Source organism: Siphateles boraxobius, unplaced genomic scaffold (assembly GCF_051911475.1).
Source record: "Siphateles boraxobius isolate OS27281-9 unplaced genomic scaffold, OSU_SipBor_1 60, whole genome shotgun sequence".
Lineage (NCBI taxonomy): Eukaryota > Metazoa > Chordata > Actinopteri > Cypriniformes > Leuciscidae > Siphateles > Siphateles boraxobius.
Window position 1 is genome coordinate 59,022 of NW_027509187.1, and position 72,089 is coordinate 131,110.

At 37.5% G+C, this 72,089-nt stretch overlaps 1 protein-coding gene across 2 annotated transcripts; it reads right to left on the reverse strand.

The window, feature by feature from the left end:
* Positions 1-17,334: 17,334 nt before the first annotated feature.
* On the reverse strand, positions 17,335-50,525 carry pax2b (paired box 2b). 2 transcript variants are annotated; one of them, XM_077209244.1, is made up of 10 exons: positions 49,952-50,525; positions 48,451-48,616; positions 47,322-47,519; positions 44,015-44,094; positions 42,607-42,726; positions 30,529-30,704; positions 27,032-27,146; positions 21,404-21,505; positions 19,851-19,937; positions 17,335-19,424 (listed from the first exon to the last, which is right to left on the reverse strand). In XM_077209244.1, the coding sequence occupies exons 1-10, from the start codon at positions 49,992-49,994 to the stop codon at positions 19,351-19,353; spliced, it is 1,161 nt and encodes a 386-aa protein (XP_077065359.1). In that variant the 5' UTR covers positions 49,995-50,525; the 3' UTR covers positions 17,335-19,350. The 2 variants fall into 2 exon arrangements, with proteins under 2 accessions (XP_077065359.1, XP_077065358.1); XM_077209243.1 differs by having other exon boundaries at positions 17,335-19,405; positions 49,952-50,506.
* Positions 50,526-72,089: the final 21,564 nt, after the last annotated feature.

Here is a 72,089-nt window from a genome sequence, read left to right on the forward strand (position 1 = left end):
ATGTTGATGTTTTGTCATTCTATCAGTTTTATAGTATTTCTTTTTAGTTTTAAGCTTTATATAATTTCATTTAGTTTTTCAAGTTTTAATTTATTTTTTATATTTTATATTATATTTTTCTTTTCATTGTATTTCAATGAATGAAAACGAGTTTGGTAACACTTTTATTTAAGGTGACATAGATACAAGTTACATCATACTACAGTAATAACAGTAAATTACACATAATTACAGGTAACTAACCCTAAACCAGCCCTTAACCGCTACATTTCTCACTGTTCTTCACAGTGCTATCGAATGGCTTCATCTCTGCATATTGTGGTTGAAGCTACGTCCATGTTTTGTATATTTATAATTAAATTCCATGTATAATTCAAACACATGATAATACCTAAAGATAGACAAGACTTGACTAAATCCTCCAAACTCTGAGCAACGTTTTGATCAAATTCACTTTCTCCTGACTGTCAGTTTCAGCTCTTATACTCCTGTAATGCAGCATGTAAATCTTCTCTGTATTGTATATTTGAATTCTTTGGCTTAATTCGGCCTATTCAAGATTAACAAGAGCAGAAAATGGAACTATAACAATAACTGGCATTTTAATTGGGTAGTGGATCAGGTCTGAGTTGTAAAGCATTAGAGCACATTGATAATGATAGTCTGGCCGTGTGTTGGGGGTTCAGGGGTTGCATTGCACGGTTCAGGAGGTTAGAAAGGACTGGCTCAGTTTAAAGACTGAATCACACCAGCTGTGTTTATGACTCTGCTGCACCTGTGGACGTCGAACACACACGAATCTTGCAGAATAACACTGAGGCCTAAGCAGAAGGAATGCTTTGGTTTGCTGTTTGCTACTGTTGTGCTCAGGACGTAAATATCATCACTGTGCATTATGTCTGCATTTGCATTTCCTGTGAGATTACTGCATCTGTATACAAGAGTGCAAGAGATTTTAACTTTAGTAGAGGAGGCTGGGGCTAGTTGTCACATGATGGCTTCGTCTCAATCTTTATCTCAGTAACTATGTGCATTTAAAGGTAAAAGTCCACATGCTCAAATACTCGTTTCCTTTTTAACAGTGTTTTTTGGGTTGCTTTGAACATCTTTAGAATTAAGATGAATTAAATAATGATTTTTGTGTATTCTGTCCTCACAAGTAGAATTACATACCATAATATTTTTGGGTAATAAAACCAAATATACTGTATATAAAGTAGACTTTAACTGAAAGCTTGTTCTCAAGATAATAATTTTATGTGTCATTTATTCATTTTATGCTTATGCTAGTTAATATTGACATTTTGCTTGATTACCAAATAGCTTTTGTGTTTCAGAGTTAATTTATTGTTTACTTTTTGCTTAACCTATAGAAGGATATTGTAATAGGTAATTACTGATGTTTGACGTGTTAAATTAAATGGTCAAAAATGGTGGATGAATGGATGGCTAGATAGATAGATAGATAGATAGATAGATAGATAGATAGATAGATAGATAGATAGATAGATAGATAGATAGATAGATAGATACATAGATAGATAGATAGATAGATAGATAGATAGATACATAGATAGATAGATAGATAGATAGATAGATAGATACATAGATAGATACATAGATAGATAGATACATAGATAGATAGATACATAGATAGATAGATACATAGATAGATAGATAGATAGATAGATAGATAGACAGACAGACAGACAGACAGACATTTAGATAGATAGATAGACAGACAGACAGAGAGACATATAGATAGATAGATAGATAGACAGACAGACAGACAGATAGACAGACAGACAGACAGACAGACAGACAGACAGACAGACAGACATATAGATAGATAGATAGATAGATAGATAGATAGATAGATAGATAGATAGATAGATAGATAGATACATAGATACATAGATAGATAGATAGAAAGGTTTGCTTGTATGCAGAAATTGAATATTCCCTATGGAGTATAAAGCTGAAAGCTAGTCCTAATTTCCCCCATTTTTGTTTTGAATTTTCCATCTTATATATTTGAATTTCATCTTATATATTTGAATTTAATATTAGTCAATGGTTTCGTTCATAAATGTCATTAATGGATATTTTAAAAAGATTTTTTTTAAAGGTCCAAAAATTTTGGATTTTATCTAGTATAAAATTGAAAGAGCTATTATATTAATTATTAATATAATATATTTTTTCTATTGTAGCAAGAAAGGTTGTTAAATTATATGCATGATTTCCTTTATTTATTTTTTCTTTTTTTCTTTATTTTTTTTCTTTTCTTTCTTTCTTTTAGTTTTATTGTTATTATGATTATTATAATTCCTTCTACTCTGAGTTGAAAATAGCCTTTGCTGCTGATAATAAACAAGTAAATAAATCTATAGCAATGTAGTTATGCTCGTCTTCACTGAGGAACAGTCTTGTTCGGGGGGGAAAGCCAGCTGTTTTCACCAGAGTTTGTAATTCATGATTAAAACATTGACACTATACTCAGGATTAACCTGATGAACGTAATTGAATGTTAAAGTCTCTAGTTCAGCATTTCACATGATCAAAAGAGATGGATCAAGACAGATGGATGTCAAATTGAATCCTCCTCTGTTCCGCGTGTTGCTAATTGTGCCGTTTACCTCAGCGAAAGCCTCTGACTGTGAGCGTTCACACAGGCTAATGATGATTCACAGTGTCAAACATCCCTTGATAATTAAATGGAAAGAAAAAAAAAACATCAATGTGAGTACTAGCCACAATGACTCGCACACACAAAAAATATCGAGCAGTTTATCAGTGTGATTAGTCTAATTGTTTGTGCTTGATTTAAGATCTATTTTCTGTTGCTTTCCTGTGCAAAAGTCACTATCACAATGCTGTTGTTGTGGGTAGTTACCAAAGGGTTGCTAAGTGGTTGCTAGGCCGTTCTGGGTGGTTGTCAGGGTGTTGCTATGTAGTTGCTAGGTAGTTTCATGACATTCTGCTCCTTAGATATGCAGGTCTGTGGGATTTTTTTAGCAAATTTTTATCGTCTGTCAGACAAAAAAAATCATGTCATTGCGTCACAGCACAGCCTTGTCTAACAAAGCTGTAGAATTTCATTCACACCCATATTATTTATGTCTGTATAATCAACAAAGTCAATTTATCAGGGTTAGAAATTCAAATCGCTAACCCAATGCAAATTATGAGCAATAGTAATCATGATGCTTAACTTAGTAAACACAATTAATTCAATGGCCAATTATAGCTCTTTTGTAACAGCCAATTAAAGATTGCCTTGTTTATTCATTTAACCAAATGATATTCATCAGAAAATAATGATATATGAACTAGTGAATGTTTTAATGTTAATTTAGTTTTGTGTGTTTTCCAAATGATGATACTGTGTGTGTGTGTGTGTGTGTGTGTGTGTGTGTGTGTGTGTGTGTGTGTGTGTGTGTGTGTGTGTGTGTGTGTGTGTGTGTGTGTGTGTGTGTGTGTGTGTGTGTGTGTGTGTGTGTGTGTGTGTGTGTGTGTGTGTGTGTGTGTGTGTGTGTGTGTATATATAACAGGCATTTCTTCCATGAGGAACCTTTAACATGGAACCTTACATTCCATAAAAGGTAGTGAAAAAAGGTACTTTAGATTATTTTATTTTATTCTATTTTATTTTATTTCATTTTATTTTGTTTTATTATGTTCTTCAAACAAAGAAAAAAATGGTTCACTTAAATAGGTCTTTGTGGAAACAAAAAAATGCTTTTCTTACGTTATTGCTGTGAAATAAAACACTTTTGGAACCTTTAATTTTAACAGTGTAAAGAAACTCTATTACCTCTTCAGAACACACACACACACACACACACACACACACACACACACACACACACACACACACACACACACACACACACACACACACACTCTCTGCTTAGCTATTCTGCTCAAATCACACTCATTCTGAGGTATCAGGCATCGTTATTGTCATCACATGCCACATTTGTACTCTGTTAGGGAGCAAATTGTGATAAAATGGAGCGTGGCCTCTCTCTTAGGTGCACTTTAACAAACTGGACTGTCTCTTAACACACAAAATACTCACCGTCGCCAGCCTTCCTTATTACTGCTCTCCCTTTTCAGCAGAAAGACTGTTAGAGAACCAAACTTTTACACTGTCAACATGAAACAGGAATTTATGTAGGCTATGTTTGGTAATCTGACACAATATGTTTCTTTGGATTAACGTGCTCTGATGAATCGACCACAATAAGATCAGAAATATTAATTGAGAAATAAATTAGGATCATTTTTAAGTATTTACACTGACAGTATTTTCAGTAACAGGGTCATTTACAAAGTGAGTTGGTGATTTGACTTTAGTTATTGATCTGAACATGCAAGAAGGCTTTTTGTTGTCATTTGTTGACAAGAAATCCATAAAACCGAATGTGTGTTCAGAGAGAAGACCCCTGTAGACCCTCATGACTGTTTAATAATAGCAGAAAAAAATGACGTTTTATGACATGACAAGGTTAACTCACTTTCTCCACTGTCAAAACCCCTAAAAACATGATATTATTTCCATGATCGTTTGTTTTGTCAGTGTAACTTATTCTTGATATTCTAGTCATTTTTTGTAAAACAGTTTGGTAATAAGATAAGATAATAAGATTCCATTAGTTAACATGAACTAATAATAGAAACTATTTGGTATTTACTGATCTTGATTAATGTTAATTTCAACATTTAATAATACAATATTAAAATCAAAAGTTGTATAATATTACTTAATGGAATAAAAATGCATTTTTATTAACTAATGTTAACAAAGATTAATAAATACTGTAACAAATGCATTGCTCATTGTGAATGTTAGTTAATGCATTTCGTTTAACTAGTAATGGAACCTTATTGTAAAGTGTTACCAACCATTTTTATGTAAAGTGTTGCATTAAACTGAATGTGAATAGATTTATTTTACACAGAAATTCATTCTCCGTGAATTTCATGACGACCATCAAAACCATTGTTGAAAATGGTTTAAAAATTTGACCAAAATATATGACTTTACAAACAATTTAGACTTTTTTTCTTAAAGTTTTATCTGCACAAGACACTTGAAAGTAATTTAAACAAAGAATCTTAATCACAGTGGATGATGTAATGCAAACCTCTTGAAAGTGTTGCATCATGTTATTATGAGTGGAGATCTATCAGCCATCATGATGTTGAGCATATGTGTGTGTAATGATTTGAGGAGCACCTCACGAGCGCAGATGTGTGTTTAACGTGCTCAGAAACGTCTACGGCTGCCTCTCGTGTTGCTGAGGTCTTTTCTCTCTGTCTTGCTGTATTCCTCTGAGGTTTCACATGACAAACTGCAGAAAGTTGTTTGGTCACGCTGTACCTTTATACGACGCTGAGGTTTTTTTCCATCGGCAGTCGCTGTCAACACACAGTCTGCACCTGCTCTCACATTCCTAATTAGACTTGTTTAATTAATTATATTCTGCAGCAGAGCGACCGACGAGCGTTCTCTCATTGGCTTCTTCTGTTCAGAGGCTCTACAAGTTGTTTACTGTAGGCTATGTCTGCTTTTTGGTATAACAGTTAAAGTATTGAAGGGAATATTAGCATTTAGCAACATTAAAATTAGTCTGCAAGATCTGTTTCTGTAGCTCAACTGGTAGAGAATGAAATTAGCAACATTAAAGGATTATTTCACTTTTTTTTTAAACTTTTGCTGATAATTTACTCACCCCCATGTCATCCAAGATGTCCATGTCTTTCTTTCTTCAGTCGAAAAGAAATTAAGGTTTGTGATGAAAACATTCTAGGATTTTCCATGGGGAACCAAACGGTCCAAGGTCCAAATGACAGTTTCAGTGAAGCTTCAAATGGCTTTAAACGACACCAGACGATAAATTTTTCGAGTCATTTCGTTCATTCAACGAACGAAATGACTCATAAAAAGATTTGTTCATTTTGATAAACGAGTTCGAACAGGAGAGTCACGAACGTGCATCAGAGAACAGAGCAAGTCGAGCATTTGTGCTTAAAACTGAAACTTTTTTATTTATTTTTGAAATGAGCGATCGTTTCGCAAGATAAGACCCTTATGCATAGTCTGGTGTCGTTTAAAGCCATTTGAAGCTGCACTGAAATTGTCATTTGGACCTTGGACCGTTTGGTACCCCATGAAGTCCATTATATGGAGAAAAATCCTAGAATGTTTTCATTTGGTTTCTTTGGATAAAAGTGTCTGCCTAATGCATACATGTATACTATCAGTAATAGTACTTCCTGTCATGGTTTTCTCTCATGGTTGATTGGATATTTGGAGGTTACTAAGCAATTCTATCATACCAGACTAACTCACATGAACTTTCAACATTAAATGAAATTCACAACACATTACTTGGGATTCACTGTACGCAACTGTTCAAACGTTTGGGGTCAGTGAGATTTTTAAGATATTCTTCTGCTCACCAATGGCTGCATTTATTTGATATAATTAAAATCAGTAATATTGTGAAATAAACTGCCTGGCCAAAAAAAAGAGTCACACACTTGAATGTTTTGTTGGATTGCCTTTAGCTTTGATTATAGAGTGCATTCGTTAGTTTTTGAGATCTTGTGTTGACAATGGGAAAGTGGAACCACTCTGTAAAGTCTACTCCAGCACATCCCATAGACTTTCAATGGGATTAATGTCAGGATTCTGTGATGGCCATTCATGTGTGAAAATGATTCCTCGTGCTCCCTGAACCATTCTTTCACTATTTGAGCCCGATGAATCTTGGCATTGTCATCCTGGAATATGGCCATGGGATACGACTTTTATTGTAATATATTTTAAAATGTAATTTAGGTAACACTTTAGTTTAGGCAATTTTAACTGTTAACTAGTTGCTTATTAGTATGCATTTATTAAGATGCATTTCAGCAGTGGCGTGTAACGCAGTTACTCCTAATGTATAATTTTTTTGTCAAAAGTGTTGTCAAAAATGTAGATTTTTCAATACATATTGATACTGAAATATCTGAAACGCTTCCAATACTAATTTTCCGCAGAATAGACACGATCTCTCCGAGAGCTAGTGACACACAAACCCACCTCCACTCACTCACTCATTTCTTTTGCTCTGGATGAATATTGTTGGCGTTCCAGAGCCTGAATTTCGCAGATTTGTGCTCAAACTCAAAGTGTGGCACATAAAGCCACCTCTCAGTAATAAATAGTTATTTTTTGCTGCTTATTGGGCTTAAAATGTCAAACACACAAAATGTCATAATGCCGGTCTTGGTATTCACGTAAAGACAGTTATGTTTTAAATGAACACAAACAGTTGAGAAAAAAACGCATGTGTAACTGTATAATGGATCTGTGCGTCAGCTCTTAAAGTGACAGCAGCCTAATACACCTAATACACCTGCTGCCAAATTATGAGGTAATATTAAAAATATCTAAATGGCAGTTTTTCCCCAAATTTTGGCCAGTGAAAATGCTGAGTGGCTAGTAACTTTGAAAAACCACTAACCACAGTGGCTGGTGAGCAAAAAAAAAGTTAATGTCAAGCCATAATTATAAAGTTGGTTTAGGTTTATAAAATGGTGTGATAGATACATATTCAACATTTTCTGTTTCATTTCTCTGATAAACGTTTGCTAAAGTTTGGTCGATTTACTGTAAACACATTTCGCATTTCAGACATTAAAGGGACAATGTGTAGTTTTTTAGGTATTTTATTATCTAAAATCAATATTTTTATTCATAAATATGCCCTGAATGGTGTACAAATACCTCTGCCAATTATCTGACTTATCCTCGTAAACGAAGAATTTAGGGTAGAGTAGGTCCACGGAGGCTTCCATGTCGTTCAGCCATCTTGAAAAACTATAATAGCAGAGATTGTCAAAAAGTACTAGGCCAACGCGTTTCCACAACGCGTTTTCGTTCAATGCTATTAGAAGTGCTATTAGAAGACATTCTGTCATAGCTTTTTGATACATAACAGCTACCGTAGATGCAACACACATTTGAGAAAGCGAGGCGCTGGAGAGCACAATTCGTTTGAATGCAAAATACAATTTCATCGCTAGCTGGGAGAAATTCCTACACAATGTCCCTTTAAACATTAAGTTAGAATATTCCTCTCATATAATACTCTCAGCTGACATTGTTCACTGTAAAATGTTCTTCCTCAGTGATAGCACCCATAAAGGGGTGTAATCAGGTGCAGCGTCTCCATCCACCTGCTCCAGGTAAAGCACACCTGTCACACTCAGCTGCCTTCCAGCTGTCCGATCCCCCCTTCATCTGCAGGACCAGAAGAAAGAGCCATGAAATATTCACTCCCTGATCAGCCTCAACACAATAGAGGAGAACTTACTTCAGGACAACAGGCCTATAGAGTTTCTGCTCGCCGGCGTCAGCCATATGGAGGATAGAAGCTCACGCAACACGCTCCTGGTTATCACACCCTGATCGTGACCCTATTCGAGGCCATGTTGACTGGGAAAATTTCTCCAAAAAAACATGAGGAAATTTCCCTCTTTAAAGCGAGCAGAAGGAAGTGTTTATGGGGATGAAAGTGACAGAGTGTGAGTTTGGCTGCGGGACGCCCCTGCTCTGTTCACTATAATTAATAAAGGCAGTGCCAGGGGAGTCCCGCGATACTGTCCGCTATGACAGGACCTGTCTCCGGTGCACTAAAGCATTAAATGACCAACTCCTGTCAGGCTAACTCCCATTGCCATCCCTAGAGACCACCGGCTTTTTTGCAATTTTCTTTAGTTTCTCTTCTGAAAGAGCAACACTTTCTAGTTTTGTTCTGTTCCTTCTCTCCTCTTTAGCTGTTTCTCTCTCTCTCTCTCTCTCTCTCTCTCTCTCTCTCTCTCTCTCTCTCTCTCTCTCTCTCTCTCTCTCTCTCTCTCTCTCTGCTCTGGGTTTTTCTGTGTCTGATGGCTCTAGTTTATTTCTGCTGGATTAATTGGTCCCTGAATGAATTCAGTTGACAGGGTAATTCATCATGAGTTTACTCTGACAGAGAGAGGGGGAGGAGAGGAGAGGAAAGGAGAGATATACAGGAGGAAAGAGTGGAAAGTGGGAGGATGGAGGGTGATAATTCGGCTTTTTCTCTCCGTTAAACGGATAATTCAGCAAAATTAAGAATTAAAATAATTTACTTATCTTCATGTTGTCCCAAACCTGTATTATATTCACTTCCATGGGAAACAAAGGTAGGATATTCTCACTGCTGTTTCTCATTTAATCAAAAATGAATGAGGATGGACACTGTTGAGCTTCAGAAAAGGGCAAAGAGTACTAATAAAGGATCTTATAAAGTGCGTATCTATACCACGAATGTTATTTCTCGTGCCATTTATACGGCCAAAATATTTTTGGCGTGCGTATAATACGCAGTTTTCGCGTGCATATGATACACACTTTATGGCGTGTAATACGCACACACTCCCCACCCTAATCCTTCCCAAGGGGTTTTCAGTGCGAAGCATATGCACGCAAAAAACATTTTTGGCGTATAAATGGCACGAGAAATAAAAATTTGTGGTATAGATATGCACTTTCATGAGATTGTGTTGGATCTCATGCTCTGAAATCTCATTTGGGATCTCATACTTGAATGATGCCTTGACGGTTTGTGGCAGGTTGAACATCATTGACACCATTGAACATCATTATGTGAACATACATAATGACTTTTCTGTCTTGTTGTCACTATTTGCTATCATATAACTTTAAAAGCCTTGTAATACAGTCATTTGGATACATTTTATGATATTTTTGTTTAACTGAAATGTTTATGTTTCACTGAAAAGAACAACATGAGGTTGAGTAAATGATGACAAATTTTAATTTCTGGGTGAACTTTCAGTGTTTCTTGCTTTTACATCTTTTTTTAGACACTTCTAAGTTTTTAACACTTTTAGAGATCTAAATGTATGCTTTTTCTTCATTAAATTGTGTAATATATCCAAAACGACAACACTCTTTTCACTTTTAAGACTTATTTGTATTTGTATTATAGCAGTGTTTGATCATATTCAAGGTAATGTAATAGTAATTTACACAATTCTAAAAAACTATTAAAAAATTAAGCTACAAACTGTATTTTAATTATGGAAAATTACTGTTTTTTTACGATATTTTCCATTATTTCACAGATTTTTTTCTGCCACCCTAAGTATTTTGTAATTTGATTTAATACAGTGTACTTAAAATTTTTGTATTTCATAGAAGAGATAGATATGGAACAATGTAAGAGTGAGTAAATGATGTTCTGGTTGAACTATTTCTTTAATTTCAGTAATAAGACTTCACATAGAAGTTTTTACCGTGAGCGAAGTGATAACTGAGGTCTCTCGAGAGATCTGCACGTGACTGGACGATTAATGCAGCGCGCGTGTTGACATTCAGGACCCCTGACTGCCTGTCATTCTGCCTGTGGTAATCACATACGTGCATAACATTAGCTTTTAATTGCATCATGTATCACACAATAGCCATTAGGGCTAATTATTGAGTGGTGAGGGAGAAACATTTGGCACTGGATGGACTGGGCAGCACGTCGGCAGTGCTGGAGTCGTTTAATTCTCTCTATCACTCTCTCCTTCTCTTTTGCTGTATTAACTGTGGACAACTTTCACCGTTGAGGATAACTGCTCATTTGGTCCATTTTTTTATACGTTTAGCATGAGCTGCTTAAATAGGCACCACATGCAAAACACATTTTAAGGCATCTCGAAGTCCTGCTTTTTAAAGAGGCCATGATATGCCCTTTAACAAAGTCTTGATTTTGTTTTCGGGCTCTAGAACAGGTCTTCATGTTGATTATTTTCCCCATATTCTCCATTGTTGTAGCTCCTCTCTTCTCAGTCTGTCAGTAACGCTCTGTTTAGTTCCTGTCTCTATGAAGCCCCTTCTTCTGAAAAATACACTGTGCTCTGATTGGTCGGCTGGAGCAGTGTGATTGGTCAATGTTTGGGAAATGTCCCGCCCCTTACCATAACCGCCAGTTTCAACACACTACTAACTAACTCAACCAGGCCCGTCCCTTTATTCTGTGTATAAATTATTTAAATTAGAAATATTGTGACGTGTTCCCGGAAGAAAACTCAAGACTACAATGGAGGTGTTTCATGCGTTTTTCATGCTCAAACACTGACATTACAAGAATATTGAACATGTACAAAAGCATATAGGTTTTCTTTAATATATATTTTGGTCAAAATGTAATGTATAGCTAGCATAGAAATCTAGATGCACCCTAGCGGCAGCAACATTTATTTTGCAGCGAGGGTCGTATAGCAACTCTCCGTTGGCTTTCGAGCTGGAAAAACCAAACTCTCGTCAGGCCAATCACATCATGTATAGAGTTGGTGGGCGGGCTTAACATAATGACGATAGAGTTGCGATGGTTCCCCGTGAATTCCCTGCTACTTAAAAACAAAGAAGATGCGGGTGTAACTGGCAAACAGCGGTCTTTCAAATCGGCTTTGGCCACGACTCTGGAGGACTTGGAGTTAAGCTTTTCTTTGAGAAAAGAACAAAGAACGGCACTTAAGTCATTCTTAAAAAAGGAAGATGTGTTCGGAGTTTTGCCGACCGGATAAGGCAAAAGTTTAATATATCAACTAGCTCCGCTGGTGGGAAAACGGATGGGAATAACTCATGCCACAACCGTTCGTTGCTCTGGTTTGTTGTAGCGCTATCCTATTGCGTGCAGAGGGAATCTGAAAGACAACCGTTTATCCCGCCCCTCGGATTGAGCCATGCCAATGGTGAGTTCCCAGACCTAACATCTTGATGCGGGTCTGGTTTGCCAGGCGTAAGTATAGCATCACTTTTCAGTATAGATTAAAATATGTTTGTTTATTATTAACATTTCTGACATCTGGCATTTTTGATGTCACTATGCAGCATTTTGGGATTGCCTGGGTATGCAATGCTGCCTTAGAATTTGGCTTTTAAAATTAGGTTTCCTACTGTTTGGAACAACCTTAGCAAGCAATTCAATTTATGTAAAAATGTATGGTTTTATAGGTTATTATGCATATAAGATCATCACTTTAGCAACTTATTAGAATTGTAAGTGGAGCTTCTCATGCACTTTGCATTTGGAGCACTATCTGTACAACAGATAGTGACAACAACGGTTTGCTGCCTATGTTTCAAATCAAGTCACTAGCTACATTTACCTGCACACCTTTTGGTTCAATCAGAATGAAATCAATCCAATTGATGAATCCGAACACAGTGTTTACATGAACGATAATAATTGGGTTGATGTGGACGTTTATATGTCACAAGCTTCAAATCGGAATTGATTTTTTGACATGCGCACACTGCACGAATACTGCCACTGTTCGCGCATAGGTATTCTCCTCTATTGGTTCTTTATTTGTTTTAAACAGCAGACTTAATATTTATCCGTCTCTGGTCATGATTTGGAGACAATGAGCATATGAACCGTTTTTCCATGCTGCTAATATTTATCACGCAGTAAAACCCTGCGCCCAAAACCGTCGTCTGTGGATGAGAGTCTGAAACGAGGACTGGTGGGACGTCGTCCTGCTCCACTTCACAGACGCTGAGTGAACGGAGAATTGTATAATAACGGGACACTCATTTAGATGACACTTTATTCAACAGGAAGAACAGCTCGTTCTGTGCGTTATACGTCATTACACTATTTCAACGTCATTGCATATGTGCAATCCTTTCAGTTTCGGTTTTCAATCCGATCAAGTGTTTACATGTTCTCTCGATCGGATTACAAAAGGAATAAACCACCCCTTTCAATACGATCATGCTCAAACACCGACATTACAAGAATATTGAACATGTACAAAAGCATATTGGTTTTCTTTAAGATATATTTTGGTCAAAATGTAATGTATAGCTAGCCTAGATTCGAAATACAAATGTAATGTATAGCTAGCCTAGATTCGAAATTCCAATCGGATCGAGCTCAATTTTTTTTAGTCCGATTGAGCCGTCAATCCGAATATAAGGGTCCATTTAAACGTAGCTACTGATGAGGGTTTATTTAGACAGCAAGGCAGCGCAGAGCTTTCTGCTTATGCATTGGGTCTGATCATTGAATGTTTGCTCATTAGCTCCATCCTCCTGGAAGACCTCGCATCTCCTCCGTCTAAAATCATTCATAACTGTTGTTCATCCATCAGTCACCTGGGACGCCCTGCTAATGCCCTTCACCATGCGGGGCCACGACTGGGCATGATGGTTCCCTAAGAGGCCCATTATTTATTGCCAAATCCAATTACATTCTCAGTATTAAAGTGACAGCTTTGCTGTTGGGTTGTGCTGCTGAGTTATTCCGGATAGGAGGACATGAAACAGGATTTTCTTTGTTTCCGATTCACAATGAAAATGAGCTTATGAGATTCACTGAGAGGACGGACTGATAACGAAATCTGTAATTATGCCGTAACGGTGGTTTATTTTAAACAAGCTGTGGATAGACGCTGTTAACTGGCGGTCGGTGTGCACTGGGTTGTGAAACTGAGACACATTTATGACCTGATGGGAAACTAATGCTGCTAAAATGACATTGTTTGAATCATGCATGGCTTGTTAATTCATCAAAATGACACCTTTGTTTAGACTGTCATATTAAAAAAAAAATAGGAAGAAATGTTCAGACATTTGTAATTTACATATTACCTTTTCTACCTTTGTAAGATAATACAATAATACAAGTATATAAGGGAAAGTGATCAATAGTGATAGTGGTGTGGTCGTTTTTAACTGTGAGGCTTCCAGTGTCATTCACTTCTAGTTATTTTACCTGTGCAAAAACTGTCCGTTATGCTGCTTTAGTCATTTATTATAATATGGAAAACTGGTATTTGTTATCATATTATTTTATTATCATAATCATAAGCAGACTGGTTTGTATTGCAAATCGTTTTTCTGTTTATTGCGTTTTGTTACTCTTCCAGTTATTAACCTGTAGCAGCTAATGAATCGGAAGTTCACATCACACTCATTCACAGAAAATAGCTTATACTTCTGCATTGCAACATAAGGTGGAGAGAGTGGCAAATGAACACATTTAAAGAAATATCTGACTTCCACGTTGCAAAAAAGAATGGATAGGCTATAGATAATCAGCAGCTGTCAAACAGTCTATATGATATTTGTGTGTGTGTGTGTGTGTGTGTGTGTGTGTGTGTGTGTGTGTGTGTGTGTGTGTGTGTGTGTGTGTGTGTGTGTGTGTGTGTGTGTGTGTGTGTGTGAGTGTGTGTGTGTGTGTGTGTGTGTGTGTGAGTGAGTATGTTTATGTGTTGTAATATTTGAAAAGCTCTGACAGTGGCAGGTGCTTTTTTTGCCGTTCTGATGAGAGCCAATCAGCTCGCAGCTCTCTCCGTATCGCGTCATCTGGCACGCAGAAGAAACGCTCCGTTTGATTGACAGCTGCAACCAGGTTCACAGTTTACTGGTTTCACTGAAAGAGCCAGAAATGCCAATTTAGACAGGAGTGACAAAAAGTTTCCATCTAAATGGAATAATTTTACCACAGGGAATTCTCCGCTCAGAGAAGGGAGGGAAGGAGTCAACAGTGGGGGTTTTCTCCATTCTCCTAACAAGTCCTGAATGACAAACATATACAGCAGTTAGAGGCTGACAGAATGGCAGAGAGAGAGACAGAGAGAGAGAGAGACAGAGAGAGAGAGAGAGAGAGAGAGAGAGAGAGAGAGAGAGAGAGAGAGAGAGAGAGAGAGAGAGAGAGAGAGAGAGAGACCACCAGCTGAACACCAGCTGAAAAGATGAAACTCTCTTGTCAGCTAAACCCTTACACAGATTTACCATGGTAAAATGGACACTTCTTACACTGTTTGAGGGAGATAGTAGTTTTATGGTTACCAACTCTAAGATAGAGTCATGTGTCTTCTGTCTGCAAGTGTATATAGTTTATTAATAATTAAATGGTATAAGAGTTTATTAATAATTAAATGGTATAAGAATTGAAATCAACAACAGTTTCCATATTGTAAAAAGCCAACAAAAGGCCTCATCTTATAAGGAGCTTCACAAAAGATAAAGTAGTTTAACGGTCAATATTGTGTTGACATAAAAAATCTCTCCTAGGGCTAGTGATTCTGTTCAAGTAGAATGAACTTACCTCAGTCAATCTCTTTTCTCCTTTTTTCACAATCAATAATGAAGCACAAAACAATTCTCCATAAGCCTGCAGGATTAAGAAATGAAGGAAGCTCATTTCCAAAAAAATAAATAAAAAAATGTCATTGCATCCTGCGTGTGAGAACTCCTGCAGAACTGACTCCATCTTTTTGTGAGGTCTCCACTAATTGAATTCATCCCTATTTGTCGAAATAACATTTCTTCTTTTCAGGGCCTGGAGAAGGTTATTCATTTTATATGCTCAGTGATCCAAAACATAACGAAAACATTCTCTGACGCTCTTCCCAGCCACATTGTGATCTCTCGCGCCCTTAAAGAAGTTCATCTCTAAATTCCCTAATGACTTTTTTTTGTGAATAAACAAAATAGAATTCAGTCCATTAAGCAGTAGGTGTTTAGAAAGCCTCAGGGGATCGTTCTCAGGAAAGCCTCACAAAAGCTTCTGAAAGAGATTTGAAAGTGAATTAATGGTACATTTTATTTAAAGACTAACACGTGGCCTGTTCTGTATTTGCACATTCTCATAGTTGTCAACAATATACAATATAGCATTACGCCCTAAAAGTAACAAATTGTGTTTACTTTTTTATGGAAAGTTGAGTCGTAACTTGCTGCGTTACTTTTGTGTTACTTGTTCACACCTGGGCTGGACTTGCTTGTTTGTTTTTAATAACAAATAATCATAAGTTCTATTTTTGGTAAATGTAAAGGCCCTATCTCTAGTCATTTTTGCTTATTTGTATGGTTGAATTGGATAATCGAAGGTCAGCAGCAAATACATTGGTTAATAAAGTGAGATTAAATACCCTTCATATACAGAACTTTTAAGGGTTCCCTTCATGGGATAATATTATGGATTTAGTTTTAATAAAAAAAAAAATCATTTCGATTACATTTTATGAATTAAACAGCTCGTAAATGTATTTTATCAGTAGAATAAAATGAAATCACCCCTTGGGTTAGTTCACCCAAAAATGTAAATTCTGCCAGTAATTACTCACACTCATGTTGTTCAACCCTGCAAGACCTTTGTTCATCTTCGGAACACGAATTAAGTTCAGCATTATCAATATATTTTTAAGTTCAGCATAAATCAATATATTTTTGATTAAATCTGAGAGCTGGATCACTCCTCCATAGGCTTCAAAAGGATTGAAACCCACCAGCCCCGAAAAGTTATTAAAGACATTGTTAAAATAGTCCAAGTGACTACAGTGGCTCAATCTTAAGTTTATCAAACGACGAGAATACTTTTTGTGCGCAAAAACAAACAAAAATAATGACTTTATTTCAACTATTCATGTCCTTCTCTGTGGGCCTCTAGTCAGTTAAACTAGTGTAATAGCGTTTTAACGATGTCTTTAATAACTTTTCGGGGCCGGCAAGTTTCAATCCCTTAGAAGCCTATGGAGGAGTGATCCAGCTCTCACATTTAATCAAAAATATCTTAATTTGTGTTGCGAAGGTTAACGAAGGTCTTACGGGGTTGAACAACATGAGGGAGAGTAAATACTGACAGAATTTTCATTTTTGGGTGAACTAACCCTTTAAACGTAAAAGCATTATGCAATCATTTAAATTGTTCTTTAAAGTTGAGTGTAGAACCCTAGAGTTCCACATATAACACCACTGAATATTTGTTTCTAAGAATCTACTTTATACTAAGAAATAAGATGGATGAATGGATAGATAGATTAACTATTATATATTATATAATGCTGAACTATTTTGCATAAAATGTTACTGATTTAGAGATTAACAATGATCAATTTAAACCAGTAACATATGAATGACACTACATGACTTTTTTAACATTCACATTTTTATTTTTTTCCAATTTGAGTTTTGCTTTTATTATTACTTTAATGAGAAATTCATTTTTATGAATAAACATAACAAGAAGAGTCAAATCAGCCAGATGGTGTTTGTTTCTTTGTGAAGTCTGGGAGATTTTGAAAGTGGTTTCTGGTAGACAGTAAGTGTGTGTCTACGGTCTTTATTCCATGATGGCAGAAATGTTTGAGAAGGCCATAAAGTAAATAGTGTTGCTTTGATTTAGAAGTTCACAGATATCAGAGTCTTCCTGTTAGTATTCAACCCATGTGTGTTTCACACTGTTATTTTAGTTCTCTACAGATGATGAAACCAGAGAGACGGACCAGATTCGATCAGAATGTATTTACAGTACAGAAATGACATTTCACACAAAATAATTTTAAAAATTATTATTTCACAAAATAACATAAATAATGAACAAAACCAACATGTCAGTAGTTTTATAGTTATGCATACAACAGTTTTTTCTTTGCTCTGCATAGGATTTGTACATATATTGAACATGTTTTTACTATAATACTGTTTGTACAATGCGACGGCAGACTGTAAATTAAAAAAATACACATCAACAAAAAGTCTTTGGCAAATGTGATGCAAGTACATTCTCTCAACTGTAACGTATTTGATGAAAACTAAAGTTGATCACAACATGAACTAAAACCGGAGTGTACAGTACATGATTATGATAAATGTTTTGCTGAATTGCACTTCTTGTAAAGCATTAAACAAAAGTGGTTTTTTTTTTGCGTTACTGAAACAGCTTGACAATCCCAAAATGTTTTTGAGTTCTGAAAAGTAAACCATAAAGCCGATAACCGGTGAGCAACCCATCTGTTGATTAATTGAACAGCTGCTAACTATTCTGTAAACACATTTAGAGGTTCAAGTGCTTCTCTGATCAGTAGTACGTGTTTGTTTTTTCTCAAAATCTTACCGAGCGTCCAGTCTGACTGAAGACTGAGTAAGTTCACTGTTTATTCAGTCAAGACTGAAGATATTCATCTTATAAAGAGCACAACCCATAGTGCAAAAAATAACATGGAGGGGTGAATTCACTAAACCACGTTTGCATCTGTATTTCAGCAGGAAAGCCTCCAGACCTGCTGCTAAATGTGCTGAAATACTGTCTGCAGGGAATCCGGTGTACAACTATCACATCAGCCGTCGCAATTCAACTCCCCCCTGAGAATTTGATCTATGATAAACACATAAAAATGCATAATGAATGAAAATAATCCATGCATACTGTAGTGTCCTTGTCATTATAAAAACGACATACAAAAATGCATCTTTGAATATTTTCACGTATAATCATATCGGGTGTCAGGAGTAGCAGGATCAGGTCAGTTTTCCATTTGATGAAATGTTTCTCCTCGTCTCTTTTTAAGGTTCGTTCGTCTCTGATTGTTTCTCACCGAAGTTTGCAAGCATCTGCTGGCGTTGACAGGAGGAGTACGACTTGCTTTTATTTCCATGCTGAGTTTGAGTATACTGAATTGAGTAATGGTTTACTGTGTGTTGAGTGGAGTTTTACTGTTCGTGTTTGCGCTGTCCACAGACACACAATGAGAGAAACATGTTAGGAGAGTCTGCATGCGTTGGGAAGGTTTTCCCTGTCAGAGACTCTCCAGATGTGATCGTCCTGGTGATCTTGCTCGTATTGTAGGTATTCATAAATAAAGTGTACACAGACATTAGTATACATTTGGATAGACACTGAAAAGTACATTATCAGCACACTCACAGCATCTGAAATGTAAATGCTTCTACATATGAACAAGACCTTATGTTTGTAATGTGTCATATTGTTCATTTCAGTGTTTATTGTTGTTATGTTGTGTTATGTTATTTGATCTTGTGTTATGTTATATTATGTGTTATGTTGTTATGTTAATATGTTATGTTGTGTTATGTGTTATGTTATGTTATGTTAATATGTTATGTGTTGTGTGTTATGTTGTTATATTGTATTGTCTTTCAGTGTCTATCTAAATGAATGAAAAGAACCACTTTATGTATGAATACCTATGAATATAAATGAGGACAAAATATAAAAGTATTATAAAAGCAGATGTTAATTCCATTGTACGTTTTAAAAATCCTATTTACCCTCACTCCATGAGATATACATTTATTGTTCGTTTTTATGAGTTTTCCCCCGTCCATTGAGGCCTGTGTGAATGTCTGAATTGTCGTTGAGATGGTTTTGTTCCTGATTGGTCTGTTCTTCATCACGTGACCGCATGAAACCGCTCTGTCCAATCAGCTGCACTGCTTACACTGGCAGAATATGAAGTCCGAGTCCATGGGTGTGCCGCCTAAACTGGTTTCCGTGGTAACTAGTGGCGGTCATAGGCAGTGGCAGCAGTTGGGGGGGCGGAGCCTCTGGATGCACTATAATAATAGGGGGAACCTGAAAGTTAATAAGAAAGGAATGTACCATTTCAATACACCATGAAAATGTCTGCATTTTTACTTTATGCATCATATAGTATCGATTTCATGTATATCAGTCCTTCTATGATTACACTATCACAGAAATTAATCCAAATTCCACCATTTCCTTCGTTGCAAATTTTGTCTAACATAAACTTTACCATGCACCATGAATTACAACCCAATCAAATTGAACTGATCACGTAAATGACTCGCGTGAACACAAAATTGTTTATTTACAGTATAGTTTTCTCAAAAAAAATGTATGTTGTTGTGTTATGTTTTCATGATAGTGCCGTCTAATACAAAATAAGAGAATTGTATTGTAGCACAGATGATATTTTGGCAGTATATGTTGACCATGGTTCATGACTGTAAGAGACAGGAGGTTGGTGGCACTCACTCAGTATTGCTGGGTTGCTGAATCTCCAGGCTTCATTGTAGGTCGTGTACTGTGGATGGCTGTAGGGATTCCCTGAAAATTCACTCCCTGAAATGAAAACATACAGGCATTTTAAAATAATGCAATTTTACATCACATTTGCTGTAACTTTATGATAACAGAAAACAGAAAATGTCACAATATATTCTCAGTCACATCGTAATGTCTGATTTCTAAAACCCATTGTGTCCTGTTGAATGAGTGCACTATATGTCCCTCTTTTCCCTCTTCAAAGTTTATTTCTCTATTGTGGAATTTGAGCTGGAAGAAAGGCAGAGCCTTTGTGTTGGGCTAACACAGTTTGTCCTTTATGGGATAATAAAGAGGTGTTTTATCAGCGGTGCAGTGAGGTCTGTCAGTAAATCTCAGGTATAATGGACACGTCTGCGAGTCCCGCTGCTGCTCTTATTACACCGAGATGCTAAAAATAATGCAAGATCGAACCACATTTTACAAATTAGTTTGAGCTCAGTGATCTCAGAATGCCTTTCGTCTGGAGGTCTGCTGGACCAGTTAATTCTTTAGTCAATCGAGGTTTGATGGTCAATAGTTAAAGGTTTCCTGCATTCACACACCAGTGAAACGCTGTTTCTGAGTGTCTGCAGGCTGTTGTAAACACTACAGGACTTCATTTATTGGTAATGGTGTCTGGTCAGTTCATAAATGTAAGACACTCAACAATGTAAAGATGTTAAAAGTGAAGTGTGGCATTTTAAAAGTTTTAATGCACATAGACAACTATGCTAACATTTAAAAGTTTGGGGTCGACATGATTTTTTAAATGTTTTTATAGAAGTCTCTTTTGCTCACCAAGGCGGCATTAATTTGGTCAAAAAACACATTTTAAAATAACTTTTCTATTACATTATATTTTAAAATGTAATTTATTCCTTAAATCTGAATTTTCAGCATCATTACTCCAGTCTTCAGTGTCACATGATTTTAATATGCTGATTTGCTGCTCAAGAAACATTTCTGATTATTATCAGTGTGCTGGTTAATATATTTGATGAATAGAAAGTTCAAATTAACTAATGTATTTGAAATACTAAATCTTTTGTAACATTATAAATGTCTTTACTGTCACTTTTGATCAATTTAATGCGAAATAAAAGTATTAAATTGTTATCACTTTAAAATACAATAAAATCATACTTAATCCAAACTTTTGAATGGTAGTGTATTTGTTTATTTTATTTAATTGTGTATTTGAGAATCTCAACAGTGACTCAAACAGGGACTATCTGTTTGTTTGACCAACGACAGATGGAAAAATTGGCACATGGCACAAAGACAGCTTTCATAAAGGTCAATCATAATAACTACACTTATGTTTTTAATGAATTTCAAGGTAAATATAAACTAATTTGTTATGTAAATATAAATTGTTATATAAATTGATTTTTATTCTGTGCATTAAAAAAAAACTCTTAAGGAGTTGTGGAACATGGAAAAAATTCTCATTTTCAATTTTGTCAATTGCAAACACTTGTTTATTATCTCGAGGCGCTCACCGGGAACCATTCCAGCCAGTGTGGACGTTGGGTAGCTGCCCTGTCCGGTGGGCGGGACGTGAGGTGGATACCCAGGTAAGGTTGTGTTGGCCATATCCCGACCTGCACACACAAAACACAACTACACTCACTAGCTGTCCCATGCATGAACAAGCTGACACACAATTGATTGCAAATGCATTTTGAACTGTAGGAATAATGATTTTAAACATTCAAATAGAGTGGAATCCGTTTTTGGTCAAGAAAAGAAAAACATTGCGTATCAAAGGATTTATTCTTGTCTTTCGAGGTCAGAACAGAGAACAGATGTAAGCCTGGGTCATACCGGCCTCCACTAAACAGTCAATGTCTCTTCTTAGCACCAAGAAGCTCCACATTCAGAGCAGTAATTGGGACTGACGCTTGGCTGTCCTACCCAACAACGCAAAGCCCAGACCCAGCCGAGCGCTGAAGCCTGACACCCCTCACAGACTAATGTTTTTGTCCAAGTAAGGGGGGCTGTGGAGGGTTTACTGGGGACGCTGGGGGAAACTTGGCCATCGGTTCAATTCTAATGAGCAGGACAGTGTCTATCAAAGCTCAGCGAGTGTAATCCTGTGTGGACCAGGACACTTGCCAATGACCAGAAAAAAACATGCAGGCTAAAAAGGAACTTAAGATTGAACAAATGCGTCATAAAACTTAGCTACAAACCATTAAATCAACGTAAATAGCCTTTAATTAGGCTGACTAACTATGTTGGCTGGATTATTATTATTAATCAATTATTTCTTGGATGTTGGTGTCTTTGCGAAATGAAGGATATGTTGAATGATGTGTGTTTGTTTCAGTTTCAGAGATTTATTTATTTTCATTTTACAACTTGTGAAATGTGTCAATAATGCAGCGCAATATGCATTGCATTTTCAATAATTGCCACAAGGGGACCATTAGCATCTTTTTATAACGTCGACTTATACTGTATGTTTTCTCTTTTATGGCAGAGAAGCAATTTGAGGAAAAACCTGCTGAGCAAATTTGCTAAAGTTTGTTAAACTGTTGACACAGAGTTTTTCTTTATTGTTACGGCCAATTGTTACGGAATGCACGTCAAAGTGCCCGTTATGCTATTTTAAAGGCTCCTAATGTTGTTTTGGAGTCTCCTACCACAGGTTTACGTGCATTCAGGTTCATAAAGCACTTTCATTTACTTATAATATACAGCATACTATAATGCAGCATCAGCTCTTTTCTCACAGTGGGTCTCATTCATGGAACACGAGCAGAACGAATTTTTGTGTAAATTGTGTGTAAAGTGGTTCTGGCGTAAATTTTCGGATTCATTAAAATGTTCGTATTTTCCAAATGTTAGTTGGTACACAAGAAATCTACACCTGCTCCCAGCCACGCGTAAATAATGCGCTTAACACCCGAACGTTTTGCTCATTAATAAGGCTGCATTTTAATTCACCTTAAACGGGTACATTTTTACACAGCATTTTGAAAAAAATATTATAGTAATTACATACGGTTTTTCTTATTATGAGAGCCAGTAATAGCATCTGCGATGGTGGTCCTTCTCCAGTTGTAATACGATTTTTCCGAAGTGAACTAATTCGTTTTTTGCTCTCAAGCTTAATGTCAAACCATTTTCTTCTCACTTCTGGGAATGTTCGATTAACAGATGAAACTCCATTGACTGCATCTGTAATATGCTGCCAAGCTTCCTTTTTTTTTAGGACCCGATACGCCACTATGTACGCTTGAAAATAAAATGTGGCGTTTTGAATGAACTTCTGATAATAAAACTTCAATTTCTGCATCTGAGAAATTTTTCTTTTTCATTTGCATTCATGCCCATATATTAGTTGTCAGTCGGATTTAATGGGCGGGATTTATGGTAATTGAGAATGAACGTGCACGCGCATCCCATTTACGACTGATTGGAATTCATTAACACACACACACATTTCACGATCACATCTGACGTTTACGAAGTATTTGCAAATCAGGAGAAGAGTTTTCGGGAAGGTCTCTTTACGCGCAAATCACTCGCATATTTACTCGTATATTTACGAATGTTTCATGAATGAGACCCAGTGTGTGAAATGGTTTGAAGAAATGGTCTCTCTAAACTCCTCCTTTCCGTGAGCCTGCTCTGCTCTGATTGGTCAGATTGCCCAGTCTGTTGTGATTGGTCGATCGCTTACAGCGTGTGTTAGAAACCAAACAGTCATTGGCATAACTGAAATTCAGCTTTTCCTCAGCACTTGATTCACAGTGATATTAACACGAACAATGGCGTCGGTTTTACTGTATCAATCTTATCAAAGTGGATTTACTTTAGCAGCAGAAAACAGCGTCTTCTCGACATGAACAACACAAACCAAACTCTTCCAGTCTCAGATAAACTACAGTGTTTGAGGGCGGAGCAAAGCAGACGCTGTTCACGACAGCCAATCAAGACCAGAGACTGGCATTATGCAAATTTGTCACAAACATACACAGGTTCAGCAGGAAGTGAGACTGAATTACTGACGACTCTTTCAGGCAGTTCTTCAACATAACAGTTCAGAATCACTTCTTTCTTTCAGAAGATAATAACTCCATTTATCTGCACTTTGATTCTGAAACTGTGCAGACCTTTTACATTCACAAGCAGCTATATTATACATTACATGAAAGGCAATATCTGAAAAAAGCATAATGGGGCACTATTAGTGTGTAAAAGTGTGTAGAGAAGTGTGTAAACGAGAGCTGTGCTTCAGTGAATTGAGCAAGCATTCACATGTTAGTTTGGATAGTTGAGAATGTTTCAGGCTTAACAATTGCTGCAAAATTGCTCTGCTGGACTTCAGCTTTTTACCTTCCTCAATAATCTGTCAACATACAGGAAACACACAACAACTGATGCTGGAAATAAGGGTGACCTTAGTATTATCTGAAGAAGTCGAAAAGGTTGAGTGCAAACACTTGCTTCAACATAGCTATACTAAATTTGCCACGACAGGGACACCTTAATGTTCCAACAACGAGGCTTCGGGAAACATTTGACCTCTATTTTCTACATTCAGGATGCAGCAATTTATCACCAGCCAAAAAACACGGCACCCTAATTAATTACAACTAAGCAAAGGATGTTTGGAGAGCCAAATTGCCCTAATTCCCTGATGCACGGTGAAAGTCGTTTGTTATCAAATGTGTGCTCAAAGGTTAGTTTGCTTTTTGTGAAGATGGAATAAGCATTAATTTGTGTGACTAGGAGCGTGGTGCCCTCAGGTGCGGACACGGGTAGCCAGTGTGTCGGGAGAGAGAGAAAGAGAAACTATTGCTTCATTTAAGGTGACAAATTCATTGCATTTCCCAACAGCTTTTTCCATACAACTGGACCAAGTTTAGCAGAAGCAATAAACCAGAGCTTTCCAAGATCTAGCGTTGAAGCTATTTAAAGGGGAAATATTTTTTGTATGTACTGTATGTATGTATATTAGTTGGTTGATTGATTCGTTTTTAATAGAAAAAGCCAAGGACATAAAAGATGTCTATCTGTGAGGTATTCACAGTTCACCAGGAACTCACATCTCCTCTGGCACAGACTGCTTCATGAATCATTCATTTTTAATAGATTATGCAAATTTTCATGCATAAAATCAACAAGATCAATAACTGTGGGCATTTTAATTGGGGTTGGAAAACATTTTAAGGATGAGTGTAATCTGTGTTTCTTTTCCATTAAAGGAACTATTCATCTGAACATTGGATCTCAGCCTAACCAGTGGAAATCATTTAAATATTTTTGTTTTGTTTAAGAATATTTGGTACGCTTATCGTGAATGTTTAAACAAGAATACATTCAGTGCTAGTTCAACCAAAAATGTTGTGCTCATCCTCAGTTTGTTCCAAACTTGTGCATTATAGTTTTCAGGTGCTTTTGTCTTATTTTTTAAGCTTGAAAGCATTCATCCCCATTCACTTTCATTGTATAGAAAAGACTATGAATATTCTTCCTAACATCTCCTTTTGTGTTCCTCAGAAGAAAGGAAGTCATATGGCCTTGGTTTGAGGGTCATGAAGGTCAGTAAACGCTGAAAGATTAGCATGCTTATTATATTCATACCTGATTAATACAAACAACACACAAATCTGTGGTGATGTGAAACTGCCATGAAACAGATAATCAGTCTGTCGACTACAAACCTCTCTCTCTCTCTCTCTCTCTCTCTCTCTCTCTGTCACCAGCCAAACACACACAAGCACAATAATGTCCATAATGGCTTCCACATAATTATGTGCATTTTAATAAAAGCGGTGTATATTCATCTTTGACCTGAGGACGATCGTAAAACTGTCAGTAAACTTCACACATTTCATATTAATAACTGGCACAACAAGCACACTACGTTTTAATTAACCGTCCCATCATTTATTATTAACAAGAGCACATGAGCGAGAGAGAGAGAGAGAGAGAGAAAGAGAGAAAGAGAGAGAGAGAGAGAAACAAATACCCCACGTTCCCTGTCTGCCATGAGCAAATGATGAATTTGTTTATGTAAATGTTAATATTTGATATAATTTTGAAGCTCAGCACTGTGATAGAGCCGTTGAGGAACAAACGATCTCTGTGCAACAGCTTGTTAGTCAGAAGTTGGTTTAATTATGTCCGTTATACGACCAATATCACAATATCACATGAGATCTAATCTTCTGCATGAATGTAAATAAAACATGACTGACACATATATTAGCAGCATTTGAGTTCAAATTTACTTCCAAGCATATTCAATGCATTATTAAATATTGTATTATGTAAACAATGGCATTAAGTTAACTGTAGGCAATATTTTAGAAAGGGTTCATAAACCGACAACAGTGGCCTAAATAAAGGACTAAAATAGCTATCTGACTATTGGTGAACATTAACCAGTAGGTCTATTGTGACACTGGCCTAAAAGCTTCTGAAACTAATTTCAGAAGTGGAGCAAGTTATTATTGCATTTTGAATATTACAAAGACCAGCATAGTCAAATTTGAGCACAAACCCTCAGATTACCCAGTTTATCTCAGTTTAGTTCTTTTAAATGCATTTAGTTATGACAAGTCTGGATTTTGTTTTTGGGCTTTACTAGAACAGGTTTTTATGCTTGAATGTTGAGTATTTTCCTCATATTCTCCATTGTTGCGGCTCCTCTATTCTCAGTCTGTCAGTAACGCTCTGTTTACTTCCTGTCTCTATGAAGCCCCTCCTTCTGAAAAGCACACTGTACTCTGATTGGTCGGCTGGAGCAGTGTGATTGGTCAATGTTTGGGAAATGTCACCAGTTTCAACACACTACTACCTAACTCAACAAGGCCCGTCCCTTTATTCTGCGTATGAATTATTTAAATGAGGAATATTGTGACGTGTTCCCGGAAGAAACTCAAGACTACAATGAAGGCATTTCAGGAGTTCAGTAACACTGAAACTGATATAGAGAAGAACTCCCGCTGGAGGGACTTTGCAGAGCTTTTTCATGTTCAAACAGCAACATTACACACTAAAGAAAGCTGAACGAAAAGAAGCATGATAGGTCCCCTTTAATTATCCATTTGAGCTGACTTTGAGGGCGTAAACGGTCATTAAGGTTGGTGACATGGATCAGGTGATCTTACCTACAGAGTAGCTCTGTGACACGCTGGCGCCCAGGTCAGAGGTCGTGCCGGAGGATAAACTGGGCTTGACTTCATCCAGGCCTGTGTTTAATGCAGGGAGACTGTACTCACTCGCCTGCAGATCAAGAAGATCAAGATCATGTCAACATTGCTCAAACTACCAGCCTTTATCACGTTACTGATGTTCAGATCTCACTAAAATCTCACTCAACGGGATGCGTTTTTTCTTTTAATATTATTATGCCTTGCATTTGTATTTGTTTGTTGTATTTCTATGGTATGAAACAAACCATATCTCCAGACCAGAATATCAGTGACTTAAGTTTGGTCTCTTTTCACTTGGGCCAGTAATTTACAACAATTATTATAAACTATTATTATAAAAAATTAAGAAAAACACCCCAAAAACTTTAACTGCATAGCAATGACCAGTGTTAATTCTATTTATATAGCCTACAATTTTTTATTATCAACAATATATTTTATTAGGTTTTATATATTCAGTTTTAAGTATGACTATTTAGGTAAAAAAACAAGCAAAAATGAGTATAAGTTTTAGTTTTTATTAATTTCCAGTTAGTGATTTTAGTGTTCCAACTAAAACTTATTTCAGTAATTTGACAAGGCAGTATTTCTAATTTTTCATCTAATATTTATATTTAAATTTATTTCAGCTTTATTTCAATTAACAAAAATGTTTTTAATAGTTTTATTTAATGATAATAACCTGCCAACCACTCACAGCATCCTATTATATTTCTTATGTAGCGTCTTATAAAATAGGGGATGAAATAATTTTGCTACAACAAGCCATCTTTAGAGACTAAAACTGATGATACTGTATATGTTGTTGTTATAAATTTAAACTGATTAGTTCACCTCGTATAAATAAGATCATTTCTGAAGTGATGTTTTCACATTTGCTAAATCACTTATAGTTGCAAAGCCTTCAGAAATGACATTGATAAGATTTATGATTTCCACAACCCCCTTCCATTACAGACATGCTCCTCAGACCGTGTCAGCAGATGGGGGGGATTTTTTTCTTAAACTCTTTTGTTATTTAATGAGATGAGACTTCCGGCGTCTGCATGTTGAGAATGTCTGTCCAAAGTAAATGTGTGTGTGTGTGTGTGTGTGTGTGTGTGTGTGTGTGTGTGTGTGTGTGTGTGTGTGTGTGTGTGTGTGTGTGTCACAGGGGAGGCCCCTGACCCCAGCCATGTCTGTCTCTATCACAGATAAACTCTAATTGTGGGCTACAACTGTTCGTGGCTGATGTTGGGCTCTTTTCGGTGGAGGTCGTGGAGCAGAACAGGGCTTTTCTCATGCAGATGGAGGGGAGAATGAAAAGGACGAGCACATGGCTGGCAGAAGTGTGGGAGGAGTGCCTGTCACATTTAGCATCTCCAGAATGGCTTTTTAATGCCCCTAAACACATCCAAAACACTGGCTCTGCTCCAAAACCTATGAGCTGCCTATGTAGACAGTGTTTTAGACATCATAGGCAAGCTCTGGAAAGCGGAGGCTTCTTCAAAAAGGCATTATTTGGGGCGAATTCGAAGGCAATACCGTTCCATAATGCTTTGCAATGAGCTCTGCGAAATATAGTATATTATATTTTGCAATACGGAAGTAAGCTATTTTCTGTGAATGTGACAGAATTTCAAACTTTAGTCACTAGGTAAATAACCAAAGCATTATAAAGTGCAGTAAATGGTTAAACTAGACAAGCCTATACAAACCAGTGAGTTTATGAATATAATTAATTAAAATAATACAAGAAATACCAGTTTGCACCCAAGGAGCATAACAGGCAGTTTTTTGTACAGATATAGGTGCACTGTAAAAAATTAAATGATCAATAAGTTAAAACAATGTTTTTACATTGTTTTATGTAACAACATAACTTTTTTCCTCGCCTTAACTCATCAAAATAAGTGAAGCAATTATTTTTTTATTAAGTAAAGCAAAACTTTTCAGTGTAAGTGAAGTGTAAGTCAGTGTAATGTAGTTTAAGTTGAAATGACTTAAAAATCGAAGTTGATTGTACTTAAATTGATGGCAGCAACTTTTTTTTGACTGTGTGTGTGTGTGTGTGTGTGTGTGTGTGTGGTGGTGGGGGGGGGGGGGATGCAAAAAATATGCTTTCAAATAAATATACATGTGATTCGAAAAACATTTCACTTTCGTAATGACAAAACAGTGTATTCAACAACAGCAACAATTCTGCAATATCCATGGAGAATTAAAAAAACAACAACACTGAATCGAGTTATGTGCACTTCACATGAAGTGTGTGTTTTGTTTGATACATTAAATTAGTCGATTGTAGAGTGTTCCAAAATTCATTGCAGTGAGTGTGCATCCTTAGAAGACAGCTACTGTAACTGAGTAGACAGCTTAGTTTTGGTACAAAGCCACTAATAATAATAGCCCGACATAGAGAGAAAGAGAATAGAACGGTCGTCTGGTTTAGGGATTGCGAAGGAGAAAAAAAAAAGGTTCATGAAGGGAGAAAATAGTCTGATTAATATTGCTTTAAATTAAAACTGATTTTTCTAGAGCGTTCCGTTCGTCCATTTTTCCTTCAAAGGCTTTCCGTGTTTCCTTCGTCTTTTTTTCCTCCTTTTTAATACCCTCTTTGACGGCCTTTGTGATTGCGAGTCATTTCCAATTCATTTCGGTATTGATCTTGCAGTGAAAATCAGTTTTGTAATTAGCTGCAAATTAGGCCTTCTTCTGGAGGTGAGTGCTGTCGGCCTGATTAATCGCTGGAGTAATGTCTCCCGATCGCACCCAAATTAAAATCAACTCAATTAGGCTGTTCCCTTTGCTTTATGGCTCCGACTCGCTCTTTCGGGGAGAGAAATTAATCGTCACTTGTTGTTTAGTAGTCTAATGAAAGTAAATAAAGGTTATCCATTATAATAAATCCAACACTTTTAATACGAAATTGTACATAAAGGGTTTCATATGTTGCGGTTTGGATGTGTGTGTGGGTGTGTGTGTTAATTGCTAACATTGTTCTTTTGTGAGTGTTTTGCCACATTTAGCTTTTGTAAACAGGAACCTTACAGGAAATGACATCATTTCTCATGTTGTCTACGGCCAGTGAGTGGGTGGTAGCTCATCTCATGTTGTTTTTCCTAAGAATGTATTTTTATTTTCATCAGAAAATCAATAAACCGTGGGAGTTCTGCTTCTTGATCCGCACTGCAACGCTAGCAATTTACTGATAAACAACACGTATATTTATACACACACACAACCAGACATATATGTAAAACCAACATTAAATTGGGATTTTTTTAAATAGGGGTTTATCCTGAAGAATAAATCTGCTACACAATTGTGAGCATTCCTAAAATACTGTAGTATGGTATTAGTATCTGATACTATCTTTGTACTGAATTTTTGGTAAGTGTAAACAGGTCTAAAAGCCGATACGTGTGGTTGCAGGCGCACAGAGAGACAGAAGGTACTGTAACGTCACTCACCTGCTCCGGTTTGACGTGTTCAGAAGTGGGAAAGACGTCTGGGAACGCCGGCCTCTCGAACACTCGGTCCAGAGCTTCTAACTGCTGCTGGGTGAAGGCATCGGCTCGCAGATGTTTCCTCAGGCTCTCCACACTGCCCTGAGAATCACTGCTCTGCGCTGAGCCCTCAGAACCATCTACAGACACCCAAAAACAGCTTTCTACTCGTCTGGGCTGAGAGAGCAACATTCTACAACAACAGAATATTCCAGAATCTAGGAGCCAAGTGAGGGAAGGTAACATTTCAGGTTGTTTGAGTTTTCCTCAGACTATACTGTATTTCCGTGCTTCATTCTTTTGCTCAAGTGGATTAAACACAAGATAATCTGCGACTTATGTTCTTCCACACAAAACTTGCGTTATTTGACTGTGGGTATGTTGCGGAACTGAGGCTGGAATTGCTGCATTTCAGCAGTCTTTCTTTTCGGAGACAATAACTTATCATGCACTTTGACCTTTAAAACTTTGCAGAGCTTTTGCATTCACATACAGCTATATTACACACTGCATGAAGGTATTCAAAAAAGCATAATGGGGGATTTTAAATGGTCTTTTTAGCTCTGAAATCTGCTCTTGGGAGTAAACAACATATCTTTGCATGTATCATGCTAAACGTATGTTTAGATGGTCATAACTGGAGTTGGATATACTTTTACACAAACACAGAAAGGTTAGACTAGTCTAATGCTTTCAAAATTGGCCTACTAAATGAAATTTTTAGGGTCAGGTCAAAATCAGCATGTCTTAAATTATTAAATTAATTAAAATCTGCATTTAACCAGGAATATTTCTATAATATAAGTTAAAACAGGAAAATGAAGCTGTCTGTGCATTTATGTCAGAGTTATTTATTTGTTACGTATAATCTGATTTTATGGTTTGCGTCCATCAAGTAAATCAGTTGGAATTAAGTACCTTTCATTTCTAAAAAAAATAGTTAATTTATTATTTATTAATAGGCATTACTACATGGTTATTTAATATATAAATCATTGACATGATTTTCCAGTCACAAAACTAAACAAAAAAACTGTATCTGGACTTTTTCCATGATATAAATCTTATAATCTTGTAAATTAAATACTTTAACTTAATTCCAGTTGATTTATTTTGCATGAGGAAATCTTTGGTCATTCCACACATCCTATATTATCTGTATTGCACTGCATTGAGTGCTCATCTCTCCTGTTTTCTCCAGGCGTGTGCAAGGCTGATTTGATTTCGCCAAAACCTCTGTACACTCAACCTGATAAAACACACACCTGAAGAAAACCTCTGTACACTGAACCTGATAAAACACACACCTGAAGAAAACCTCTGTACACTGAACCTGATAAAACACACACCTGAAAAAAACCTCTGCAGTTCTGTTCAATCTCTTTACCGGTTAAACAACGCTCCACAAACACAGCACTTTCTCTTGGTTTTCCTCTGACCTGATTACCCTTGTGCTGAGTAAAAGACTCTCTCACACCTTCCTCTCTCTCTTTCTCTTCTCTCTTTCACTTTGCCAACCCGCTTTAGAGCTCCTTTAAATATCTTCACATCCCGCCTTCAATGGAAAGTCGTGTCTCCCTTACAAATCTGTCACTCTGCATTCGCAGGATATTATGTTCTCAGTGCGGCCCACAGGCACCGTGATGTATGACACGCTCTGCCTGTATTGATTGACCCGACTTAGAGAGAGAGAGTGGATGAAGAGTCAGAGAGATGACCTGAGAAAAAGAATATATTTATAATAAAGTATTATTTAATAATATAGTTGTTGCATCCCAAAAGTGCTCTATTGGACTGAGATCAGGTGGAGGCCGTTTGAGTTTAGTGAAGTCACTGTCCTGTTCAAGAAACCAGTATGAGATGATTTGAGCTTTGTGACATGATGTGCGTTATCCTGCTGGAAGGAGCCAATGCTCGGGTCTGCTGTGGTGTTTAAACGATGCTCAGTTGGTACTAAGAGACACAAAGTGTGCCAAGAAAATATCCCTCATGTGTTGACCGTTCATACAGGGCACGATGGATCCATGCTTTCATGTTGTAACACATCTGAATGTTGCAGCAGAAATTGAGACTCATCAGACCAACAGTTTTCCAATATTGTATTGTCCAGTTTTGGCGTGTGTGATTTGTAGCCAAGTTTTCTGTTCTCTGCTGACAGGAGCGTCATCGGTGTGTTTTCTGCTGCTGTAGTCCGTTTGCTTCAAAGTTAATAATAATAATAATAATAATAATAATAATAATAATAATACATTTTAATTGTAATGCGCCTTTCTCAGACTCAAAGCGCTTCAGCATGTACAGAAGAAAATAATCAAACATCGGGGGGGGGGGGGGGGGGGTATATATAAGTATAAAAAAAACACATATATAATAAAATTATAAATTAAAAGCTTGACTAAAAAGATGTGTTAAAGGGGTGGTATAATGCCCTTTTCACAAGATGTAATCTCTGATCTCTAATCTCTGATGTCCCTAGAGTGTGTATGTGAAGTTTTAGCTCAAAATACCCCACAGATATTTTTATTTAGCATGTTAAAGTTGTCACTTTTTGAGGGTGAGCAACAACGCACCGTTTTTGTGTCTGTCCCTTTAAATGCAAATGAGCTGCTGCTCCCGGCACAGAGGGCGGAGCTTCAAGAGCGTGTCCTTTTACCTCACACAGACATATACTGAAAATTTCTAAAACTTTTAGCCTTTTATGTTCAAACCGGAGTCAGAAATATAGAGATTTAGGAAGAAGTGACAACATGACAACATTTCTGATTGGTTAGTTGATGAATTTATGTAGCTGATGTGGAGTTATCTTCTAGTCATTGATTAGCATATTCTGAACTGATAATCTATAAATCGTATTCCGGAGGCGGGGTTTATGTAAATTTTAGGGTTTGTGATGTCACTAACCCGGGAGGAATGTTGTGTAGTCCCTACCAGCCGCTTGTTGTAGTCCTTAAAAAGCAATTTCTTTAAAAGAAAATATCTCCCTTTGCTTTGAACTTTGAGCGTTGTAACTTTGCACATGCTGTTTATGCTCAAACAGCAACATCACACACTAACTAAAGTTAGAAAAGTGAAATTATAATCAACCACCCCTTCAAAAAAGTTTCTTAAAACAATCCACAGAAGCAGCATCCCTAATAGATGCAGGTAATGTGTTCCATAACTTAGGCGCGTTATAGGAAAAGGCCCTTACCCGCATAATTTTTAATTTACAACGAGGCTGACAAACAGAGAGAGAGAGAGAGAGAGAGAGAGAGAGAGAGAGAGAGAGAGAGAGAGAGCCAGCAGAGCGGAGAGAGTGAGCGGGAATGGATGGAGTAACCAAATCCTAGATGTAATCTGGACCCAACCCGTGTACTGCTTTATAGGTTAAAATCAGAATTTTAAAATCAATACGTTGCTGAAATGAAAGCCAATGCAGTTGTTGGAGCACGGGAGTAATGTGATGGCGTGAGGATGTATAAGTCAAAACACGTGCGGCAGAGTTTTGTATATATTGCAACCTCTTAAAAAACCCGCAAAGAGAGAATTATAATAATCAAGCCTTGAGGTGATGAAGGCATGGATAAGCCTCTCTGCGTCAGTGTTGTGTGTTCAGAGATGCTCTTCTGCAGACCTCAGTTGTAACGAGTGGTTATTTGGGTTACTGTTGCCTTTCTATCAGTTGAACCAGTCTGGTCATTCTCCTCTGGCATCAACGAGGCATATTCGATCACAGAACTTCCGTTCACGGGATATTTTCTCTTTTTTCGGGCGATTCTCTGTAAACCCTAGAGATGATTGAGTGTAGTTTCTGAAATACTCAGACCAACCCGTATGACACCAACAACGATGCCACGTTCAAAGTCTCTTAAATCACATTTCTTCCCCATTCTGATGCTCAGTTTGAACGTCAGCAGATCATCTTGACCATGTCTACATGCTGTCATGTGATTGGCTGATTAATGAACAGTTAACAGGTGTACCTAATAAAGTGACCGGTGTATTGATTTTTTATATTGTCTGTCACAACTATTGCCTACTTTTCTTTATAAAGACAATTTAAAAAGAAATTGTTTGGGATTTTTAGACAATTTCTCTCATTTTAATGCAGTCCTATGAGCCATAGGCAAAGAAAAACAGAAGGTTGGACCCAAATGGGTGGATATTATTGAACATGTTTTCATATAAAAATCCCTTTTTTCTGTTTTATAGCCTGGTTTCCTCAAGAATCAGAGAGAAGAGAGATGAGGGGATAAATGCAGAGGGGATGAAAGTGAAAGAGAGAGGGATAGATGGATGGATGAAGTGATAGAGGCTCAGGCTGGAATGAAGTCTTGATGAGTATCCTGTCCCAGCTCATCGTGTCTGTAATACTCTTCTTGATCGCACATTTTTCACTGCCGCTGAATTCAATTGATCAATCATGTCTGTCTGATGGCACCATTTCAGCTGGTTATTACCACTGCGCTTGTCACGGTGACCTTTTCTTTCTGCACAGGGCGATTTTACACACACACACACACACACACACACACACACACACACACACACACACACACACACACACACGTGTGTGTGTGTGTACTACAATGCAACAATTTTATGAATGGTTTACTGAATGGTATTAAGGTTAGGTTATTAAGGGGTTCTGAGTAGTTTTTAGTAGTTTTTAGTACGTTGCTATGTTGTTGCTAAGGTGTTTGTCAATAGTTGCTGGGGTATAATTATACTATTTCTAGGGTATTATGAGTGGTTGTTAACTTGTTGCTATGTGATTGCTAGGGTATTTAGTCATATTGCATTGCTATATAATTAATTGTGTGATCTAGGCGGTTGTTAGGGCATTGCTGTTTTGTTGCTAGGGTGTTTTGAGTAGTTGCTAGGGCATTGTTATGCGGTTTGTAGAGTGTTCAGGGTAGTTTTTACCTGATGCTATGTTGTTGCTAGGGTATTTTGTAGGAAATGCATTGCTGTGTGATTGATTGGGTGATCTAGGTGATTGTTAGGCGCTGATATATAGTTACTAGGGTGTTATGCTGTTTATGGGGTGTTCTGGTGATTGTTTACCTATGTGATTGCTAAGGTATTTAGTGGGCAATGTATTGCGTGATTAGGTGATCTAGACAGATGGTAGGGTGTTGCTATGCTGTTGCTATGGTGTTCTAAAAAGTTGCTAGGGCATTATGTAATTTATACTGTAGGGTGTTCTGGGTGTTTGTTTACCTGCTGCTATGTGATTGCTAGGGTATTTAGTGGGCAGTGCATTGCTTGATTAGGTGATCTAGGGAGTTGCTAGGGTGTTGCTATGCTGTTGCTAGGGTGTTCTAAATAGTTGCTTGGACATTATGTAATTTACACTGTAGGGTGTTCTGGGTGTTTGTTTACTTGTTGCTATGTGATTGCTGGGGTAATTAGTAGGCAATCCATTGGTATACAATTGATTAGGTGATCAAGGTGGTTGTTAGGGTGTTGCTATGCTGTTGCTAGGGAGTTATGAATAATTGCTAGGACGTTATATTGTTTATATGGTGTTCTGGGTGGTTGTTTACCTATTTTTATGTGATTGCTAGGCTATTTAGTGGGCAATGCATTGCTATATGATAGATTAGGTGATTGTTAGGGCGTTGCTATGCTGTTGCTATGGAGTTCTGAATAGTTTCTTGGCCGTTGCTATGCCGTTTGTAGGGTGTTCTGGGTGGTTGTTAACATGTTACAATTTGATTGCTAAGGAATTTAGCGGTTGATGCATTGCTGTGTATATGATTGACTGGGTGATTTAGGTGGTTGTTAGGGCATTGCTATACTGTTGCTAGAGTGTTCTTCGTGGTTGCTATAATATTGAATTTTGTTTATAGAGGGTTCCAGGTGTTTGCAAAGACAGTTGCTAAGGGGTTCAGGAATTATTTTTTTATAGTATCTCACTAACTAAAAACACAAGAGTCACAACTTCAGTTCTATGAGCAATAGCAATAGTGATGCTTGACTTGGCCATGTGTTTTTCCCTCTTCAGCCTGTTAAAGCTGCATGTTTCTGAGCAGGCGCTCTGTTTGGACGTCTCCCATGGGGGTCCTTGAGGTGGAGTGGGTATTTGCTGTATCGGGCGCAGGGGCAAATGAAGTCATTAATTAGGTGCCATTAGGGAGCCTGGGCCACAAACCTGATCAATACAACTGCATTTGTCATCCACTCCTGTGACAACAGCTTCCCACTCACTAGATGAGCAAAACTCACACGTGAGCCCATTACTGCTCTGCATTTCTGTGGCGTTTGGCAGAAGCAATGAACGTAATGCTTCAACTGCTTAGAGACAATCAACTACTGAGACCATATGTGACTCTTACTGTGACCAGGAAACCAACATCATTATATTACAGCTGAATCTGAAGAACTGAATCAATATATGGGGGAAAAATTTGACGTTTTAGGTCTGTAAAAATATTTCAAATCCAGTTTGTCCATATATGCAGTAGTGCAAATGAGATTTCATTTGACTTTAGAATTATTTTAATATAGCATGCATGTCATATTGACTACTTTTAAAGGGGTGGTATAATGCCCTTTTCACAATATGTAAAATAAGTCTCTGATGTCCCCAGAGTTTGTATGTGAAGTTTTAGCTCAAAATACCCCACAGATATACTTATATAGCATGTTAAAAGTGTCCTTTTTGAAGGTGAGTACAATTTTTTAAAGGGACACAGTTTTTACGTGTCCCTTTAAATGCAAATGAGCTGCTGTTCCCGGAACAGGGGGCAGAGCTACAACAGCTTGTGTCCTTTTACCTCACACAGACATGTACTGAATATTTCAAAAACCTTTAGCCTTTTATGTTCAAACCAGAGTAAATTTTTATTTTTAGGGTTTGTGATGTCACTAACTCGGGAGGAAGCTCTTATAGTCCATACCGGTCGTTTGTTGTAGTCCTTAAAAAGCAATTTCTTTAAAAACAAATATCTCCCTTAAGTTAGACAAGTGAAATCATAATCAACCACCCCTTTAAAATACCTGAGCTCAGTCTCTATTATGGCGAGTATTTACTAAGCAATTTACTATTGCGTTACTCTCTCCACTTTTGCCCTATTTCTTCTGTCTATTAGGTTACCAAAGTTAAGTGTGCATTTGAGTTTCTTGCTTCTGTCACAAAATGAGACTGTTTTCTCCCATTGGTGCTTATGTAATGTTTTCACCGGGAGGCTTTGAGGCGCTGCTGCACAGTTGCGATGTGTGCTGTCCTGCTGCTGTGGTATTGATCTGAGACTGAGCGGAGCGGATTCCTTCTGACGTGAGTCAGTATTAAGACTGAGGTAACGAGGGAGCCGCTCTATCAGAGCAGATAAGAACTCCATAACACCGCAGGATTCACACCCACAGGGCCTGACCCCATGGGAAAGAGAGAGAAATACTGTGTCTGCACTAGAGATTTTCATTCGTTTCGCTTTAGGACACAAATCTGACATGACTTTTCAAGCGCAGAACCAACACAGTACTAACACTGTTTATTATTAAAATGATGTGATCAATAAGTTATGACAACATAAGTTTTTACAGTGCTTTAACTCATAAAAATAAGTTACGCAAGATTCAACTCATTTTTTAAGTCAGGTTAATGTAATTTGAAATGACTTTGTACATCGTACTTATAAATTTAAGGCAGCAATAAAAAAATTAAAAAATTTCAGTGTATGGAAGCAAATTAGGGCTGGTACCAATTTACATACTTATAGACTTCAAGTATGTATTTCCCATATTTTGGCTGTGTAAAAAGAATGTATGCAGGGATAAAGACACTATAGCGTTTGCATTCGCATGTAAGCATCTTGTATTACATGCCCTCTAAGTTTTAGCCTCAAGTTTAAACCTGAAAAAGAAAGTTTTCCTCTTCTTTACTCCTAAAAAGTATGTATTTGTACACTCTGAAAATCCACCGGAAAGGTTATATGATCCTTTAGCATGCTGTTTTCAATGTATTACAATTGGGGCTTGTTCATTTTCATCTTGCATACTATACAGGTATTAGATAGATATTATGTGAATTGTACCTCCCCTGTTATAATGTATAGTTGATAGATTATTTTGGTAATAACAGGAATGTTCTGGTTTTGTCACGTTGCATCAGATAAATTTAGTGTAGTATGTATAAAAATAAAAGATGTAGGCTATTATGTCTATAAGTATGGCTATAGTATGTCGAAAAATAAAACTAATACACACTTAGAAAATTAGATAATATGGAATAAAATGAGGTAATTTTGGAAATAACATTAATAATAATATTGTGGACAATTGTAGTGCATGTGTCTATAACCAATTTTACCATGGTAAACATAGTTTACATTAAAACATCAGTATTTTCACAGTTATTGTTAGTACAATAAAAGTGTGGAAATGTGGTATTATAAGCTTTGGTTTGAAGGACATTACGTTTTATAGTTCTTATGTTTATTTGTTAATATCTCATTTATAGGATTCTCTAGCCTCAAGACTACAGTATATGAAATCCATGCCATCATGTTCATGACAATAATCATTGTGAAGTGGAATTTTACAGCTAAAAATTAAACATGCATTTCCCAACATAAACACAAGACAATCATGTAATCAGGTTCATGTTAAAACGCAAGCCCAATTTAAACGCAAGCCCAATATAAGCATCAGTGGTGTCTTGGGTCGGCCGGTGTATAACTGCTCTCATCTTTTTAATGGTGTGCTCTTATGAGACAGCTGTGGAGGGGGTTCTGGGATGTGTGGATGTTAGATGTTAATTTGAGCCGTAATAGCTTTTCTCGGCGGAATTGCAAATTCTCTTAAATGTCACTTGCAGCTTCGTAGCTCAGACAGCCAGGGTCCGTGTGGATACTCTCTCTCTCTCTGTATCGTGCTACTTTTAATTTGCAGTAATACAGTAGCGCTGTCAGATTAATGGCTGGTGTGACACCTGTGCTCTCTCAGCTCCGCCGTGTACATAACACGTGTCACAGCACATTATCTCTCTGCTGGGCTCGTAATGGGCCCTGCGTCTGCTGACTCCAGCGCACTGGAGGAACTGCACACACTGTGGGCTCTCTTGGCATGCGTACCACCACAGCCGGGCACAAAAACACACTCCTTATACCACTAAAGATCTATAATGTTGCATCTGACAGCGCGCCGTTTAAAATCTCACTGTGGTTTTCTGAGAAAATAGTTGTTTGTGTTTGTGTGGTGTTTTAAGAAACTGTTCAAAGCACCCAGTGAAAGCAGAATTTACTTTCTTAATGCACATTCATGCATGTTATCGCATTATTGAAGTAAAATGCACTGTAAAACATTTCTTTTTCAAAGTTGTAAATAAACAAAGATTATTGTTTTGCAAATAAATACTATTTCAGTTTTTCTACTCCATAGTTTCAAGCTCAATTCAATGTTACTTAATTATTCAATTGAATTATTTAATTATTTTACTTCCATAATGTGATGTATTTTGCCTACACCAAATTTGTTTCAGTGTGTTTGGAAACAGCAATGCATTTTGACTTTAAAAAATGCAGCATTATCTTTCTAAGTACACTGAAAACAAATTTTTACAATTTTTACACCAAGAAATTTGGTGTTGAAAGAAATTGCTAGTAAATTTCACAAATAATTACAAAGAAACAGCAAGTAACATTAAATTAAACATGAAATTGTGAAGTAGAAATACTGCTTTTTTTTGTTTTGTTTTTTGTACACCAATAATATTTGTTTTGTTTACAACTTTGAAAAATTATTTTCCCCAGTGTATTATGGGGTTTTAGATTCTATATCTTCTAGATCTTGCTACAGGGAATGCATTGTTTTAGAAGCATAGTTAGCAGGCAACTGTGTGTGTGTGTGTGTGTGTGTGTGTGTGTGTGTGTGTGTGTGTGTGTGTGTGTGTGTGTGTGTGTGTGTGTGTGTGTGTGTGTGTGTGTGTGTGTGTGTGTGTGTGCGCGTGCGTGTATGCGTGTGTGTGTGTGTGTTTGTGTGTGTGTGTGTGTGTGTGTGTGTGTGTGTTTGTGTGTGTGTGTGTGTGTGGGACATGGGGACATTTAACATTTAATTTTGAATTTAACAATACTATAACAACTTTACTTTCCTGTTATCTCTTTAAAGCTGCTTTGAAACAATTTGTATTGTAAAAAGCGCTATATAAATAAAGGTGACTTGACTTGACTTGTGTGTGTGTGTGTTTGTGTGTGAGTGTGTGGCTGCAGATTCGTTATCACGTGACCGTTTGTGAAGTTATAGATAACACACACTGTCCTCCTCCTCTCCTCTTTCTCTCTCCTCCACCTCTTCATCCCCAGCACTTAAATCAAGAAAATGGCCACACATCAAGAGGATCATTTGGGCCTGAGAACAACCCACAAAACAGTCAATCAACTTAAAGACACACACACACACACAGATCTGAAGTCTCCCATCATTCCTGCCGCTACTGATGTCACCCCTGCGCCCTTGCAGCGTCTGACAGCAAGAAAACCAATGAACTCCAATGCAACACAATGACTGTGTGTAACGCGCTCTAATCACAAGAACGACTCTTTCTATGAGCAGCGGATCACGTGGACACTGAATGCCAAACACACTGCATCAGTTACATGTCGAGTTGCACGGTTGGCACACACACAGACCTGTATGCTGCTATCTTTGCTTGGTTTTTAGGTAATCACCTATTGCCATAGTCATTTATGCCATAAATAATCTCTCTTTAGCCACAGAAAAATGACGTCATGAAAACCACAAGAATGAACACAGCACACCAAACCCTCACTAGTGAAGATCGTGAGCTGTGACGTCAAAGTCAGCGGACAGAGAAACATGTAAGTGCATTTATCTCATTCACTTTTCATAAGAGAGAAACTGAACCTGAGAGAGTCTCACACGCCACTCAAATCAACACAAACTGTACGCTTGCACACAATAATGCTAATCTGTAAAATGATTGATTTGTCGCACACTATTTCTGTATGCAAGGGCACAAAGATTTTTAGCAGTTCATCTGTGTTTTTAGAAAAAATATATGTAATTCTAAAATATTATAGAAAACATTTTATATAAACACTACTGTTCAAAACTAAAAAAAACGTTTTTTAAAAGAATTATCTTCTGCTCACCAAGGCTGCATTTCTTTGATTAAAAATACACTAGTAATAATGTGAAATATTATTACAATTCAAAATAATTGGTTTCTATGTGAATATGTTTACAAATGTAATTTATTCCTGTGATAAAGCTGAATTTTCAGCATCATTACTCCAGTCTTCAGTGTCACATGATCCTTCAGAAATAATATGATGTATATATACGATGATATATAATATGCATAATATGATGTATTTGAAGCTCAAAAACATTGCTGATTATTAATATCAATGTTGAAAACCGTTTTTTTTGGTGAATAGAAAGTTTGCTGAATAAAAGCATTTTTAACTGTTTGAACAGTAGTATATTAGAAAATAGCATTTGTACTTTTGTATAATTCTTCACCTTAAAACGAAAGGCTGATTGTAGAGGAGTGATTGTCGGTCAGAATAAACTGCAGACATGGCGATAGTTAAAGAAAGAGGTCGCTGAGCTAAACGTCCTCTGAAGACTGTCGCTCTTGTTTGACTGAGTTTGTTAGTTGGCTACATTATCTTGACATGTAATTACTGAAGCTCTCTTAATCACTGCAGTGCAGATTGATAACAGGGGCTCCTGTGAGGGTCACATGACCACATCCAAACCCTCTCTGCACCCAATCATCCGAGAGAAGTCTGCTCGGAATATTGTATGCCAAATATAAACACAAAACTGACTGTGAATGCATAATTCAAAAGCACATGGACAGTGCGGGTCATCAGGTACCAGGTATTTCTCTTCTCAATAATAATAAAAATGTAGAAATAATAATAATTAAACAAGAAAATATGTATGAATAGTTATGAATGTATACATTTAACAATTCATATTACTATTGTTGTTGTTAATTAAAGTTGGAATTATGCTGTTTGCAGCCCTGCATGGCTTCAGAAATATTATGCATATCCTCCACCCCAAAAAAAGGAGAAACCGCAGACTCACCAGCATCTCTTTTCCTCTTTTCTCCATTGGAGCGAGGGATTCCCAGAATGCCGTTGATGGAGTAGGAGCCCACAGGGTCAATGGAGGAACTGGAGACAGGAGGAGACGCAGTACTGGAGACTAGAGAGAGTGTGTAGAACATCGCATCAGAGGCACAGCACACAGGTTTACAGCATCTCACTTGCATTTGCTCTCTTTTCCAAGAGACACAGTTTCAGTTCAAGAGTTTGAGACCACTAGTGAAAATGTTTTCTAAATTATTGCACATTTTTTCATTACAAATGACACTAAAAACATGACATTATAAGTGTAAAAATGATCATGAAGCCTGTTTTGCATTAATAGCAGCAGCAACAAAACAAAACCGTTTGTCACATGATCAATTTAGTGCATTTGATTTGACACCTAAAATAGTGCAGAATCTTTCATATTTATTTATATAATGTAATTTAGTCTAAAGTCAAGTCTGGATATGTGTTTAGGAGGTATTGGTTTGCAACCATAAGCATTTTTAGGTAAAACTCATTTTTAGGCATTACATCTACAAGATATTTAAAGATATATAAATAGCTTAGATTGCAAAACAGTATATATTTCAGTTTGTTTTAAAAAAGACTATTAGAAATCAATATAGATAATTCTATATTATATGTATACTGTTCAAAGGTTTGAGGTCAATAAGATTTTAATGTTTTTAAAAGAAGTCTCTTCTGCTCACCGAGGCTGCATGTATTTGATTTAAACAATACAGAGTAACATTGTGCAATAATATTACAATTTAAAATAGCTGTTTATTTTAATATATTTTAATATGTAATGTATTCCTGTGATCAAATCTGAATTTTCAGCATCATTACTCCAGTCTTCAGTGTCACATGATCCTTCAGAAATCAGTATAATATGATGATTTGCTGCTCAAGAAACATTTCTGATTATTATCAATGTTGAAAACAGTTGTGTTGCCTCATATTTGTATTTTTTTTATTATATATAATAAAATATATATTATGCTTTATTAATATTATTAATATTTTATTTGATGTATAGAAAGTTCAAAAGAACAGCAATTATTGTCAGAAAGTCTTAAAAACGTCCTTTTCATTCACACGTTCAAAGTAGATTTTGGATTTCACTGCGGTCTCAGACTTTTGCACTCCACTGTATATGATTTAGATATGATTTATAATGAATAAAAGATTCGTGTGTGCCAGTATTTTCAAACTTGGTAGTAAGAGGGCAATAGTATAGGAATAACATAAGAGGGCATTAGACTTTTTTTATTTTTCTCTCCAGCTGCAGGTAATGTCCATCTCTGAGCAGAACGGTTTGGCCCTTGATTTGATTTGGAGGGATGACCTTGTCCAGAAAGGTCCAAAAATGGCCCCTGGAGTTAATGATGTGATCTTACCTATAGTGTGTCCTGGGGTGGAAAGAGACGTCCCATCTGGCGAGGGGTGAAACGGTTGCTGAACCTTCGTCCGAATGATCCTGCACAGTAAATACAGCACATTTACTCACATGGATCTCTCTCTCTCTCTCCCTCAGTCTGTCTGTCTCTCTCTGATAATCTCAGATTTACTTTATATATCTCAGAGCAGGGGGGATCTGACAGAACGGATAACCGCAGTCGTTCAGATCCTGTTTGCCCGAGCGAGAAGAAGCAGACTCGCTTTAGCTTTAAGGTGAGATATAGCCGAAAGCTCTCTGAGCTCTTTTGCCTTGAGTGATCTCACGAACAAAGCATGAAATCACAACAATTCACCTCGATAATCGTCCTTACGGCACTCTCTCTGTGTGTGTTTGGGTCGCGAGGAAAGCCTCAGGCTTGGTTCTAGTGTGGATGAGGTTCTATCGATCTAGACTCTAGGATAAAAAGTTCGGAATTAGCCACATGGGTGTCGGGATGCAAATGGAAAGCTATAAATTACATGTGACAGGAAAGCAATAGTTGCTCAGTGCGGTGTACAAGCTTACGCCAGCATTTGATTCTGTTAATCTGAACGGCACTTTGGGGAAAGGCCCGCTGTCATGCTCATTTGTAAACTTTAGATCTATTCATCACCGATGGCACCGCTCCTGTTTCAGCAGACATACTGTATGTGCAAACAAATGCTCCGTGTGCATGCAAAAACCATGCTTTTCCTGTGACACAGATTTCATTTCATGCACCATGAAGATTATTGATTGTGAAAATATTTAGAATATACATAGTGACCGCGGATACCATTCAAAGAGCATATATATTTCCATTCAAATGAGCGTGCTGCTAATATTGATATCTGCTGAAATAAACATCAGCTTTAGGACGTGTCCTCGGGGCTTTGAAATAGAGAGCGAGAGAGAAAGGAAAGAACACGCAGTGACAACATATCGATATTATATTTCATTTCTCTCTTTAAACCCATTGTTTGACCCCCTTGCATGGCCTGGGGAGAATAAATCTGCAGACTTTATCCAGAATCTATGTTTCTGTCATTGAATAAGTCATTTGGAAGAGTGAATTAATGTCGTGGTTGTGTCTGAAAATCCTCTTAAGAAATATTAAAATGCTTTACATGTGAATCAATAATATTGAGTGCCGTCGAGGAGGTTTTTATAAGTCCGGCTGTCACTTGTTGGCTGTGGAGACACTTTAGTACAACAGGAACTCTGTAACACTTAATAATGTATGTTAAAGAAAAGTGTTTGGAGTCACTGTCAACAGGCTCGCTCTCAGTTTGCACACACTGCTTTTTACTTTCATGCAACATTATGCTTTAATGAATAAAGCAATAAATAAAAAAAGCACAAAAGGTTACGGGTGAAGCTGATTCTCTTCTTGCACGCCAACAAACTCTTTCTTTGCAAGTTGCAAGCTTTTGAAGAACTGACTTGAATCCAAATTCCCAAATGATTTGATCTTCTATCAACGGACTGAGTTTCAGCCTTATTCAGTGATCAGGGCTTCATGCATGAGTATATCAACATATATACTGTTAAATAAAAACAGACATAAAGATGGAATAAATTGTGTTTCATTAAAGTTCCTTTAAAAGGAGTCGCATTTGCTCACATTCATATTTTAATTTTCCTCATAAACAAAGACCGGTTTCCTGTTTCAAAATAACCAGACTGAATTCAATTAGATTTTAGACACGTTTAAGGGCTTCAGTAATTACATTAACGCACATTTTGCATTTATCTCACAAGTTCATGTCAAAAGACATTCAAATGCCCCTTTTTAGGTGACCATGAGGCATGAAATGAATTTTTTTCCAGCCTTCTCTTCTGTTGTGTGAGGCGCTCTATTCTTTGCCATCGACTCATTAAAATGTAATGCAGAGTCTGGTTTTATGGAAGAGTGAATCTTAACCAAAGTTCAGCGCCTCACTGCTTCTTTTTACCCTTTTGATTTTCCACACAGGTCTAACATACCACCCTAAAACACCAATTTAAGGATGTAAATAGAATCATATTGGATTATGGATTATTCAAACTGCAGATTTCCCATATTGTAGCCTAGGTGGACGTTATCGATTCCAGTTGGACAAAAAAACTGTTAAAAATAAAACAGTTATTTTGAACATTTTCACTAATAGCAGTATTAAAAATGTACTCATTAAAAATGTATTTTCTAGACTACTAATTATGTAAGCATAAGCATACATCCTTTAGTCCATATATTTAGTCTCTTAACTGGGTTTTGTGAATGAAAACTAATGAAAAGTTACTTCCAAATGACTGTCTTCTTCTTTGGAAAATAGAAAGGACCGATAAATGACGGCATGAACTCTAATGGAGCAGCTCTGTGTCTCTTTTTCCAGGTCTCATCACCATTCATTGATCGGTTTTCGCTCTGTCAGATGAGATTTGAGAGCTTCAGTCAGTCATTGTTGAGGTAGTTTAGAGCAAAGGGTTGAATTACATCTATAAGACCACCGGCAAAGACACATAACAAACCTCTTTACTGCCAACAAACAGCCTAATATTAACCAAAACTACTATAATGAAATACAGAACTGTTTATTTCAAAATTACCTCACTCTAAAAAAACAAAAATGCTGGGTTGTTTCAACCCTTGTTTGGGTCAAATATGGACAAACCCAACCATTGGTTTAAATATTTTACCATTATTTTAAATTATTGTGTTAGTCCTTATTAGACCCAAAACACCAGTTAAAACATCCAGGAATTTTGCAGCATACCAATTTAGATAAACTTTGTGGAAATAATTTAATATTAAAATAACACTTTTTTTCCCCCCTCAATGAATGCTGATCAAACTGGGTATACAAGAGAAAAATCTGCTATAATACAGTTTATACTGTTATGTTTTTCTTTTTCTTTACTTTTTTTACATCATTGAGGGGTGTTAAATGTTAAATTCGTTTTTCATTTCAATATAGGTACGTTTCAAATGTCTGATTTAAAAAATATATATATATATTTAAAGGTTTAAAACCATGATTACGAGTTTAAAAAAGTGCGCCAAACAAGTGCTCGCGATGTCGCGTTCACCTGGTAACCATAGCAACTGCTCGTGCACTTTCGGTAGGATCAGTATCGGGACAGAACACAAGCCTATTGTCAAATAATTTTACTTCAAATTCACACAACAAAAGAATATCACATAAATATTTTGTTTTTGTTAAAATGTCTAAGACGCATGATATTAGAGACGCCAAATGACCCACTCTGAAGTGATTGAGCCAGTGGTTATTGCCGGTTCCTCTGACCTGTTTATGGATGAGACGCTGGGAACGGTGTCGTTATCACAGATCCCGTCCGCCAACAGCCTGTCCCGGATCTCCCAGGCGAACATGGTGGGATTCTGTCTTTTATAGTCCGCTATTTTATCCACCACCTTCGGCGTGGCGACTTTGGGTTTGGATCCTCCGATGACTCCGGGCTTTATGCTGCCAGTCTCATAATATCTGCAGGAACAACTGTAAATCTGACTTTCATAACCTGACCAAACCTAATGACAATAAACAACAGATGCGTGCTAACAAAGCCATGAAAATGTTTTATCTAAGCTACTTAACACGGCACTAGTAGGAAATTATCATATGATTAGAATACTAATTTAAAAATTTGCGCAGCAGGACATTAAGCAGCCCATCTGTTTTAGTTACTCACTTATTAATCTCAGATGAAAATTTTTTTTAAACGAATTGTACATATCTTTGCCTGACATTTCAATTTATTATTAAATCCATTATATAATAAAATGGGCAAGCGATGGCTGAACAAACTCATTAGCGTTTGATCAAATAGCCTGAACTAACAAATACATTTTAAAATTTAATTTAATCATTTTAAAGCATTCAATGGTCAAATAACTTTTTTTTGCAGGTGCACATATGGCCTAGGCCCAGTTCTGAAAGATTAAAGCAAATCAACTGGTATTTTTTCTGTATGATAACTTTTTTTGTGGACAAAATAATAATCACAGATCTCATAATGATGAGTTTTCAAAACTAACGAGGTGACGCTTTAGTTTTTGTTTATGTCAAATTGGGGTATAATAATTGGGAACATGCACACTTTCATGATTCTCAATTCTGTGCTGTTAAACAAAATGCAAATTTCCTTACTTTGATGACAAAGATGTGCTTCATGTTCTCAAACTAAAACTATTGCAGCATTTTTGCTAATTCTACATCATTATTATGTATTCAGTGTTCTTGTCCAATTGTAAATTAGTGACGGTTTAAAAACTAACTTGTGACCAGTCAGTAACAATAACATCACAAAAAACAAAAAAACAAAAAAACACGACCTCGGCTGATGCGTTGTTCCGAATTGGCTCATTTTTGCCTGAGTAAATCTCTCGTGGTCCTGGTCGTGTGTACAGGGTCTCACCTGCCCAGGATCTTGCTGACGCAGCCGTGACTGACCCTCAGCTGTCTCGAGATGTCACAGGGTCTGACCCCTTGATGCGCGAGCTCCACGATTCTCTGGCGCACGACGTCAGGTAAAGGCCTTCCGTTGACGAACACCCCGCCCAGCTGGTTCACTCCCCCGTGCCCTATACCGGAGACAACAGCAACAAGCACCCGGAACATAACATTACATACAGGCAGTCGGTGACGCGCGTCACAAGTCCGTCACATTCATCCAATTAACACGCGACGCAGCGTAAAGGTTAACTGCAACCAAACGCGTTTGTGAGAATTAATTCCCGGCTCTACTCTAATAAAGTTACAGAGGCAAACGAATAGTCTAAATGCAATGATCTATAAAAAACAATCTGCATTATGTTCATAGCGAAAACATGCACACAAATAATCCTATTATTTAGAATTGTATTATGTTATAGGCCTACTATTATTTCAAACATTAACATGCTTTATGCATATATATATATATATATATATATATATATATATATATATATATATATATATATGAGTACAAAAAGAGTACTAAAATGTCATTTTACTGCCCCTAAATTCACTATATAGCCTATGTAACACAATGGCGTGAATATAATGACTATCAGAAACATTTTTAAGCGTTTCTCAAACAGGGTCGAAAAATTAATGTTTATTTTCTTTTTTTCTGGTGATGTACATTAATCTGCTATTCTGGTTGCATGTTCTTGTTGAAACAATACTAGGCTTTGTTACTCGTAGGTGAGCGATTAAATTACACGAGCATTTATTGTTTTCATTCCCTAGATGTAAATTATTAAACAGTTTTGTTTGATCAAATTACATATTGTTAATCTCGATTAGTTGTTTTTTAAAAAACATTATATTTTAATGAAATTAGAAGTGCATATAGCTATAAGCATGTACATTTAATAATAAAGTTTTTTTAAATAATCCATAATATTTTCTACTGTAAAGTGAAATGGAATTATCCGAATATCCTCGCATTATTTTTGCTTTTTAATTTATTGCATTCTCTTTTTTTGTATATAATAACCATAGTGATATTTACATTTTCTCATCACACACAGGCACACATACTTTTGATTATTAACCGAGTTCTTTGTTTCTGTTTTATACTATTATATTTATTATCTTATTTTTCCTGAAATGCAATATAAGAAGAGTGCAATTTTTATCTTTTTTTAAATTCAGTAACATAATAATTTCTTCTATATATTTGGGCCTTTTTTGCGTTCATTTTTTTTAAATAAATCATATACATAATGATTAAACATTTATTGTTTCTGTTTTATATTATTTTAATTATTACGCCTATCTTATTTCTCCTAGAATGCAATATAAGAAGAGTGCAATTTTGAGCCTTCTTTTAAAAATCCAGTAGTCTAATCATTTCTTATTCCAGTGACGATGTTAATAGTCTGAAATGTGAGAAGCATATTCTCCAGATAAACTCCAGTGTAACTCACGGTGCATGGCGGAGAACGGGTCTGCCTTACAGTGAATATCCATCGGATAACCGAGAAAAGAGCGATAATCAACTGAAGTCGCCGTCTCGTCTTTCTTACTCAGAGAAGAACTGAAAGAAACGAGGATGTAACGTGAATCCAGCCGAGGAGAGGGGAACTTCGGAAAGTTGCAAATGGACGCAGGGTTTGTCAGGTGTCAGACATGACCGTGTGTTCTAGCTCAGAACAAAGTGCTGTCAAAGCAGGAAATGTTTAAATGTTTTCAGCATGCATGCTTTCCCCAGAACTCATTTCCCAGCGTCCGTCCCATCCATCCGCGTGTTAGAATGTCTTATATCCCGGTGGTCTCGGATAGCAGGTGCCGTTCTGCGCATGGATGACAGTCAGCAGAACCATCGGAGACTGCGGGTTTCCTGCGCCCACCTTTCCCTTTCCCTCAGTAACAACACGACGCGTTTGCATGCGCACACGGCCCGGGACTGAAGGACTTGGGTCGCTTGTGTTGGTTTGTAAAAGCTTCTGCCCCCTCCTTTACGCGGACCCCCTTTCGCCACTATGGGTGAGTGTATCAGACAAAGGCAGCAGATTCCAGCACTTTGTGATTCGCTCAGATGAAGCTCCATCCGCCTGTCACTCCGAAAGGGGAGGGAGGAACTCGCTGGCTCCGAGTGAAGGAGAGTTTAGTGGAAATTAAGCGAGGATGAGAGCAAATCATTTGCTTTTTTGTGATAATAGTTTGAGACAAGAATTCGGAATTGCGAATGTTATCAATGAATTATATCAATTCTAATAACGAGGTTGGTATAGTGACAACACACAGGTAATCGCATGCGTAAAATGAGCATTTGTATTAACACTATTGTCACTTTCAGCCCTTAAACGTCTCAGAAAAACACTCAGAGTAAAAGCTCGCAGATGTGGCCTGCGGAATATAATGCCTATAGGCCTGAGCTTCTTGGAAAAGCCCAGCTCTAATGGCATTAATGGAGAGGTCGATGGTGTGATTATGGTTTGATTTAAACACCATCTTGTTTTGGTTTGCTGTGTTCGTCTCTGCGGTGAGCAGCTCTGGGTCGGGTCAGAGTGCCTGAGACTGACTCTAGGTGGCGCTATATCGTCTCTCCTGAGAAAGCACAACTATATTATATTATCAATCGCGATTAATCGCATCTAACGTAAAAGTTTGTTCTTACATCATATGTGTGTGTGTAATATCAAAACTGTACTTTGCATAATACACACACACACACACACACACACACACACACACACACACACACACACACACACACACACACACACACACACACACACACACACACACACACACACAAATATATATATATATATATATATATATTACATATGTGATGCAAACAATTTTTAATTATTCTAGCTGTTTTTTATTACATGTGTGATGCAAACAATTTTTAATTATTCTAGCTGTTTCTTGATTGTAAGACTACTGATGTTCATCTGTCTAATTTAAGAGTTTCTTCTAAATCGTATTTAGTTCATTCAGACTTTGGTTTTTCAGTTTTAGGTGCAATATTTTTTATGTAAATATTATTATAATTATTTTGCTGCAATTACATGTCCTTTAAGAAATGCAAATGTATGCAGATTTAATCATATTAATATCATAATATCTTTATGGCCTCAGAAAAAAAGAAATGACTTGTTCAAGATACGCAGAAATGGACAGAAAGAAAAGTAAACTGCTGCAGGTGCGATGCGTAATCTTTTAGTTTCTTGGTTAAGTCAGTGAATACAAACTTTCTCACTTTTAAATCGCGGTTAAAAGTAAAAGTAACCTTTTGTAATAGCCTATATTTTAGGTTTAGTGTTGTTCCGATGTTTTTCCTGTAATTAACAGGAGAGAATCTCTTTATTTGTGATCGGCAATAAAAAAACACTTTTTCTATTTATGAGTGCTAATATAATTAAAGAACTAAACTGCAGATGTTGGATTTTTTATTTATTTGATGGGTGTCATTCTTAAATAAATAAAAAATTAATAAAATATAATATGTGTGTGTGTGTGTGTGTGTGTCTGTGTGTGTGCGCGCGCGCGCTCGCGCGTAATACATTATTTAAATAAAAATGTCATTTCAAGATTAGGAAGGGTTAAGCTGAAAATATAATTTTATTTGAAATATTAATGCACACAAAATGACCTCATACAATATTTAACAATATGAAAGTTTTTAAAAATATGTTTACCTATTGATATATAGTGTTTTATAAACAAAGACTGAATCACTACCATGCCACTATAAAGAGTGTCGAAAGCGTCGGTACAGTGTGGATGTTTCGGACGGGTCTCTGAGGGTCTCAGCTCGGCTATCTGCCTCTAGTTAGGTTAGAGGATGATTTTTCTTTCTCCTGGTGTTTTTGGAGGAGCTTCTGGTACAATATGTAGCACTGCGGGCTCTAATTTCACCCTCCGCTGCACAGCTTCCCCAAAGCTAGGGTTTTTCTCCGAGACCCCTCCGCCTTCCCCTGCCCTTCTGCTCTCTGCGCTTTTGCTTTTTTGTAGACTTCTAAAATTAAGTGTTAGTGTTTTTGTCACCCTTGGAGAAATTTCACGCTGAATTTGAGCAGACATTGTAAATCATAGCAGGCGTTATGTATTTGAGTCCGTCAGGGTTTTAGAGACATGATGATTGCCAAACAAATGTATGTTCTTGTTAAAAGCATTCAAACAGACTAATAGATCTATTACAAATAAACACATATTAAAAATAAATATAGAAAGCAGGTTATCCTATATATATATTTACCAGTTTAAAATCACTCTACAAATATAACTTTATGTAAAAGCTCTGATAATCCCTTGAAAGTTTACACGCGATGCGAAGTAAAATGTTTAAAAAGAAAATCAAACATATTGAGTCTTGATTTCATTAGGGCCTTGCGAGCTGACAGTGAGTAATCCATCTTCTCTCCTGTGAGCTCCTCCAAACACAGACAGAACCGAACCACACACACACACACACACACGCACGCGCGCGCGCACGCATGCATCCCGAAGATGAATCTCTGTGTTCCGGATCTCCTCTGTTCTCCCGTGTCGTTCTGTGAGTGTGAGCATTGCTGAAGCTCATTTCTTCAGAGGTGAAGATGTTTCCTCCTTTTCTCAGCCTCCCGTTCTCATGGTAACGTCACTGATCGATCAGAGCGCGCGCACTTCATTACATAGCATCAGAAGAGAGTCTGACTCCTCACACTAAATGCGTCTTTATAGCACGCATGGTGTTTATCGTGCAATGTATACGCCAAAATGAGTTTTTACGTGCATATGATACGCATGGGTAGGTTTAGGGTAGGTTTAGTAGTGGTAGGGTACGTGCATATGATCAAAACACAGACATAGGCTCTGAAACTAAGCTCGATATCATTAATAGTTATGCGTGCCATCTTATGTTTTGATGGCGAAAAGTTACTATTCGTCCAATCTGTTTTGCCCTTTTAAGTTTACAACGTTAGCTTAATATCATATGACTCGTCATATCTTGTTTTTATAAACGCTACGCCAAAAGTCAATTATACAATATAACAGTATATATATATATATATATATATATATATATATATATATATATATATATATATATATATAGGCTATATATATATATATATATATATATATATATATATATATATATATAGGCTATATATATATATATATATATATATATATATATATATATATATATATATATAACAAGATATAGCTTAGATATAGCTAAATAGATTTTAGATCTTTTTGAGTTTTATTCCCTTTGTAATTTATGATGACAATTCGTTCATTTATTTATAAATTGTATTAATGTGTTTATTTTATGAAATATCTTAGTGACAGTTAAATTAACAACATTGCTGGGTTTTTGGCTAAACAAAGACCTTTTTAAACTTTGAAGTGATATTACAATCTTTTGACAAATTAAACCCCCACTTGATATACAATAAAACGCTTGGCACAAACATATAGCCCATAATAAAACCCATAAACTCAAAGAGGAAAGAGTAGAATAAAGGGATTTGGCCCTTGAGCTTGTGTTGTGAGGGGACAGATGGAGGCTTCACGCGAGAGATGGATTCTGCGCGCGCTTTTAATTTCGACATAATTAATTAGATCATTACAACAGTTTTCCATTGATCTTGCCATTTAGGCCCAAAATTAAAAGGTGAATCGGTTAGCTGTTAGATATATGTTGTCTATTAAAAAAGGCATATTAGTAAGCAAATGGAAGCACGCTCGCGCGCGTACACACACGCACACACACATGCATGCGTTTGCGATGCGTTTATAGACCTGAATGCTATGCCATATATATATATATATATGTATGTATATATATATATATATATATATATATATATATATATATATATATATATATATATATATATATATATATATTCATACATACATACATACATACAAAACATATCAATGTGATTTATGGCATATTATAAAAAATATTTATTCTAATATTCAGCGGAATTTGCAATCTTACAACTTTGTAAAGGAATAAGGAAATATAGGCTATGAAAAGTATGTGAAATTGTAGTCTAAATAATAATGATGATGATAATATTAATAATAATAATATTAATAATAGGCTAATAATAATAATAATAATAATTGTTATTATTATTATTAAGCCCACTCCTGATCAATAAAAAGTTTAACTCATTACAACACTTTATAATGAACGTATTTTATTCCTCCATATATTTAGTACGCAGTGGTGAGTGTTTTTGTCGTGAGGAGTGTGTGTTATGTGTGTGGTCCGCGTCCGTTGACTATCATTCACACACTACTGAAAGTTACTGCCTCTCATGAAAAGCATACAAAAATTACACTGCGAAATGAAGGTTCAATATTAAACTTTACTACTGTTCAGCCCACGTTTTAGATCATAAACCTGATTTTGCAGAAATATGCCCAGTCGTAAAACGCAACACACCGAAAATATAAATTAGAAAACGAAATGAGAAATTCTTCACAGATGAAACAACAGCAGGATGACGATTCTGTCTCTCTGTCCCTCCTTCTCGCTCTCTTTTATGTCTTTAATACTCCAAATCATAGCAGCCTACATAAAACCTGGTAAAATGATTCTATGAATACAATATAATATTATATTATATTATATTTTACGCATGTGCTTATTTTCTAATTTTGTGACATGAATGGGCATAGGTGGAAAAACTTGAAACAACTTTTAAATATTAATAATAATAAATAATAATAATCATATTAATAAGAAGAAAACAAACAACTATATAGTGTAACTTACAGGTCGTTTTTTAAAAATCTCATCCTGAAATGTCCCACAGACTAATAATCAGGTTAATCTGTCTGATATTAAACACACGTGGGAGGTAAAATCCAGCACACGAGAGTCATGGTTCATACAATATGCAGATTTAGAAAGAATTCCTAAATGTGCCCTGGAGTGTTTAAATAAAAATAGTGTTGGGGTTATGCCTGGGTTTTTCATTGCTGCTGTCAAGGGAAAATGGAAAATTATAAGTCCTTAAACCGTTCACGCTTTACTGGTCAAACTTGTCTGTCATCAGAACTAAAAAAAGTGTTCTTATAAAATGAGCAGATCTATTCTTTGCATATCTCAAATCAGACATTAGATTAAACGGCTCTGCGTTTTATTAGACACTGACTGTAGTCACTATCTAATGATCTCAAGTTTGAAGATGGTGACAGACCAGTTTTCCCAGTGCATGCCCTAAAGCAGGTCCATAGTGAGTGTGTGTGTGTGTGTGTGTGTGTGTGTCTCTATGTGTGTGTGTCACACAGCTGCGCTGCTCTGAAGCGACAAAAAACAGCTTTTCTGCACCCCGGTGCAATATGGGAACCAGCCCGTCTGTTCAAGTCGGCCCTTGGGCACAATCTCTCATCCCTGCGGCCCCGTGGCCCTGTGGCATCACACACACTCTCTACTAGAGCCTGTAGTTATGCTAATACGCTCATCATTTATCCGGACACAAACATTCCACTGTTGTGTGAATCATTTGTAGTGAATCCACTGAAAGGGAGAAGAGTGTCCTCCAGCCCTAACTGAGAGTTCAGGCTTTCACAGGTTAATAATCACAAATAAATGCATGTGTTGTTCAGTGCAAATGAATATTGGGCTCTTTCCCCCTGTTTCACATTCTCATATTTGCACACAACATATGCTCTTCAAGACAAATTATGTTTATAATGAGTTATAATAAGAAATAAAAATCTCATAATATTTCAAATTGTCCTCCAGGATGTCAAAACGTTATCCTTTTGCTGAAGTTTTAAACTTGTAAGATATTTCTCCTGAGAAAAAGACCCTCTCTTGCTCAGATTTGACTAGCTTTTTGTACACTTGTCTCATTTGTTTCTATTTTTATTTTGCCTTAGCTGCTCACCAAGGCTGCATTTATTTGTTCAAAAATACAGTAAAAACAGTAATATAGTGAAATATTATTGCAATTTAAAATAACTGTCTTCTATTTAAATATATTTTGAAATGTAATTTATTCCTGTGTTCAAAATCTGAATTTTCAGCATCATTACACCAGTCTTCAGTGTCACATGATCCTTCAGAAATCATTATAATATGCTGATTTGACTATTTTATCATTCATTTTAAATAAATATTTTCACTTAAAAGATTCACTTAAAATAGCTTATATAACATAAGAATTTGGTTTAAAGGTTTCTTAGAAGGTGGCGTAATTTTGCTGCCTATACCTTTTGAAATAGAGAGTTATCAGAACTGATCAGAATATGCATGACATGTAGTACCTTAAAACCCTGCCTACATAGACAGCTCACTAGGTTTTGGAACAGAGCCACACTGGCTCCACTGCACTTCAGTGTTTAAATTGAATCTGCATTAAGTTCATTTTACAATACTTGCATACTTAAAGTCATCATGAAATGGAAGTTGTGATAGTCTTATATTCCCTATTGTGACGTATCTGAGAACAAATGAAGGGCGGGGCTTGATTTTGTCCGTGGGGATTTGATTGGATGGTTGTGGCTTGCTATTGGTGGATCTCATGTGAGTGACAGGTTGCTCCGCCCCCGTCATCAGAGAAGAGAAGAGATGCTGCAAGAGGGAGGGAAAGTTATTCTGATTCAAGATTACGAGGCCACATGAATAATAATAAAAAAAAAGATGTGCACGGATGCATTATTTATAATAAAAAACTGCAATATTCATAAACTGTGAATGTGACCTGTGTGAACCCCCGAGCGGACGGCTCTCTGTTGCGCGATCAGTCCATCACGAGTAATTAAACACATCAGGCTCTCCGCTCTCATCCATCCTGTGACACGCAGGCCGTCGGAGGAAAGCAGATCTCGTTTATCATTCCTCCCTCACTCCCAACTCACACAAACAAACAAACAAACAAATAAACAACAAATAAACACATAAACAGCCCATTACGGCGAGTCTCAGGCCTCAGCGGGCTCACGGACACTGCTTTCTTTCTCATACAAACGTCTCTTTTCTGAACAAGTTGAGGTATTGTGTATTTGTGGTGAACCTGTTCAGCACTGTAAACGGCTCAGTGCGCAGTCTGACAGGCATCTCAGCACAGCTGTATTCTCTGTGTGTGTGTGTGTGTGTACACATGCTTTAACACTTGTTTGCTGTTCTCGTCTCATCTCAGGGTCTCACCTGTGCCAGGTAAACATCTGCCAGGCTCCCAGCAGGCATTGCTCTGGGTGAGGGTGTGGTGTGCTCGTCTACTGCAGGCGGGCACCGGCGGGCATGAGGGACTGAGAGAGTTATTAACAGGTAAACAGGGCAGGAATGGCACACTGGTGGCATCAACCCTGCCAGCCCGAAGAAAGAGAAAAATTGATGTCATTAAGCTCCACCCACCGATATTATTATCCAATAGAAAAACTGCAGTTGAAGCCAAACTGGCATATAGACTACTGTTCAAAAGTTGAAAGAATTTACTATTTTAAGCAAGGATGCATTAAATTAATCAAAAGTGATGGTAAAGGCACAAAATATGAAGTATATGTTACCACAAAATATGAAGCAGCACAACTGTTTTCAACATTGATAATAATCAGAAATGTTTCTTGAGCAGCAAATCATAATATTATACTGATTTCTGAAGGATCATGTGACACTGAAGACTGGATGATGCTGAAAATTCAGCTTTGATCACAGGAATACACTGCATTTTTAAACATATTCAAAACAAAAAGGTTATTTTAAACTCTAATAATATTTCACAATTTTATGGTTTTTACTGTATTTTAATCAAATAACTGCAGCATTGCTAAGCAGAAGTAATTGCATTAATTAAGAAAATATCAAAACATGTGCAACTTATTAGACAAGGAAAGAAGCTGTTCATAGAAAGAAGCTGAAATATTATGTGAAGCTCTCTCTCTCTCTCTGTGTGTGTGTGTGTGTGTGTGTGTGTGTGTGTGTGTGTGTGTGTGTGTGTGTGTGTGTGGCCTGGTAAACCTAACATTATGGGGACAAAATGTCCCCACAAAGATGGCAATATCCCAAATCCTTGTGGGGACAGTTTTAATCTGCATGAGGAAAGCAGCTTATAAATCATACAAAGTAATGTTTTTTGAAAATGTCAAAATGCAGAAAGTTTTGTGTGATGGGTTAGGGTTCGTGTAAGGGGACATAATATACAGTTTAGAAATCATTATGTTGATGGAATGTCCCCATTTAACATGGAAATCCAACGTGTGTGTGCGCGTGTGTATGTGTGTGTGTGTGTGTGTGTGTGAGGCTGAGCTGTTTTACCAACACTATTGATTGCAGGTGATGTGCTGGACATAGTCCATCTGACCCCACAGAGCCTTAAATACATCACTGTCCAACAGGGACCTCCAGAGATGATGCCTCGCTTTGTGTGTGTGTGTGTGTGTGTGTGTGTGTGTGTGTGTGTGTGTGTGTGTGTGTGTGTGTGTGTGTGTGTGTGTGTGTGTGTGTGTGTGTGTGTGTGTGTGTGTGTCAATGGGTGTTTAATCATGCCTGTTTGCCTACATTAATATGTTTTCCTTGTTTAAACACTTCCTTGGGTTACAACTTATTTTGATGGTTCACTTTAGACATTCTACTAACCATTAGTAACTTTGCACCTACATGTCACCTAACTCTCATTAGAATATTAGACTGTCTCCTTAATATCTGCAAACACTTGATTTTGATGTTGCCAGGTAAGACATGTTCATGGATTAGCATCTTTTGCAAACCTAACCCTACCCATAACTTATCCCTAAAAATGATGATGAATAACAATGGTGTAGAAGCCATTTGTAGAAGCCAAGCTTGTTGTAAACCTAAACTTGACATTAACTGTAAACCCATCCCTCAAATCTGATTGGTTGATTGAAATGTTGTTCCAGGAGGATCAACAAGGAAATCACATTCACCCACCCCATTTTTTTTATCATGACAGACACTTTCCATTTACTTCTTTCTGCCCGTTACTACAGATACAATAGTAGTTTCACAGTTGAACAATATTTATTTTATTTCTGCATTACTCACTCATTTGACATGTTTTATATAAATTCATAAGTTGAAACAAAACTTTACAAGAGTAATTAGGGGTTTCCCTTGATCCGTTTTTAACCTAAACGTGTTTACTTTGTGGCTCTGTGTCAGTTTACTCATGTCAGGGCTGAAGGGTAAATTAATTACGGAGCTGTTGACTAAAAGAGCATTTACTTGAAATTACATAAAAATGCTAATTAGCCCAGGGTTATGAACTCCTATTTAACCTTGTGAATGTGTGTGTGTTTACAGCCGAGAGCTCTGGGTCGCCTGAAACCGTCACCTAATGGCTTTTACGGGACACACACTCTCTGCGTCTGTGCTTCTTTTGTCTTCATTCAGATTGAAATGGACCGCTTGCAGCTCACGTGTATCTATCTCCCAGAACCCCCAGCTGTTCTGGTGTCTGCGGCCCAGCTTCCACAGAGCGCTTTACAAATTGTCTGTGAATAGTGTGAATAAGCCCCCCCAAACCACCCCATTATCACTGTGTCCTGACAAATGCTTCATGTTTCTATGAGCGGCATGTGCATCGGCTCTTCTGTTGATATCAACACTAAAATATCAAAATATCACAGCCTGACTCAAGTGTCAATGTATTGGTAAAGGAAGGAATCTTTGCAATATTCTTTTTCATACTTCGACAGCTTATGGTGACCATAAAAAGGCATGAAAGCACTATCCCAACAAAGACATTTATGATCTAAAAACGTGGTTTGTGGAACAGTGGAACAGTGATTTGCAATGTTTCTAAAATGTCCAGTTTTCTTGTCGTGATAACAACATTTTTTAAAAGGTTAGTAAAACATTTATTTTTACTCACAATATAACATTATTTAAAAAAAAATGTTAAATGAATATTCCAAGAACTTTGACATTCACCACACATCAATAACATCATATTAAGGAAGTTCTAAAAATGTTGTTCGAAGGACATTTTCTGTCAACATTATTAGAACATTCCTCAAATAACATAAGGATGTTTCAAAAATGTCCTGAGAACACATATAAAATATTAACAATGTTATAAGAATGTTCCAGAAATGTTATTTAAAGAAAATTTTATCTTAACATTTGCAAAACCTTTACCAAAAGTTAGTGGAAGTTGTGGGAGTGTTCCCTGATGACTCCTGCAGTACAAATCTGAGATTTAAATCATTCTGCATTCCACATATTCAAATTAGTGCATCCATTTTTGGTTACACAGTAACCAATGACAATTTGCACCAGTGACATCACACCTGGAATTCCCAAATATTTGGCCTGTTCTTTTGAGTGTTCTCGGATGATAATATCAGACTGAGCTCAGGTCATTGAGTCTGTATTGGGTGTTATACTTCACATTATTTCATGTGTCATCAGTCCTCCTGGTTTGTAAGAACTGCATCTTTAAAAAAAGAATAGAAAAAAGATAGAGTTTGATGGAATGGAAAGGAAACAGATTATAGAAAAACTGCAACCGCGAGGCAAACAAATTGTCCTGCTTCCCTTTGTGAGAGTTTCTGAGGAAATAATTCAGACGGATGGGAAGATGAACGACCCGTCAGCTGAGGTCACATGCTGATTAGCCTTTTCTCTGCTATTTCACTCTTCGCAAACCATTATCCCTGACACACTCCTGTTCTATCCATCCATAAAAATGAGGGAGGGCAGAAAGAGAGAGAGAGAGAGAGAGAGAGAGAGAGAGAGAGAGAGAGAGAGAGAGAGAGAGAGAGAGAGAGAGAGAGAGAGAGATGGATTAATCTGGTTACTTGCAGTAACATCACTTGGTGTGCAGCTCCACAATTAAAAAAATTACTAATTGTACAATTAAAAATTTCTATTAATTCTGAATGATAGTGTCATCCCTAGATAATCTCATGGAAATTGAAAGTCTGATCCCTTAGTAAATTAACAGCACACATGATTTAATGCTGCTTTCATGGCTGTTGTGCAAATGATGCAACAGAAATGCCATGCCATGCCAGGGTTGTGTACATTTTACTAACTGTAAGTGTAAGGGATAGTAATGGTGCTGTCATCCTTACATCTCATGCTAAATTCCCTGTGTTAAGTGAGTTAAGGAATGGCAGGAAAAGAGCAAAGCACGATACATTTTGTTTTCCGACTCGTAAGAAAATGATATCTGAATGCAGTTCAGTAATGGGAGCTGTAGAAAATGACTCGGGCTCATTATGATCTCCATTTCTCTCCACATTTGCTCTGATGAATGATTCGGGACACTGTTTTCTGTGACCTAGCTGTGCTTTCATTCCACACTGATACAAGCAGAAGAATTACACTTTATTTTGATTATGGCATTTAAACAAGTGAAAGTTGTCAGATAACATCAAATGATTTCTTATTATGTCCAGGTGTTTTAAGAGGATGTTCTCTCACTCATTTGTGTATTCTGCTTCACACGTTTTTGACATATACAATACAATAAAAATAATACAGAATATTTTTTCTTTATTAAATTTATGTTTATTAGAAAAAACACACATTATCATTGCAGTCCCTAATTTAACACAAATTAGTTACTGCAGCATTAGGAAGGAGTTTCCGTTTTTGTAGATTGAGTTGAATGAAATGCAAATGTGTGATTTCTAAAGATACATTTATGGCAAACATTTTCAGACTGCATCAACATCTTTTTCATCGGCTCATAATTCAGTGAATCTTGGATGATTTTGATTGTTCCAGAGCTGAGCTTAGTATTGCTTAGTATTTTTTTATTTTATTTGTGTTACTTCTTTTTATTTTTCATGAATGCATATCAGGCATTTTCATGTAAATTATAAGACATTGTAGTTCCCTTTTGAGGGAACTCGTGCTGCGTCTATGACGCTTTGGGAACGCCCCTATGTGATTATGTTGGAAGCACTTGTGTCAACTAGTCCAATGGCGAGAGTGAGCATCACGGGCAGGTGACGTCACGACCAGGACAGGATAAAAGCACATCTGGTCTGACCAGCGTTAGCTTCTGTGCCTCAGCAAGCGCTCTGTGTTCATACTGTTTGTCTTATTTATTGTTGTCTGTCACTTTATCAGTCACAAGCATAGATATTATGGCGTACAAACAAATCTTAGATCGTGTGTTCCTTTTTGCTCTCTTTTAGATTTATGTGTTGTTTGTTTGGAACGGAGTATGATCTGTCAGCACTTGAGGGTGCTGACTGTGAGCATTGCGAGTTACTATCGCTTTGTACACTCCGTTTCTACCTGTCACTCTTTGAGGAGGGTGTTCAGACTCGGGTTCCTCGCAGTATTGTGGATGGATCTCGCGGAGGGGTTAGAGACGGGCTCCGCCTTTTCTCTGCCTTGACCCAGGGGATCCAGTGATCCAGCACAGAAAGTTCCTGAGGTTTTCTTTCGGGGGCAAAGAATACCAATATCGGGTGCTTCCATTCAGTCTAGCTCTATCACCCCGCATGTTCAACAAATGTGTACATACAGCTCTGGCCCCGCTCAGGCTGCATACGCATTTTGAACTACATAGACGACTTGCTGATTCTAGCGGAGTCAGAGTAATTGGCGGTCCGGCATTGAGTTGTCGTCCTCGCAAACATGCAGAAATTGGGGTTGAGACTCAATGCCAAGAAGAGTGTGCTTTCTCCACTACAGAGAACCCATTTCCTTGGTGTGGTTTGGGATTCAGTCACGATGCGAGTTGCTTAATCGCCCACTCGTATAGCTGCTATCCTCACAGCCACGAAAGAGTTATAGCTCGGCCAGTCATGCACTCTGAGACAGTTTCAGAGACTGTTAGGCCTCATGGCAGTGGTGTCCAATGTGATACCCTTTGGCCTGCTGTACGTGAGACCTTTGCAGTGGTGGCTCAGGACCAGAGGGTTCTACCTGAGGGGAAACCTACTTCGTATGATCAAGATCACGCGGCGGTGTCTCTGCGCCTTGGTTATATGGAGGAAACCTTGGTTTCTATCCCAGGGTCCAGTGTTAGGAGCTCTTTGCCATCGAGCTGCGCTCTCGACAGATGCTTCCCTCACTCGCTGTGGAGCGGTAATGGAAGGCTGCTCAGCTCGGGGTCTCTGGAGGAGTTATCATCTTTCGTGGCACATACATTGCCTGGATATGATGGCAGTCTTCAATGCATTGAGGCACTTCCTCCCAGTCCTGAGGGGCCATCATGTGCTTGTCCGGTCAGACAACAACACATCGGTGGTCTCCTATATAAATCATCAACGGGATCTGCGTTCACGTCCACTATGCAAACTGGCGCACCAGATTCTCTTGTGGTCCCTAGGGAAGCTGCTCTCCCTGCGAGCAGTTTACATTTCGGGGCATCAGAATGTATGAGGAGACAGGGTTGTAGGCTGAGGCCCAGGGAATGGAGGCTACACACCGAGGTGGTGGATCACATTTTGGGGGGGGGGGGGGGGGGGGGGGGATTATGGCCAGGCACAGGTGGATCTGTTCGCGTCTCAGGATACGACGCACTGTCCATTTTGGTTCTCCCTCACACACCTCACCTCATCACACTGGATGTTGTGGTATAGACATGGCCGAGGCTACGTCTGTAAGTTTTTCCCTGATTATTCTGCTCCCAGGAGTTCTGGAGAAGGTCCGCCGGGACGGAATAAGTCTACTACTAGTAGAACCGTACTGGCCGAGCTGACTGGTTCTCGGACCTGGTGTCCTTCCTCGACGGCTCTCCGTTGAAGATTCTGGTAAGGAGGGACCTTCGGTCTCAAGAGGAAGGGGTGACCCTACTTAATCACCCCAGCCCAGATTATGAAACCTGTGGGTTTGGCCTCTGGGGGGGCCCAACTCATAGACTTTGGACTCTCAACTGAGGTTGTGGAGACCATACTTCACTCCAATCTCCCTCCACGAGGAAACTATGTATTGGAGTGATGGGTTTTCACTTCATATTGCGTATCTCGGACAGTGGGGCTCAGTTAACTGCCTGATTGGTACAGGGCTAGAGTTAATGCTGGTTCGTTTTTCGGAGGGATTATCCCCTTCCACACTGAAGGTCTACGTGCCTACCATGTCCTTTTTGGTGGTGTATCCTGGGGGGGGCCTTTGGTCCATGTTTCCTCCATGGTGCTTGTAGACCAGGACAGGAGTATGGCGGCTAAGAAGCCTTATAATATAAGCAGGTATCCCTGCAGGATGTGGTATGCGGCAGGCTGGTCCTCTCCGCTCACATTTGTAAGGTTTTACAACTTCAACATGGGCGCTACCCCAGGTTCACAGGTGCTCTTGTCTTAGTTGTGCTCTCAGTATTCACACAGACAGGCTCTGGTTCGTGTGGCGCTCGGGCATTCTCGTTCCCAAAGGGTCATCGACGCAGCACAAGTTCCCTCGAAAGGGAACGTCTCAGGTTACGACTGTAACCCTAGTTCCCTGAGAAGGGAACGAGACGCTGCGTCACTTTGCAATACTCCCTGCATTCCTGTGATCGACTTGCTTCGGCTAAATCGAAGCTAACACCGGTCAGACCGGATGTGCTTTTATTCTTTCCTGGTCGCTAGTCACCCGCCCGTGACGCTCACTCTCGCCATTGGACTAGTTGACAAGTGCTTCAGATGCAATCATGCAGGGGTGTTCCCAAAGCGTCATCGACGCAGCGTCTTGTTCCCTTCTCAGGGAACTAGGGTTACAGTCGTAACCTGAGACATTAGTTTTACCAACAGCTTTACCAACATCCAGACTGTGGCTTGTCAGATCAACTGTATATAAAGATAAATTACATTATGTTGAACAGCACTTAATTACAAATTAAAATTTTCTGAACATGGTCCTTTTCTAGCTAGCGAATCAAATGTAAGGAGCTAATTAGGAGCATTTCAATGGGAAAAATAGCTCCTCGTTTTCAAGGATAATGAAAGTGAAACACTCTGGATTAATGGGACTATTTATCTTTTTTAAATTTCTATCTTTCTCTGCTGATGCCTGCCACCCCTAAGGAAAATATTCATAAAACGAAATTGAAGTTGCAGCTTGATAGCATATTAAAATATTCTGAGTGCACATCACTTCTGCTTTGCACTGGCTGTAAACTCAAATTTTCTTGATAAAGGTTTGAGTGTGTTTGCATACAGATCATGCAGAATCTTTAGTATATAGTGCAAAAGTTGTCCTTTTTGGAGCTTAACAGACATGGTCACTATAAAAATGTGTATATGATCGTTATACAAAAAAGAGAGACCTGTTTCTTCAAAAATAGTTCCACAGGCAAAACAAAAGCAAACAGGTTCTTACAAAAGAGTGAGTTAATGATGCCAGTACTTTCATGAACTTTTGTGTTTTGCATTAGTCTGACATCTAGAGGTTCTGCCTGATAATATTCTGTTTAGAGAGAGAGAGAGAGACAGAGAGAGAGAGAGAGAGAGAGAGAGAGAGAGAGAGAGGGAGAGAGAGAGAGAGAGAGAGAGGGAGAGAGAGAGAGAGAGAGCGAGCGCCTGTTTCAAGGTCACTGAGGTATATCTGTTCCTCTGAAACTTATGGCGAAGTGTTTTTATGAAGCGTTCTGTGCTTACGACGAGCTCCCGAAACCTGCTGTAAATTTGCAACCGTTATTTAGCACCAACGATGAAACAATGTTTTATTTGGCTTGCAAGGACAAACTGGCACATATCAATTTACAAGCAGAGTCATATTAAATATGACATGATTATCTCACTGCATTTGGAAAACAACAGGGAGATAAAAGCATTTATTGTCCTAAAAAATGACACAACTGTCTTCTGCGGTGTATTTGGGTGTGTATGCAATTACTTTGTGAGCATAAACTTTTTAGAGTTAATTTTGATTCTTTAAAGGGTAAAGGGTTGTCAAATTATTAAAAGTTACATACAAATGATTACAAATGATATAAGTATATATATATATAGGCCTACTGCTTCAGATAAATTCTAATGCCTATGTTGACAGTCCACATTGACAATTTCCACATTGACAATTCAAAATGTTCATAAAGAGATTGTAAAAATAATCCAAATGAATTGTGCGGTTTCGTCCAAATTTTCTGAAGAGACACAATCACTTTATATGAAGAACAGATTAAATTTACGCAGCACTTTGAGCTTCAGCAAGAACCAATGAGGTTCATTCTTGTGTTACGCAGCACGTTTAAGCTTACGCAAGAACCAATGAGGTTCATTCTTGTGTTACGCAGCACGTTTGAGCTTCAGCAAGAACCAATGAGGTTCATTCTTGTGTTACGCAGCACGTTTGAGCTTACGCAAGAACCAGTGGGGCTCATTCTTGTGTTACGCAGCGCGTTTGAGCTTACGCAAGAACCAATGAGGTTCATTCTTGTGTTACGCAGCACGTTTGAGCTTTAGCAAGAACCAATGAGGTTCATTCTTCTGTTACGCAGCACGTATGAGCTTACGCAAGAACCAATGAGATTCATTCTTGTGTTACGCAGCACGTTTGAGCTTACGCAAGAACCAGTGGGGCTCATTCTTGTGTTACACAGCACGTTTGGGCTTACGCAAGAACCAATGAGGTTCATTCTTGTGTTACGCAGCACGTTTGAGCTTACGCAAGAACCAATGAGGTTCATTCTTGTGTTACGCAGCACGTTTGAGCCAAGGGTGTAGGTTTAGGGGGGGACGCTAGGTACTAGTCCCAATCAATATTTTGAGATGACAAATTTGTCCCCACCAACATTTAGCAAGCTCCTTTGAACTGCTATTTTGATATTTGCGCTGCATTTGGATCTTTGCGGTGCTATTTGGATTGATTCCAATGGCCAGGACGACGACAGTACAAGATAGCCTACGCCTTAATTTGATTGGCGGCGGCAGGGTATCTGACAGGCAGGGTACACGCGCGGGCCGGGACTACTTTTTGTGCTTGCATTCACTGGCAGCGAGCGGGTGGTGTGTGAGCGTGTGTGCGCGCGTGATGACGCCGACGGTAAGTTACCGGGGCTGTCTCTGCCTGCCATATACAAACGCCAGAGTAAAACAGTTTAATATTCCGTTTTTTTGCCCCTTTTTGTACTTTGTATATCAGCTATGTCACCCAAGAAGAAGAAAGGGGACATACGAAGCTTTTTCATAAAGCAGAGTGTAAGTAGGCAAAAATAACTAGCCACACAAAGTGTGGTAGTAGTAGTGACTGACCAGGCTTTCAAATGCAGATTATACTGTGGAAAATAGTATTAACTGGTGACCCTGGTTACCCAGGATATTGTTACAGTTAAACCTAGCTTCTGCAATCTTTCAAGGTTAGGAGCATTAATTAGGGGTGTGCAGCACGGATAGACTCATAGAAGTCGCGCTATCATGATAGAATGCTACGTTAGCAAGTCACTGAATGTTAATTAGCCTACCTTAACTTAGAATCTTGCAGTCATAAACAGTGGATCATCTGAGACATTTTTCGTTTCTACAATCTGTTTATGTAATGTATTTGTGAGTGTAGCCTACTTGCTAGACACATGTGCTGGAAAAACATGTTGGCAATGTTAAAAAGGCAAATGTTAGCACTGTTGGTTATTCAAATATAATGAATCATTATTTGATTGATAATATCCAAATAACAATATCTGGTAGGAGGGTTAAACATGCGAGCCATAGGATAGACTACAAAATTAATTAACCATTTTGTATGCAGGAAAGACAGCATCAAACCACAACAGATTCAGATTTACATTTATTCATTTAGCAGACACTTTTTATCCAAAGCGACTTACAATTGAGAACAATAGAAGCCGTAAACCTAAGATAACAAAATGCAAGTTTTATGACCCTTCCCAGTTTAATCTAATGCACTTTTTTTTAAGAATAGAATATATCAATAGAATTTGATATAGAATAGAAGATACAATTTTAGTATTAATAGAATACTTTAATAATGGATATTTATAATAATGGATTTGTTAATCCACAAAACCATGTCCCCTTTATTATATTATAAGGTTATTCTATTTATTTATTTAGATTTGTTTTGCTCCACAAGTTCTGAAAGTACTTCCTTGTGACAGTATTTTTTGTTAGTGTAAATACTAATGTACATAATAATTTATGTTAAATAAAATGTTTGGTTGTTCAGCATTACACAGTCTCATGGGGGGGAGGGGGGAGGGGGGGGGGGTGTCCCGTCCCGTCCCGTCCCGTCCCGTCCCGTCCCGTCCCGTCCCCACCAAAGCTGAGACCAAACCTACGCCCATGGTTTGAGCTTACGCAACTTCTTGTGTTACACAATACGTTTGGGCTTACACAAGAACCAATGAGGTTCATTCTTGTGTTACGCAGCACGTTTGAGCTTACGCAAGAACCAATGAGGTTCATTCTTGTGTTACGCAGCACGTTTGAGCTTACGCAAGAACCAATGGGGCTCATTCTTGTGTTACACAGCACGTTTGGGCTTACGCAAGAACCAATGAGGTTCATTCTTGTGTTACGCAGCACGTTTGAGCTTACACAAGAACCAATGAGGTTCATTCTTGTGTTACACAGCACGTTTGAGCTTACGCAAGAACCAATGAGGTTCATTATTGTGTTACACAACACGTTTGAGCTTCAGAAAGAACCAATGAGGTTCATTCTGGTGTTACGCAGCACGTTTGAGCTTTAGCAAGAACCAATGAGGTTCATTCTTGTGTTACGCAGCATGTTTGTGCTTACGCAAGAACCAATGAGGTTCATTCTTGTGTTACGCAGCACGTTTGAGCTAACGCAAGTACCAATGAGGTTCATTCTCGTTTTACTCAGCACGTTTGAGCTTACGCGAGAAACAATGAGGTTCATTCTCGTGTTACACAGCACGTTTGAGCTTACGCAAGAACCAATGAGGTTCATTCTTGTGTTACGCAGCACGTTTGAGCTTACTCAAGAACCAATGAGGTTCATTCTTGTGTTACGCAGCACGTTTGAGCTTACGCAAGAACCAATGAGGTTCATTCTCGTGTAACGCAGCACGGTTGAGCTTACTCAAGAACCAATGAGGTTCATTCTTGTGTTATGCAGCATGTTTGAGCTTACGCAAGAACCAATGAGGTTCATTCTCGTGTTACGCAGCACGTTTGAGCTTACGCAAGAAACAATGAGGTTCATTCTCGTGTTACGCAACACGGTTGAGCTTACTCAAGAACCAATGAGATTCATTCTTGTGTTACGCAGCACGTTTGAGCTTACGCAAGAACCAATGAGGTTCATTCTTGTGTTACACAGCACGTTTGAGCTTATTCAAGAACCAATGAGGTTCATTCTCGTGTAACGTAGCACGGTTGAGCTTACTCAAGAACCAATGAGGTTCATTCTTGTGTTACGCAGCACGTTTGAGCTTACGCAAGAACCAATGAGGTTCATTCTTGTGTTACACAGCACGTTTGAGCTTATTCAAGAACCAATGAGGTTCATTCTCGTGTAACGTAGCACGTTTGAGCTTACGCAAGAACAAATGAGGTTCATTCTCGTGTTACGCCGCACGTTTGAGCTTACGCAAGAAACAATGAGGTTCATTCTTGTGTTACGCAGCATGTTTGAGCTTACGCAAGAACCAATGAGGTTCATTCTTGTGTTACGCAGCATGGTTGAGCTTACGCAAGAACCAATGAGGTTCATTCTTGTGTTACGCAGCATGGTTGAGCTTACTCAAGAAAAAATGAGGTTTGTTCTCACTTGTCAAGCAAGTATGGTTGAGCTTCGATTTATGTTCGCTGATCAGCGTTAACAGGATATGTGAATAAAAGCCTAAATTCAATCTGTAAAGAAAAAAAATCATATAAAGCGTTCGAGTCTCTTCAAAAAATTTGGACTAAACCACTCAATTCATATGGATTAGTTTTACGATCTCTATATAAACTTTTTGAAGCACCAAAAGTGGTAGTTGTGTAGGCTGTCAATTGTAATCTTTCAGATTTCATTAAAACTTTTTCATTTTTATTTTGAAGATGAACGAACATCTTACAGGTTTGGAACGACATGAGGATGAGTAAATGATGGCAGATTTTTTTGGGTGAACTCTCTCTCTCTCTCTCTCTCTCTATATATATATATATATATATATAACAATTATTATTTTCAGTTGGAGATAAATATATTAATTTATGAATTAATTTTGATCAGTGCACAGGGTTAAAATAGTCTTGCAAATGTGTCTTCATACTGAACAGAAGATGCCACACAAGAGCTGACACATACTTTAGAGAAATAGCCACTGTCACTCACCTTTCCTGACAGGAATATTACTTACAGTCTGGGCTAGTGTTATACGCTGCCCTGCCATCAGTTTGTAAATTAATAACATTTTGTTCGCCCATCTCAAGAACGGATGGTGTGCAAATTTATCATTTCAGAGCCCCACCACCTTATTCCCCCAAGGTTTGTCAGCTCGGTCTCTACTTAGAAATTCTGCATGCTGAAAACCTTCAAGTAGAACATATTGAAGTGCTCAGACAAACCGGGCCTGTTTATGCGGAAGGAGGCAGATAGTCTGTCGGACCCCCAGCGGGCAGGTCCTGAATGGAGAGGAACGATCCTTTAAACTGCCGAGGTGATACCGCTGGATAATGTAGCAAATAAATCAGACAATAGGGTTGAATATTTCACTTCACATCCATATTCCTCATGGGCAGAAATGGTGAAATGTAAAAACAGCGATTGCGGCCCCTCTGGAGAGGGAGCGTGTGAGATGCTGTTCTGCTGTTTGAGGATGGAGGAGGTTTGATGGCCCTGGCTGAATCACATCCATCTCTCAGGCAGCTGGAATCGCATCTTTTAATGCAATTGCATGTGATCCCCGTGTCTCCGCAGCCCTGAGAGATCTGCTATGCATTCAATTTTACAGGTTAAACCTTTTTGTTTTAAAGGAAGGAAAAGCATTACTACCATATAGTGGCCTCTAAAACGCGATCTGAACACTAAAACCAGTCTTTAAAATAGTTGAATTTCATCGCACCAGACAACAAAATATCAAAACTTTTTTTTTTTAAGAAAAACTAAGTTTAAAAGTATAATAAAATATATTTTTATATTAAATCTAAATTTAAATATATATATATATATATATATATATATATATATATATATATATATATATATATATATATATATATAATTTAAAAAATGACATTAATTAAAAAGTCATAGGATAAAGTTTAAACGAGTAGTTATTAATAGTGACGTTATGAGAAAATATTGCTTGGTTTGATTGTTTTGTATCTAATACAAATATCTTTTTAAGTTTTATTAAGCATCCTAAAATTGTTGGGCCCACTTTTTGGACATTATACCTGCATTATATTTTAGATGTTTAGATTTTTCCTCTCTAATCAACTCTTTGATTTCACTAGCTCATTTCAATAGTCCTGCATAGTATTTCTTGCATTAATTATAATCTGTATTTCACAGTTCACGAGAGGTTTGTAATATTGCAGTAATTGCCACATTGTATTTATAAGTACCCAAATATTAATAATTCGAATGAAACATTTTATTAATTTAGTTTTCCAGCAAAATTATGATAGCATAAGATATGAATATGATAAGATGCAGAATGATTGGCCTTTTTTTATTGTCAACTGCCCCTTTTAAACACCGATTTTGTTCAGAAATGGCTTAAAGTGAGCAGTTCTGAAGATGATGACATCATTTCCTCTGGGAAAAACAAAAACAAAA

Excerpts from the sequence above, each read along its gene's own strand:
- pax2b (XM_077209243.1), bottom strand. The coding sequence starts at position 49,994 with ATGGATATTCACTGTAAGGCAGACCCGTTCTCCGCCATGCACC. Across the intron at positions 48,617-49,951 it reads CCCGTTCTCCGCCATGCACC|GGCACGGGGGAGTGAACCAG; the intron begins GTGAGTTACACT and ends TCTCCGGTATAG. Across the intron at positions 19,406-19,850 it reads CAGCAACCCAGCAATACTGA|TGCATCCAGAGGCTCCGCCC; the intron begins GTGAGTGCCACC and ends CTATTATTATAG.